At 36.8% G+C, this 71,598-nt stretch overlaps 4 protein-coding genes across 8 annotated transcripts; 2 read left to right on the top strand and 2 right to left on the bottom strand.

The window, feature by feature from the left end:
* Nucleotides 1-30,677: 30,677 nt before the first annotated feature.
* Nucleotides 30,678-31,900, bottom strand: LOC110627341 (LOB domain-containing protein 37). 2 transcript variants are annotated; one of them, XM_021773613.2, is made up of 2 exons: nucleotides 31,578-31,900; nucleotides 30,678-31,468 (listed from the first exon to the last, which is right to left on the bottom strand). In XM_021773613.2, exons 1-2 carry the CDS (start codon nucleotides 31,759-31,761, stop codon nucleotides 30,936-30,938), a joined length of 717 nt encoding a protein of 238 aa, XP_021629305.1. In that variant the 5' UTR covers nucleotides 31,762-31,900; the 3' UTR covers nucleotides 30,678-30,935. The 2 variants fall into 2 exon arrangements, with proteins under 2 accessions (XP_021629305.1, XP_021629304.1); XM_021773612.2 differs by having other exon boundaries at nucleotides 30,678-31,495; nucleotides 31,578-31,893.
* A 5,382-nt stretch (nucleotides 31,901-37,282) lies between these two features.
* Nucleotides 37,283-40,723, top strand: LOC110628275 (formamidase). Of its 3 annotated transcripts, none has more exons than XM_021774865.2 (8): nucleotides 37,283-37,777; nucleotides 37,954-38,225; nucleotides 38,341-38,578; nucleotides 38,688-38,878; nucleotides 39,498-39,733; nucleotides 39,820-40,063; nucleotides 40,174-40,281; nucleotides 40,353-40,723. In XM_021774865.2, the coding sequence occupies exons 2-8, from the start codon at nucleotides 38,007-38,009 to the stop codon at nucleotides 40,473-40,475; spliced, it is 1,359 nt and encodes a 452-aa protein (XP_021630557.1). In that variant the 5' UTR covers nucleotides 37,283-37,777; nucleotides 37,954-38,006; the 3' UTR covers nucleotides 40,476-40,723. The 3 variants fall into 3 exon arrangements, with proteins under 3 accessions (XP_021630557.1, XP_021630559.1, XP_021630558.1); XM_021774866.2 differs by having other exon boundaries at nucleotides 37,579-37,716; XM_021774867.2 differs by lacking the exon at nucleotides 37,954-38,225 and having other exon boundaries at nucleotides 37,284-37,716.
* Nucleotides 40,724-41,256: 533 nt separating this feature from the next.
* LOC110628065 (queuosine salvage protein) lies at nucleotides 41,257-47,322 on the bottom strand. Of its 2 annotated transcripts, XM_021774517.2 has the most exons (7): nucleotides 46,973-47,322; nucleotides 46,736-46,876; nucleotides 44,392-44,490; nucleotides 43,427-43,503; nucleotides 43,156-43,264; nucleotides 42,667-42,995; nucleotides 41,257-41,586 (listed from the first exon to the last, which is right to left on the bottom strand). In XM_021774517.2, the coding sequence occupies exons 1-7, from the start codon at nucleotides 47,040-47,042 to the stop codon at nucleotides 41,494-41,496; spliced, it is 918 nt and encodes a 305-aa protein (XP_021630209.1). In that variant the 5' UTR covers nucleotides 47,043-47,322; the 3' UTR covers nucleotides 41,257-41,493. The 2 variants fall into 2 exon arrangements, with proteins under 2 accessions (XP_021630209.1, XP_021630211.1); XM_021774519.2 differs by lacking the exon at nucleotides 46,973-47,322 and having other exon boundaries at nucleotides 44,800-46,875.
* A 6,626-nt stretch (nucleotides 47,323-53,948) lies between these two features.
* LOC110627620 (casein kinase II subunit alpha-4, chloroplastic) lies at nucleotides 53,949-58,847 on the top strand. The gene is made up of 11 exons (XM_021773969.1): nucleotides 53,949-53,954; nucleotides 54,101-54,213; nucleotides 54,620-54,674; nucleotides 54,728-54,807; nucleotides 56,291-56,358; nucleotides 56,663-56,730; nucleotides 56,816-56,869; nucleotides 57,200-57,285; nucleotides 57,375-57,438; nucleotides 58,128-58,196; nucleotides 58,551-58,847. Exons 1-11 carry the CDS (start codon nucleotides 53,949-53,951, stop codon nucleotides 58,611-58,613), a joined length of 726 nt encoding a protein of 241 aa, XP_021629661.1. The 3' UTR covers nucleotides 58,614-58,847.
* The last annotated feature ends 12,751 nt before the right edge of the window (nucleotides 58,848-71,598 follow it).

Below are 71,598 nucleotides of genomic sequence, written 5' to 3'. Positions count from 1 at the left end.
CTGGGCTCTAGTAGCTCACCCCACTCCCTAATTTCCCCAGGTTTGCAGGTACGGGATAGACCAGGAGGTCAGCTAGAGTAAAGTTATGTCTATGTAATAGTTAGAAGTGGACATGAAAATGATGTAATGAAAAGTATAATTCAGTAATATAATGTAATGATGTTATTGAGGATAGAATTGTGCTTGACCCTAGTATGTTGTTAATCCCTTCTGAATACATGATTTTAATGATGTTTGTGTAAACCAAACTTAAGAAATGTTATGTTACCCCATTGGAGCAATTGATGAGGACTCCAGTGTGGGGTTGATGATTATGTATATGATTAGTGCATGCATAGGTTGAGTTTGGTGAATGAATGTAAAAGTTCAAAATTTTTATGTATGTGTTGATCATGTATGGGATTAAACAGGTATACAGGAGGTATGTTAGGCTTGCTACGGGTCCCGGCGGCCTTAAGCCGATCTAGATCCTAGCGCCGGTAGCGGTCTAATTTCCGGGTCGTTACAATCCCAGCTTCTTCCCATGCTCTGGTGCTGATCTCTAAGGACTCTCGTTTTGGCACTTCTCTAGTCACAGCTGGCCTCACTCTTCCTCCAGGTCTCCCATAGCTCTTAAGTCCAAGCCGGCCTTAGTCCCGATGTCCAAGGAGCTCGTCGTCATTGAGGAATCTGCTGAGGACATCTTGTAGGGAAAAGATGAGGTCGCTTCTACTACTGGAGGCATTCCCTAGGAAAGCACCGAGGTCCCGCCAGCTGTCAAAGGTGCTTCCGAGGGTGGGGCCGAGGTCATCCCAGCTAGCTAGGATATCTCTAAGGATGGGGCAAAGGTCAAAACCCTTTTAGCTGCTTCTCGCCCAAAAAAGACCTCGGCCAGTGGTGGCATTGTTCTCGAGGAGGCCACTGGTAAGCGAACTCCTCCCACAAAGGTTCCTGTTGTAGCTCCAACCCCTAAGAAGGCTTGCGTTTCCAAGCAGCCTGCTTCAGCTCTACCCCCTGTCAAAAAGAAGAAGGCTCCCGTGGAGTTGTTATCTTTTGCTCCTGATAACGAGGTGCTGAACGCTGAGGAGATCACTCCCCAGTCCACCGCGACCACTGTTGTCGAGCTACTGCGGGAGAGGATGTTTGATGGGTCACTAATGCTTCGGACCCTCGTTTACTTGCTCTTACCAGCCTTCTGGCCTACTCTACTTGGGACCAGGTGGCTTTTCGCTCTCAGACTCGGGAGGAGCTAGGGGATAGTCTTCAAGAGATACTCCTTATGCTGAGTAACTTCATCACTCCAAGCTGTTTTTATTTTTGTTGTTTTTCTAACTTCCCTTGTTGTTTTTCTTTGTTCCAAGTGATGGGTGTCTTTATGGAGATTGACGCTCGTGACCAGTCTTCCCAGAGCTCGGTGAAGTGCCAAATTAAGGAGACCCGCCATGAGGAGAATCTCACAGCTACAAGCGATGCCAGGGGTCAGCTCGCCGCAGCTCAGGGTCATCTGAAGGCCCTTAAAGATGAGTTAGCTTGGACACAGGACGCTGTTCGGAGGACTGACGAGAGGGTAGTTGCTGCAGAGTCTCGTCGCGATGAAGTTTTAGCGCAGTTGTCCTCCCTAGAGAATGCCCATCGTGAGAGGGACGAGGCCGTGGTTCAGCGTGACGAGGCCAAGCATCAGTGTGAGGCAGCCAGGGTAGATCGTGATGATGTTCAGGCTCGTTTTGAGACGGTGATATCCTAGAAGGAAGAGACCCTAGCTCGGATTGTCGTTCTTGAGCATGAGCTTAGCAAGCACGCCGAGGACCTGAAAGGCTTGACCTTGGCAGCAGAGGAATCAAAACTTCAGCAACAACAGCTCTGCCAAGAGGTCAAGTGTAACGACCCGAAAATCGGACCGCTACCGGCGCTAGGATCCAGATCGGCTTAAGGCCGCCGGGACCCGTAGCAAGCCTAACATACATCCTGTATACCTGTTTAATCCCATACATGATCAACAATTACATAAAAATTTAAAACTTTCTCATTTATTCATTCATTCGTTCATACATTCATTCCTTCACCAAACTTAACCTGTGCATGCACAAATCATAACATAAAACCTCTCACTGGAGTCCTCATCAAATACTCCAATGGGATAACATAACATACATTAAGCTTGGTTTACAATAATCATCATTAAACATTTAAGATCATGTGCTAAAAAGGGATTAACAACATACTATGGTCAAGCACAACTCTAAACTTCCATAAGCATCATTACATTACATTTCTATACTATACTTTTACATTACATCATATTCATGTCCACATTTAGCTATTACATAAAACATGACTCTACTCATGCAGACCTCCTGGTCTACTCTGTACCTGCAAACCTGGGGGTTAAGGGAGAGGGGTGAGCTATAAAGCCCAGTGAGCAGAATAAATAAACATTCAATTTAAATTTCATGCTTTCATGAAATGCAACACATCACAAACAAATCACATCAAGGATGGACTTGTCACCAATAGTCCTCTACATAGTCCAATCGTGCCAGGGGCGTAGAATGGGCCTCACTGGTCTTTCTCTTAACATAACATAACATAGCATAACATTCCATAGTGCCAGGGGCGTAGAATGGGCCTCACTGGTCTTTCTCTTAACATAGTGCCAGGGGCGTAGAATGGGCCTCACTGGCTATCCATACCGTATCATCATCATACCATAACATACGAGGACTAAAGGGTCATCCAACATCCATCCACATCATCATCAAGTTATGCAATGCAACATATTCGTGAATTCTAATGCAAACAACCTAGTAAGTCTCATGGCATACGTGATGCATGTATCATGCTCAAAATTTATTTATTTGCTTTGAAACATAAAAAGTTATTCCACTCACCTCTGGCTGAAGCTCTAATGACTCTGAAGCAGCTATCTCACTGCTGAGGTCCTTGGTTCCTCGGGTCCGAACCTACACAGGTGGACTCAAATGAGGTACCAAACAAAGACTAACATAACTCTAAACTGCTCCCCAAAAACTCCCTAAAACATCTTAGAACAACCATAGAAATCATGCAAAGGAAGGCTGAACAGGGCACTTTCGGCGGCAGGTTCGGCGGCCGAAAGTCCCTCCAGAGCCGAAACTCAGCCACTTTCAGCGGCACCTTCGGCGGCCGAAACTCCCTTCCAGAGCCGAAAGTCCATTTTCGGGGGCAGGGTTCGGCAGCCAAAAGTTGGCCTCCACAGGCAGGTTCGGCGGCCGAAAGTCCATTCGGCTTCCGAACCTGAGTTCTCCCAAATGGGCAAAAACTCAGCTCCAACATGCACAAATGCCTCCCAAACTTCCAAACATGCATCCAACCCTCTTAAATCATGCATACACATATACATCAACACATAGGGGTCTCCAACTAACCTAAACCCCAACAACAACACAAAACAAGCAACTCAGCAACCTACATTGCACAATAACTCAACATAAACCCTTAAACTTAACATAAACCTATACATGCATTTCTACCCCATGAATCCTCTTAAAACTTGCTTAAAACATAGAATGAGCTTAAGATCGACTCTTACCTCTTGAAGATCGAGAGAGAGTGTGACCTAACTTGGAGATTTGGGGAAGATGGGTTCCTGAGGTCTCCAAGCTTCACAACTTCGATCTAAGCTCGAAATCTTCAAAAACCAAGAGAAAACTCATAAGAAAATCATGAAGATTCGAAGGAAGAAGCTCAAAATCGATGAGGGACGGCGGAGAACTCACCTTGGCCGAAAACGGGGAGAAAAGCTCACCCGTTCGGACATGGGGACCCCTTTATAGGTGGCTGGCCAGGCCACTTTTGGGGGCCTAACGTGCCTCCGCATGCATGCCATGTTCGGCGGCCGAACATAAGGTTTGGCGGCCGAACCTGGACTTCCCTCTCTCATGCCTTCGGGTTCCTAAAGCACTCCCGAAATGCATGCATGTTCGGCAGCCGAACTTGAGGTTCAGCGGCCGAACCTGGGTCTTCCTCCAAGGTTATTTTCATACAAAAATCATTTCCTTTCTTGCTTAAAACCATAAAATACATTAAAACATTTTATGAAAACATGGTTTTACCCTTCTAGAGGTTTCCGACATCCGAGATTCCACCGGACGGTAGGAATTCCGATACCAGAGTCTAGCCGGGTATTACATCAAGGTCCTGGAGGGGAGGTGTTTTGCCCTGCTCAAGGAAGCCAAACTTACTAAGGACAAGGTCTGGTTGGCATGTGAAGAACTCCTGCAGGAGTATAAGGGGTCCGTTGAGCTGAGAGCTAAGATCGATCAGGCTTGCCAGAGATGTTTACAGGAGTACAAGGGCTCTTCAGAGTTAAAGACTGAAATCAAGCGAGCCTGTGAAGATCATCTTCAACATTACAAGGACTCTTTTGAGCTGAAAACTAAGATTGAGAAGGCCTGTGAGGCGCGACTTGCGGAGTTCAAAGCCTCTAATACGATGAAAAACGATATCTGGAGTAGAGCTTTTCGCATGTTCGCCTCCGGGTTCAACCAAGGTCTGAAAGAAGCTAGGGATGCCCCCTCCACCCCATTAGCTCATCTCCGAGCTCCTGAAGTAGATTTTGATGGGGAGGAGGTGCGCTATAGGGAGGACGATAATCCCTTACCTAAGGGCACTCCTTCTTTGCTAATTGGACCTCGAAATGAGAGCAATGGGCCTCAAGGGCCTGAGCAGGGCGATGATGAGTCCTCCGCAAATGGCTCTGGTCTACCTTCAAAGGGTGCCGAGCTTCCCGGGGATGTTAATGTACGTAGTATAGGTGATGATGTAATTACTGAGGTTGAACCTCTTAGCATTATTTTACCAGATGTAATCGCAGACAAGTGAATGAATACAAACTGTGATTTCTTTTTATGCTCGTGTTATCTTTCCTGCCTTTTATTTCTTTGTCCTTTTACTTCAATGTTTTGACTACATGTCGTTCTGGGCTTGTTCTTTGAGCAATGGACGAGATTTTATTTCGGCTTGTTCCTTTCCTATACTTGGATTATTTTTTGCTTTTATTGTTTTATTGGTTTCGCTGACCTGCTCAAACCTTCTAAAATTTACTTAACTTTATTCAATCGATGGATCAGGTTGTCTTTTCTGGGACTTTGCCAATCGAACTGACCCGAGCTAAGAGTTAGAGGAATATCACATTCGCATGGGCGTTTCATGTTTGTACCTGTTACAGGCTTGGACGCTTTATCCTTTCTAATGCAATCATTTGACAATCGGAGTGGTTTGGGCCATGTGCTTTGTTGAGTTGTTGAGCTTGACCTTCTAGCGTCTTCCTTCACTTAGCTATCTTCTATTAGGTTTTTATTTACTAGGAGCTTATCCGGGCTGGAAGCTCGACTTCATGACTTTGTTTATCTTTACTGTGTGCTCTTCGTTTGTGGGCCTCCTCGTGTGGGACCCATTCTTCTGGGTTTGCTTTGTCCTGTCTAGTTTACATATCATGGGACTGCCCTGACTTTAAGCCTATTTATTTGCCGAGCTCGTGAGCTCGGATGTCAGCCTTTGCTTTTTAGATGTCTTGAATTCGCTATTAAGGTCGGACATCTATTTTTGGGTTGTAGCTCTATTTGTGTATTCGTGCTTTTGTAGCCTTTATTTTGTTAGTTGGCTTTCTCTTTCCCCCTACCTTGGCCTTTCTTGTATTTGGTTCTTCTCCGAGCTCGGTCTCACTTAACTGAACTCGTGATTCAGCCTTTCTCAGGTCTGATTTGACGTTTCCAAGTTTCTTGGTCTTGTGGGATTCAGGCCCAATGGCCTTACTGTCGCTTCATCATCTCAGCCAGTTTTGTGGTGCCAAGGGTCATTTTCCGAGGCCGGTCACCTACCTCACTGAGGTCTTGCACAAGACTCAGGCTCTTTGGCCTTACTGTCGCTTCATCATCTCAGCCGGTTTTGTGGTGCCAGGGGTCATTTTCTGAGGCTGGTCACCTACCTCACTAAGGTCTTGCATAAGATTCAGGCTCTTTGGCCTTACTGTCACTTCATCATCTCAGCCGGTTTTGTGGTGCCGGGGGTCATTTTCTGGGGCCGGTCACCTACCTCACTAAGGTCTTGCACAAGATTCAGGCTCTTTGGCCTTACTGTCGCTTCATCATCTCATCCGGTTTTGTGGTGCCGGGGTCATTTTCCGAGGCCGATCACCTACCTCACTGAGGTCTTGCGCAAGATTCAGGCTCTTTGGTCTTACTATCGCTTCATCATCTCTGCCAGTTTTGTAGTGCCGGGGGTCATTTTCCGAGGCCGGTCACCCCTCACTGAGGTCTTGCACAAGATTCAGGCTCTTTAGCCTTACTGTCGCTTCATTATCTCAGCCAGTTTTGTGGTGCCGGGGGTCATTTTTTGAGGCCGGTCACCTACTTCATTGAGGTCTTCTAGTGGCTGTTCTTTTTTCTTTTTAAAGAGAATTTAGACACATAATGATAAAAATAACATCTTTTGACACGAATAGCCTTGTTTATTTCATTCATATTTATCATAGTACACGAAGTTTGTGGGTTGATCGGGTTGAGAGGAAGGAGATTTGGATTAAAGAGAAGGAATTTTTTTTTTGAAATAACAGAGCAATGCTCTGCTTGCCCCTGCTTCTACTGCTTTTCTTTTTTTTTTTTCTTTACTTCACGCAAATGAAGGCTTTGGAAGAAACCAAAGCCTTTAATGTTTTAATTTATTATTTATTTATTTTTTATGGGCTGGGCCAGGGCCTGATAATAAAATCAGGGGAAGTTCTGTCAGTTTTTCGGGTCATATCCGCCTCTACAGATTAGAGAATGGGTGTGAAAAAGGATTTTTCCCTTTTCTAGATATTTCAGGTATGGGGTCATCCAGCTCTGCCCTTCTCCGACCTCCATTACTGTAACCGACCTCTCATAGGCTGGGATGTTGATGTGTTGTATGTATACTTCATCTGGGAGTTGCTCTAATTCTTCTTTAGACAAATGACTGAGCAAGTCTGCTTCCTCGTTTTCTTCTCTGGGTATCCTCTTATATTGTACAGTGATTCCCTGCTCGCCGATCTCAGCCTCTACAGCCTTCACCTTTGCTAGATATTTCTGCATGGTGTGGTCTCTTGCCTGATATACCCTAGTTATCTAATTGATCACCAGTTGAGAGTCTTTGTTTACTTTTAGGTCGGTTGCTCCTACTTCCATTGCTATCAACATCCCATTTATCAAGGCTTCGTACTCTGCTATGTTGTTTGAGGCGGTGAACTCCATTTGCAAGGCATAACAGACCTTAAACCCTTCAGGTCCTTTCAGCATTATTCCAGCCCCGCTGCCCCCAGCACTGGACGCTCCGTCTATGAACAATTTCCAGCTGCATTCTCGTGGGGGCTGTCCCTCATTCCTTTCTTCTGTCACGCTTGAGGGCTTCTTACCGAGCTCTGTCTGCTCCTTGTTGAAGGAGCATTTTGCTATGAAGTCGGTAAGAGCTTCGGCTTTGATGGTTGTCCGACGTCGGTACTCCAGGCAATACGGCCCAATTTCAACAGACCAAGCTAGCATCCGACCTAACATTTCTAGTCTATGAAGGATCTTTTTTAAGGGCTGGTCCGTCATCACCACCCTTTGATGGCTCTCCAGGTATACCCTGAATTTTCTCATTACTAATAATAGAGCATATGCCAACTTCTCTATGTTCAGATATCTGAACTCGGTGACTTTGAGCACCTTGCTGACGTAAAACACTGGTTTCTGTTCCTTTCCTTCTTCCCTTACCAGCATAGCACTTATAGCTTGTTCTGAGGCTGCCAAGTAGATAAAGAGCTCTTCCCCGGCTACGGGACTACTGAGCACATGTGGCGAACTGAGATACTGCTTAAGACCTATGAAAACTAGTTGGCAGTCCTCAGTCCATTCGAAGTTTGGGACTTTCCTCAGCTTCTTGAAGAATGGTAAGCACCTCTCTGCTGATTTTCACATGAAACGGTTAAGTGCTACCACCCTCCCCGTGAGCCTCTACACGTCTCTCACGCAGGTTAGCTCGGGCATCTTTAGTATGGCTTCCACCTTCTCTGGATTTGGCTCAATACCCTTTCTGCTGACCATGTATCCCAGGAATTTTTCACCTTTGATGAAGAAAGCGCACTTAGCCGAGTTCAACCTCATTCTGTACTACTCCAGTACCCCAAATACTTCTTTCAGATCTACCAAGTGCTGCTGAAAGGTTTGACTCTTTACTACCATATCGTCTACATATACCTCCACATTCCTTCCTATCTGCCCCCTTGAAAATTTTATTCATCAGCCTCTGGTATGTCGCCCCTGCATTTTTCAACCCAAAGGGCATGGCCCTATAACAATAAGTCCCATCCTCTGTTATGAACGATGTCTTCTCCTCATCCGACCTGTCCATTGGGATTTGATGATAACCAGACATTGCATCTAGAGACAACATATAATCAAAACCAGCCGTGGAATCGACCATTTTATTAATATCAGGGAGGGGATAACAATCTTTGGGAGAAGCCTGGTTCAAGTCGGTAAAGTCTATACACATCCTATACTTGCCATTGGCTTTTTTCACTAGTACAGGATTTGCTAACCATTGTGGGTACATGACTTCCTTAATGAACCATGCTTCCTCTAATTTCTACACCTCTTCCCTGGTGGCCTGCTGCTTTTCTTTCCCAACCACTCTCTTCTTCTGCTTTATAGGTTTTGCCCCATGAAGAACGTTCAGCTTGTGGTTCATCACCTCAGGGTCTATTCCTAGCATGTCTGATGGCTTCTAAGCGAAGCTTGAGGCATAGCCTCGGATTAGAGCCATCGCTGCCGTTTTCTGTTCTTCTGTCAGGCCGGCGTTTAGGCTGAAAACTTTGTCTGCCTCTCCCTCTGACAAAGGGAAGGTTTCCAACTCCCCCACAGGTTCTGTCCTGGCTTCTTTCTTCTCATCTCTGACCTCCATGACCTCTGAGTTGATTCTTTCATCTGCCGATCTCGGCTCTACCACCGTGGCCATGTATACCGGTCCCTTGCTTCCTCCCGACGCTCTCGAACTACTCCCACCCTGCCTTTTTTGGGAATTTCATGGTCAGATACCTAATGCTGGTCACTATCTCAAAGTCGTACAGCATAGGCCTTCCCAGTATTGCGTTGTAGCTTAGAGGGAGCTTCACTACCAAAAATACGGCGTAGTGAGTCCGAGACAGGGGTGGCTCTCCCAGAGTCAAAGCCACCTTCACCTTACCTTCCACGGTTACTGGAGTTCCTCCAATCCCCTTCACCGGGGCTTGATCCCGTACCAGCTGCTCTTCTGGTATCCCCATCTGCTGGAAGACCCTGTATGGCAATAAGTTTACTTTGCTTCCATCATCAACCAGGATCTTCCAGACTCGGTAGTTGTGGATGACAGCTTTGATGACAAGGGCATCATCGTGAGGCATTTGAATGCCAGAGGCATCTTCGGAGGAGAAAGAGATGACCATAGGGGAATGCTCTACCACCTGCATAACTTCGTTGTTGCTTCCCTCCCCATCTCAGCTTCTCTTCTTTCCCCTCTTGCTCATCCGACCTCTAGTCCCTCCGACAATCATGTTAATGGTCCCATTGGAGCCATCATTCACTGGTCCTGCTCTGAGTCTTCGGGTCCTTTCCGCTACGGGGTTCTGCTGAGTTCTCTCTCCTTCGGGCTTTTTCACAAAGTTTCGGAGATGCCCCCTTTTAATTAGCCTTTCGATCTCACTTATCAGCTAGTAGCAATCATTAGTGTTATGGCCGTGAGTGCGGTGGTACTGGCAGTATTTGTCAGGATCTCTCTGGCTTGATTCTACTTTAATAGGCTTGGGCCATTGAATGAACTCTTTGTCTTGAACTGCCATGAGCACTTCAGCTCTGGAGGCATTAAGGGGGGTTATTGTTTCTAGGACCCGAGATAGGGGCGATCTCTACTCTCTTCTGTCCTAGGGCTGTTTGTATACCTCGGGTCCTTTATTGTGTCTTCTTTTAGGCCTGTCCGACCTCCTCTCTTCTGGGGCTTTTCCTCTATATGTAGCTTCTCTAGCAAACCGGCTAGTCATTAAGGCATTATCTTACCTTATATATTTCTCTGCTCTCTTCATCGGCTCTGCCAGGGAGATGGGCGGTTTTGTGCATAATGAGCCAAAGAACTCTGGGGAGGTGATCCCCTTCTGCATGGCTTCTACAGCCCGGCTTTCATCTAGTTCAGGGATCTGCAGGGTCTCCGTGTTGAAACGGGCTACATATTCCCTCAGGGACTCGTTCCTCCTCTACCTAACTATCTCCAGGTAACTGGTTTTCCTGTTAGCTGGTACTTTTGCTATGAACCGGCTGATGAAGATGCTGGCGAGGTTGCCAAAACTCTTGATAATCGCAGTCTCCAAACTGATAAATCAGGCCCTTGCTAGTCCTGTGAACGTTGTTGGGAATACCTTGCACATCAAGGCATCCGACAGGGTCTACAGCTCCATGAACTTTTTGTAGTTCAAGATGTGCTCCCTTGGGTTTCCCGTCCCATCATACGTCGCCATAGGAAGCATCATAAACTTTTTAGGAATGGTCTCCTGTTGGATCCACCCCGAGAAAGGCGAGGAGGTGGGCAAAAGAGTCTGACTGTGGTCCTTTGCCCCCAGCTCGGCCAGAAGCTACTCCCTCATCTTCCGCAGCTTCTGATCTACATCTTCCTCCTCTTGTCTGGGCCTCTTCTCCATGCGATACCCTTCTTTCTACTCCTCACTCTCCGTCCTCCTGGCTATTCCCTCATAATAGCTTTCTGCCTCTTCATTGTCAATGAGTTATCTCACTCTCCTCCCGTGAACTCTAGCTATTGGCTCTTCCTCTCTATCAACTCCTCTGCTCCTTGCTCCGGTTCTATGGCTACTTTGCTGAGGGATCGGGTGGTTAAAGGTGGGTTGAGGTTCCGCGGTAGGGGTTTCTTCTACTACGAAAAATACATTCAATGGGGTATTGAGACCCCTTTGCTGCATTATTTGCCCCAGTCAGTGGGCATTGTTTTGCAGTTGAAGGGCTATAGTTTGGAGTTCTTGGTTGGAGATGGTGTTTCGAGGTGTGTTCCCTGCTAAGCTTGGTGAGGGTACAGGCAACATTCGTGGTTGGCTGATGGGGGTGGTAGGGCTGGAGAAAGAGAACTGCTGCCCTTCTTGGGCAGAGCTCAGGTCATTTAGAGTGTTAACAGTGTAGTTTTCATTGTGGTTTGCCATTGTGGATCTCAGTGGGTTTTGCAAGAAAGGAACTCCGGTGACGAGAAGATCTCCTTCGTTCCCACAGACGGCGCCAATTGATGTTCTGAGATCCAAAGAATAGAGTTTACAGTAGTTGTATAAGTTTGGCTGGAGAGGAGAGTGTTCCTCTCCTTTTTATTCCTTTCCTTTTGTCTGCTAGTAACACCTAACGGCCTCTCAACTACAGCGCCACCTGTGTAATACCCGGCTAGACTCCGGTATCGGAATTCCTACCGTCCGGTGGAATCTCGAATGTCGGAAACCTCTAGAAGGGTAAAAGTATGTTTTTATGATATGTTTTCATGTTTTTAATAATTTTAAGTATGTTTTTACATGAGTTTTGTATGAAAAGTCTTTGGAGGAAAACCCAGGTTCGGCCGCCGAAAGTCAAGTTCGGCCGCCGAACATGCATGCGTTTTGGAGGCACGTTAGGCCCTCGAAAGCATGAGAAAAGGGGAGTCCAGGTTCGGCCGCCGAACATGGCATGCATGCGGAGGCACATTCGGCCCCCGAACGTGGCCTGGCCAGCCACCTATAAAAGGGGCACTTAGCCGAAATGGGGGAGCTTTCTCCCATTTTCAGCCACAGCTAGCTTTCGACCTCCCTCTCCCCAGATCTTGTGTTCTTTCTCCAAATCTCCTCCATTTTTCTTGAGTTTTCACCTCGCTTTGCAAGTTTTGAGCATTTTAAACAAGTTTGGAGCTTTGGAAACTCAGGAGCTCATTTGCTTGGATCTCCGAGTTTTGGTCGTCTCTTTCTCGATCTTCAAGAGGTAAGAGCCGATCTTAAGCTCAATGTATGTTTTAAACAAGTTTTATGAAGTTTTATGGGGTAGAAATGCATGTTTAAGTTAGTTGAGCTATGTTAGGTTTTATGTGATTTATGGACAATGTATGTTGTTGATGTGTGTTTGAAGTGTTGTAGTTGGGGTATATGCTAGTTTGAGACCCCTAGGTGTAATGTATGATATGTATGCATGTTTTAGAACAAGTTTATGCATGATTTGAGGCTTGGGGAGGCAAGAGGCTCGTTTGAGCCGAGTTTCTGTCCATTTGGGAGAAACCAGGTTCGGCAGCCGAAGGAACTTTCGGCCGCCGAACCCCCCTTGTGGAGGCAGCATTCGGCTGCCGAAGCTTGCCCCCGAAAGAGGACTTTCGGATCTGTCTGGGACTTTCGGCCGCCGAAGGTGCCGCCGAAAGTGCCTGACTTTCGGATCTGTCTGGGACTTTCGGCCGCCGAACCTGCCGCTGAAAGTGCCCTGTCCAGCCTTTCTTTGCATGTTTTGCATGGATGTTTTGAGATGTTTTAGGGGGTTTTTGGGGGATGTTTTTAGAGTTATGTTCTAGTATGTTTGGTCCCTCATTTGAGTCCACCTGTGTAGGTTCGGACCCGAGGAACCGAGGACCCCAGCAGTGAGTCTGCTGCCCCAGTGTCTGGTCAGAGCTACCCAGAGGTGAGTGGAATAACTCTTATGCTTTTAAATAAATAAATCAGTTTTAGCATGATTCACGCATCATGAATGCCATGAGATATAATAGGGTGCTTGCATTAGAATTCACGAATATGTTGCATTGCATATTATGTTGATGATGCGGATGAATGTTGAATGATCCTTTAGTCCTCCTATGTTATGATATGATGATGATACGGTACGGAAGACCAGTGAGGCCCATTCTACGCCCCTGGCACTATGGAATGTTATGTTATATTATGTATATAAGAGAAAGACCAGTGAGGCCCATTCTACGCCCCTGGCACTATTGGAATGTGTAGAGGACTATTGGTGACAAATTCATCCTTGATGTGATTAGCTGTGATGTGATGCATTTCATGTTATCATATATTTTAAATGTTTTACTATTCTGCTCACTGGGCTTTGTAGCTCACCCCTCTCCCCTAACCCCAGATGTGCAGGTACAGGGTAGACCAGGAGGTTAGCCAGAGTTTTGAAGCATGTTTATGTAATAAGTTAGATTGTGGACATGATAATTGTACTATGATGTAATGTAAGAGATTATAGTATGTTATGTAATGAGGTAGATTGAGGTTATAGTTGTGCTTGACCCTATGAGTATTGTAATCCCTTGTTGATACATGATCTTAATGTCTATTGATGCTTATGTTTAACCAACTCAACTTATGATGTATCGCCACTGGGGCAATGATGAGATCCCACTGAGGGATAAATGTTTAAGTTACGCTATGTTTAATGCATGCACAGGTTGAGTATGGTGTATGATGAAAAGGAAAGTTTTAATTTCTACGTATGATTGTTGATCATGTATGGGATTGAACAGGTTTACAGGTTCTATGTCAGGCTTGCTACGGGTCCCGGCGGCCTTAAGCCGATCTGGATCCTAGCGCCGGTAGCGGGCCGATTTTCGGGTCGTTACAGAATGGTATCAGAGCCCTAGGTTCATATGGTCGGACCTAGAGTGTCGGGCTCATAGAGGTTATAGAAGGTCAAGCACAATAGGAAAGATCATGTCCACTAGGATTGGATGTGGAGTCCTGTCTTGTATGATGATGTGAAATGCCATGATAATAGGCATGTGCATTAATGATATGCTATGATATGTGATGTATGTGATGAGGGTTCATGTGTGCCCACATGAACCATATGATGCTAATGTTTATGTGATGTGTGCTGCTTTCCAGAAAACAGGATGAGAGGAACTCGTCGATCTGCACGATTGACTGGAGTGCTACCTGAGGATGAGGGCATGAGTGCCCGTCCTCCTGCATTGCCTAGGGCAATGTCTAGCAGGTCCAACAGGGACAGAGCAGTAAGGGACCCTAGAAGGTCTTTGGATCTGGGTAGAAGCAGATCAGTCAGAGGAACAGTTCAGGGAGGAGCATCAGAGGATATGGGGGATGATATGGATGTAGAGCAGAGGAGGGATGGCAGTTTGGGAGTTAGTATGTCAGAAGAAGGGATGGGAGAGTCCCAAGGAGGCACTCAGGCCTCGGGATTTGTTCAGCCACCCCACTACCCACACTTCTCACAAAATCCCGGGTATTCGATGGGAGGTACATCGGATTACCCTAGCTTCACCCCTTATCCCACACAGATGCCATACCCACCCTACTACCCGCCATATTCACAGTACCCAATGTATCCACCTCCACCTTACTATCCAAATCCAGCAAACCCTACCCCAGGGGATGCTACACCTCCTCCTCCAGCAGAACCAGCGGCCCCAGTTACCCAACCTCCTAGACCTAGCTCAGCCAGTGGGAGCAAGGTCAAGATGACCGACTATATGAAGTTGGGTGCTCCCCAATATGAAAAAGGGGATGACCCGTTTGTGTATCTGGAGAGGGTTAAGGTGATTACAGATGAGATTGGGGCTGATGATAGTAGAGCCATTCAGATGGCTGGGTTCACACTTAAGTGCAAGAAGGCAAGAGAATGGTTCAAGAATTATGTGAACCCGAAAGTGGATAGCATGTCTTGGGAAGAGTTCGTAAACGAGTTTGCGGGATGGGCTTTCCCCGATAGCTCGAGGGAGCTAAAAATGATTGAGTTTGAGCAGTTGAGGCAAACTGATGAGATGCGTGTAGAGGAGTTCACAGACAGATTTTTGGAGCTGTTGCCTTTTTCAGGGCAAAGCCTTGACACGGATCAGAAAAAAGTCAAGGAAGTATATCATGAAACTCCACTCCATATATTCCTCCTTGATCCAGTCAGCAGATAGGGAGAGCTTCCATGCCATAGTGGATATGGCCCGGAAAATGGAGGCCAGTGCCATCGTTCAGGGAACAGTTAAGCAGTCAGTGGCACAGCCTTCTGGTTCTAAGACCCCAGGCTCTTCTTCTTTTAGTGCAGCAGTTTCAGGCAGCAAGAGGTGGAGCAGTACCACCAAGAAGTCGAAGAAGAACAAGTTTTGGAACAAGGTTAAGTCCAGTCTGGGATTAGGGAGTGGCTCAAGCTCTGGTGCGGATAATGCAGTTTGTGCAAGGTGTGGTAAGCCACACAGGGGAGTATGTCGGTTTGGGACGACGGCCTGTTACAGATGTGTTCAGGAGGGGCATATGTCTCGAGATTGTCCAAGAGCAGCCCCGATGGCACAGTCCCAGCAGACAGCTTCAAGCAGTGTAGCGCAGCCAGCAGCTCCAGCCATGACGCAGGCTAGTGGCAGAGGCAGAGGGAGAGGGGCAGCCTCTTCTTCAGCGGCTGTAACAGCCCGGAAACTGATACCCTCTCTGTAACGGCCCAAACTGCTCGGCACTAGGATCCAAATCGGCTTAAGGCCGCCTAGACCCGTAGTAAGCCTGCTATGAACTCTGTGTACCTGTTAAAATCCCATACATGATCCGACTGGACTATTCACTGTGAAAACTTTTCTGTAAAAACAACCAGACTTAACCTTAAAACACTCTCTGTAGGTCCAAGCATATGAACCCAAATACTCAGATATACTTAGCTGAGCTAGCCCTCAGGCTATCTATAACACACCAGTGATGCTTTACCAAGTAACCTCCATACCCTATGCGCTCTGCAGCATAGAACCCACTCTGTAAGGGTCAGTATATCATAAGTTAACTTGGCTACCATAGAGTCACAGGAATCAAACCTGGTCTTCTCTAATGGTCTACTCTGTGGATCACAGGAATCAAACCTGGTCTTTCCTTTGCACTGGTCTTGGGTCAAAGGATTTAATCCCTGTCTTCCCTCACAGTTATAATTCACTGGGTTTTCGAAACACAACATTATTAAGCCTGGCTCGACTCATTTCTCATCAAGAAACTGAAAACAGGATACATGCATATACAAGGGATAAAACATACTATAGGCAAGGCACATTCTAAACCACAAGCACACTATCTGACTGTCTATGACATCTGTAATACATATCTCTTTAATTTACATCATGTCCACACTAAACTATTACACACATACTGAAGCCAACACTCTGATGCTTCTGACTTCCCAGCTAACCCTGTACCTGCAAAACTGGGATTAAGGGAATGGGATGAGCTATAAAGCCCAGTGAGTAGAAACACTGAAAATAGTTCATTCATACACATCCTTTATGAAAATGCAACACAACACATAAATTCCACATCATGGATTGGACATGACAGCAAAACTCCCTCGACGGGCTATTGTTGTCGCCTGGGTCCAATCATCTGGAATTAGACATGACCTCAAAACTCCCTCTAAGGGCTATTGATGTCGCCTTGGTCTAATTCCCACTATCACTGAATAAGCAATGCAACAACTTCGTGATTCTAATGCAAGCATCCTAATACATATCATGGCATTCATGATGCATGACCTATGCTACAAGCATTCTGTTTCTTTAAGAAAAGGATTAAGTTTAGTTCTACTCACCTCTGCTCCTCTAGCAGAAACCTGACTGACTCTGCACTGCTAATCCTGACGACCTCCCTGAACTGTCGGGTCCAATCCTACACAAATGGACTCGAATGAGGTGTCACACATACGCTAAACGACTCATAACCAACTTCCCAAAATCCCTCTCAAAGCTCCTGAAACAAGCACACAAAACATGCAAAAGAACAGCTAGACAGAACACATTCGGCGGCAGGTTCGGCGGCCGAATGTTCTGTCCAGAGACGAAACTCGCATACCTTCGGCGGCCGAATCTCCTCTTTCGGCGGTCGAAGCCTTCGGGGGCAAGCTTCGGGGGCCAAACCATACGCCAGAGACGAAAGTCTCTAACCTTCGGCGGCACCTTCGGCGGCCGAACCTTCCCTCCAGAGACGAAAGTCCAATCCTTCGGGGGCAGGTTTAGGCAGCCGAAACCACCTCCTCAACACGTTCGGCGGCCGAACCCTCTTTCGGCGGCCGAAGCTGGGTTCTCCTGTTAGCAGAACCTACCTCTTGGCTGGTGTGATCCTAGCTTCAAAACATGGAGAAACCAAGCTCCTCAAGCTTCAAGCTCCACCACTTCCTCTTTTTACTCAACCCTTAAAAAACCAAGGGAAAACTCATGAAAACCTTACAAGATTTGAGGAAAACACCATGAAAACATCCCAAGAAGAGCATAACCTCACCTTTGCCTACCAAGAGAGCGTCCAACACCCTCCATGGCCGGTCAAAGGGGCTTAAATAGGTGGCCAACCGCCTTTCCTTCGGCTGCCGAAACTGCATGCAAAACCATGCAACCTTCGGCGGCCTAACGTGAAGTTTAGGAAGCCGAACCTATAGCCTTTTCGGCGGCTGAACATTACCTTCGGCGGCCGAACCTGCATGCTGCCTCCTTGGTCTTTTCTCTTCAAAACTCCTTTCAACACCCTAAAACACTTAAAACCATTTTCGAAAACCTTGCTAAAACCTTGTAAAACCGTCAGTGTCCCGTGCAATGCCCAGCCAACCGAATCCGACATCCGAGATTCCACCTGACGGGAGGAAGTCCGATGCCTGAACGAGCCGGGTATTACAATCTACCCCCCTTATAACAACATTCGTCCCCGAATGTTCAAAAACAAAACAAACAAATAACAGGCAAGTAAAGCCTAACACGTCTCGTCACAAAGAGAACTTCTGAAACTCTGCTTTCCTGATCTGCGTCCATACTAATATCCTAATCTTTCTCTGAACTCCACAGCTTTCGCTGCGCTACTCTGATCCTTACTCTTCTTCCTTCTTGTCTGCTTTTACTCTTCTTTTCTACCTTTACTCTACTCTTCTAACTTCCAATCTCTAACTCTCAATAGGTAGTACGCCAAATCTCTGATTGCACTACCACCATAACTAGCTTTTACTAGCTGCTCTCATAGATCATCATTCCAAACTGGAAAAACCTATCCTTCGTAGTGACCCTGTTAACCGCGTACAGTTAGAACAAAGTCGCAAGGATCTATCCTTCGTTTCCCACAACAACACTGGTACATTCCAGGGTGAGGTACTAGGTCGGATAAAACCTTTTCCCACGAAGCTGCTATACTATTCTGTCTATACTTTCAACTCTCTGCAGGTGCCATCCGATAGGGTAGAAGGAAAGAAATGGTTCCGCGTCCAGACACCACTCCTATTCCAAACTCTAACTCCTGAACATATGGTAAACCTGATAGCTCATCTGGGAAACATCTAACACGCACTAGCTATAGGTACTGAGGCTCATTCCCTGACCTGACTGTTCAGCTCGCTCACACGAGCTAGAGCAACCCTCTGAGAACCTTTCCTGAGTACCTGTGAGCCTGTAGGGCTGACATCAACTTCTAGGCACCTCTACTCAGTCCCCCTAAAGGACTGCTCTGACCCATCTTTAACTATAAACTCTCCTACCTTGTCTCTGACAACACAGGTAGTACCATGAGTAATGCATCAATCCGCCCTAGAATGACATCACACAGTCAACTCTAGAACCATAAGGTCAGCTGGATCGCATCTACTCACCACAAACTCTACACTGAAGTGACTGACTCCGCTTCAGATGGATCATACACGTAGGTCCACTGACCCAAGAAACACATGCTAAGCCCAGAAGTCATCAAACCCATCCTACCAACAGCTCACCACAACAAGGAAAGCGAAACACTGGGGTCTAAACAACAGCATACACATCCGAAAACGTACACGTGAACGTATCTAACGTCACCGTGTATGATGTGTTAGCCTCTTACGGAATCAGGGTGAAGATCCAAGCCAAAGCTAATGGAACTTCCCTCGAGAATCTCTAAAGAAAAGGCTTACCCTTTCCTCTGCCTCAACTACCACCTAATCCCAGACTGATTCTAACCTCTTTCTGAACTTATGCTTCCTCTTATGTATTCTTTTCTGCTCGGTCTTACTTCTGTTTCTCACATATAACCAACTGCTATCCTACTATAGGTCACACAAACACATATCAGATCACTCAATCATGAGCATACCTGGCACAGAGGTGTCAGATGTGTCAGCCTCTCCTCCTTGCCTATCAGCCTGAGCTGCTCTATCTGTATCTGCTCCCTGAGACTGAACCAACTGGGGCGCAAAAGGACACTCACGCATCACATGTCCCTCCTGTCCACACCTATAACATCCTGTCGTACCAACAAGACAAACTCCCTTATGCAACCTTCCACACCTCAAACATTTTGCTCTGCCTCTACCAGAACTTGTACCAACAATATAACCTAGACTCTTATTTTTCTTTGACCGTCTCACGCCTCTAACCTTGTTCTTACTGGTTCTCCCCCACATCACTCCTTTCGCGGTAGCTGTACTCCAAGTGGAGGGTTCATTCTCTCCTATCCTAGAGTCCTTGGTCTGAGCATCCTCTACAACCTCTTCATTCAAATTCACCTGTATACCTACATCCTTTCTTTGCACATCTCCTCCTGTCTCTCTCCTGTTTCCTGACATTCTTCCTAAATCTATTCCTTCTCTAATTTCCTCAATTTCCTCAAAAGACTCCTCAGACGGATCTGATTCCACAAGGTAACCAGCATCACTCATCGTAGCTCTCCTGAAGAAAAACACATACGAAACAATCATTAGCACACATAGAGTTCATATGAAAACACATGAACATACAATAGATACATGCATACACAGTACTATATATATGCACATGCATATATTCATGGCATATCACATCATCCTCAAAACAAAGCTTACACCCTAATGGTCATGCTTTTCCTTATTGAGCTTTGCCTTACTCTGACTGACCTCTGACTGAAGCAACCTCTTTCCGATGTGGGATCTCTCATCCGTGAACACACATGCTCACACACCGTACTTAAGAGGCCCTATGCTCTGATACCATCTGTAACAGCCTGGAAACCGATACCCTCTCTGTAACGGCCCAAACTGCTCGGCACTAGGATCCAAATCGGCTTAAGGCCGCCTAGACCCGTAGTAAGCCTGCTATGAACTCTGTGTACCTGTTAAAATCCCATACATGATCCGACTGGACTATTCACTGTGAAAACTTTTCTGTAAAAACAACCAGACTTAACCTTAAAACACTCTCTGTAGGTCCAAGCATATGAACCCAAATACTCAGATATACTTAGCTGAGCTAGCCCTCAGGCTATCTATAACACACCAGTGATGCTTTACCAAGTAACCTCCATACCCTATGCGCTCTGCAGCATAGAACCCACTCTGTAAGGGTCAGTATATCATAAGTTAACTTGGCTACCATAGAGTCACAGGAATCAAACCTGGTCTTCTCTAATGGTCTACTCTGTGGATCACAGGAATCAAACCTGGTCTTTCCTTTGCACTGGTCTTGGGTCAAAGGATTTAATCCCTGTCTTCCCTCACAGTTATAATTCACTGGGTTTTCGAAACACAACATTATTAAGCCTGGCTCGACTCATTTCTCATCAAGAAACTGAAAACAGGATACATGCATATACAAGGGATAAAACATACTATAGGCAAGGCACATTCTAAACCACAAGCACACTATCTGACTGTCTATGACATCTGTAATACATATCTCTTTAATTTACATCATGTCCACACTAAACTATTACACACATACTGAAGCCAACACTCTGATGCTTCTGACTTCCCAGCTAACCCTGTACCTGCAAAACTGGGATTAAGGGAATGGGATGAGCTATAAAGCCCAGTGAGTAGAAACACTGAAAATAGTTCATTCATACACATCCTTTATGAAAATGCAACACAACACATAAATTCCACATCATGGATTGGACATGACAGCAAAACTCCCTCGACGGGCTATTGTTGTCGCCTGGGTCCAATCATCTGGAATTAGACATGACCTCAAAACTCCCTCTAAGGGCTATTGATGTCGCCTTGGTCTAATTCCCACTATCACTGAATAAGCAATGCAACAACTTCGTGATTCTAATGCAAGCATCCTAATACATATCATGGCATTCATGATGCATGACCTATGCTACAAGCATTCTGTTTCTTTAAGAAAAGGATTAAGTTTAGTTCTACTCACCTCTGCTCCTCTAGCAGAAACCTGACTGACTCTGCAACTGCTAATCCTGACGACCTCCCTGAACTGTCGGGTCCAATCCTACACAAATGGACTCGAATGAGGTGTCACACATACGCTAAACGACTCATAACCAACTTCCCAAAATCCCTCTCAAAGCTCCTGACACAAGCACACAAAACATGCAAAAGAACAGCTAGACAGAACACATTCGGCGGCAGGTTCGGCGGCCGAATGTTCTGTCCAGAGACGAAACTCGCATACCTTCGGCGGCCGAATCTCCTCTTTCGGCGGCCGAAGCCTTCGGGGGCAAGCTTCGGGGGCCAAACCATACGCCAGAGACGAAAGTCTCTAAACTTCGGCGGCACCTTCGGCGGCCGAACCTTCCCTCCAGAGACGAAAGTCCAATCCTTCGAGGGCAGGTTTAGGCAGCCGAAACCACCTCCTCAACACGTTCGGCGGCCGAACCCTCTTTCGGCGGCCGAAGCTGGGTTCTCCTGTTAGGCAGAACCTACCTCTTGGCTGGTGTGATCCTAGCTTCAAAACATGGAGAAACCAAGCTCCTCAAGCTTCAAGCTCCACCACTTCCTCTTTTTACTCAACCCTTAAAAAACCAAGGGAAAACTCATGAAAACCTTACAAGATTTGAGGAAAACACCATGAAAACATCCCAAGAAGAGCATAACCTCACCTTTGCCTACCAAGAGAGCGTCCAACACCCTCCATGGCCGGTCAAAGGGGCTTAAATAGGTGGCCAACCGCCTTTCCTTCGGCTGTCAAAACTGCATGCAAAACCATGCAACCTTCGGCGGCCTAACGTGAAGTTTAGGAAGCCGAACCTATAGCCTTTTCGGAGGCCGAACATTACCTTCGGCGGCCGAACCTGCATGCTGCCTCCTTGGTCTTTTCTCTTCAAAACTCCTTTCAACACCCTAAAACACTTAAAACCATTTTCGAAAACCTTGCTAAAACCTTGTAAAACCGTCAGTGTCTCGTGCAATGCCCAGCCAACCGAATCCGACATCCGAGATTCCACCTGACAGGAGGAAGTCCGATGCCTGAACGAGCCGGGTATTACAGCGGGTTTCAGGGGTGAAGGTCCATCAGCTCCAGTACGGATCTTCACGATGACTCAACAGGAGGCAGATGCATCTAACACCGTGGTGGCAGGTAACTTAGTCATTGGTTGTTCAGATGTGTATGCCTTGATAGGCCCTGGTGCATCTCATTCTTTTGTTACACCGAGAGCCGTCCAGAGGTTAGGGTTGATGATCTTTGAGTTAGAGTGTCCTCTCTGGGTCAGTGGACTCAAGTGTGATCCATCAGTGGCAGAGTCAGTCTGCCAGTGTAGTCCTGTGTTTGTTGAGGGAAGATGCATGTCCGCCGACCTTGTGGTTCTAGACTTGACAGATTTTGACGTCATTCTAGGGATGGACTGGTTATCTACCCATGGTGCTACCTTGGACTGCAGAGACAAGGTAGTCAAGTTCAGAGGTCAGGATGGGTCTGAGGTTGTCTTCAGAGGAGACAAGAGGGGTACACCTAGAGGTTTGATATCAGCTCTTCAGGCTCGTAGGTTGCTTAGGAGGGGATGTCAGGGGTATTTGGCTCATGTGAGAGAGCTTAACAGTCAGGTTAGAGAGCCCGCCTCGGTGCCAGTGGTTAGAGAGTTTCTAGACGTCTTCCCAGACGAGCTGCCAGGTTTACCACCTGCTAGGGAAATAGAGTTCGAGATAGAACTGATGCCTGGAACCTGACCGATCTCTATCCCTCCCTACAGGATGGCGCCAGCAGAATTGAAAGAGTTGAAGGAACAGTTGCAAGAGTTGGTAGAAAAGGGCTTCATCCGACCGAGTACCTCACCTTGGGGTGCTCCAGTTTTGTTTGTGAGAAAGAAGGATGGATCCCTTAGACTTTGTATCGACTACAGGCAGTTGAACAAAGTCACTACCAAGAACAAGTACCCTTTGCCAAGGATCGACGATCTATTCGACCAGCTAGCAGGAGCGGGTTGTTTCTCCAAAATAGATCTGAGATCTGGGTACCATCAGCTGAGGATCAGAGATGAGGATGTGCCAAAGACGGCTTTCAGGACCAGATATGGGCATTTTGAGTTCCTTGTAATGCCGTTCGGGTTAACCAACGCCCCTGCAGCATTCATGGATCTCATGAACAGAGTGTTTAGCCAGTACCTGGATCACTTCGTTATTGTCTTCATAGACGATATCTTAGTGTATTCCAGGAATGCAGAGGAGCATGCCCATCATCTGCGGTTGGTCTTGCAGACCTTGAGGGAACATGGCTTGTATGCCAAGTTCTCTAAATGTGAGTTCTGGCTGAGGAGCATTTCGTTCTTGGGGCATGTAGTGTCGGAGAATGGGATTGAGGTAGACCCCAAGAAGACAGAAACCGTGGCTAATTGGCCTAGACCCACTTCAGTGACGGAGATCAGGAGTTTCTTGGGTTTGGCAGGTTACTACAGGAGGTTCGTTCAGGACTTCTCGAAAATAGCAGCTCCTCTGACCAGACTAACCAGGAAGAATCAAAAGTTTCTGTGGACCGACTAGTGCGAAGAGAGTTTCGAAGAGCTTAAGAAGAGGTTGACTTCAGCACCAGTTTTAGCTCTGCCATCTAGTGATGAGAACTTTACAGTCTTTTGTGATGCGTCCCGTGTGGGACTGGGTTGTGTGCTAATGCAGAATGAGAGGGTGATTGCTTATGCTTCTAGGCAGCTGAAGAAGCATGAGTTGAATTACCCCACACATGACCTTGAGATGGCAGCAGTCATCTTTGCACTCAAGATGTGGAGGCACTACCTCTATGGGGTAAAATGTGAGATCTTTACAGATCATAAAAGCCTGCAGTACATCCTGAGTCAAAGAGATTTGAACTTGAGACAGAGAAGATGGGTAGAGCTGCTGAGTGACTATGATTGCAAGATTCAGTACCATCCGGGTAAGGCGAATGTCGTGGCAGACGCCCTAAGCCGGAAGTCACTAGGCAGTCTATCCCACATCACGGCAGAGAGGAGACCAGTGGTGAAGGAGTTTTACAAGCTCATTGATGAAGGCCTACAGTTGGAGTTGTCTGGTACCGGTGCTTTAGTGGCACAGATGAGAGTGACACCCGTGTTTCTGGTGCAAGTGGCTCAGAAACAGCATGAGGACCCAGAGTTAGTAAAGATTGCCAGGACTGTTCAGTCAGGCAAAGATAGTGAGTTCAGATTTGACAGTAAGGGGATCCTCCGCTATGGGAGTCGACTGTGTGTACCAGATGACATAGGGCTAAAAGGAGACATTATGAGAGAGGCTCATAATGCAAGATACAACATTCACCTCGGGGCCACCAAGATGTATCAAGATTTGAAGAAGGTGTATTGGTGGCCAGCAATGAAGAAAGAAGTGGCACAGTTTGTGTCCGCCTGCGAAGTATGTCAGAGGGTGAAGCTGGAACATCAGAAGCCGGCTGGAATGCTTAACCCGCTACCTATTCCAGAGTGGAAATGGGAGAATATAGCTATGGACTTCATGGTGGGGTTACCGGCAGCATCCAACAGATTAGACTCCATATGGGTGATTGTGGACAGACTCACTAAATCTGCTCACTTCATTCCTGTTAGAAGCAACTACTCTGTGGATAAACTAGCGCAGGTGTACGTTGATGAGGTTGTCAGGCTGCATGGGGTCCCAGTGTCTATAGTGTCAGACAGAGGGCCCCAGTTCACCTCCAGGTTTTGGCGGAGTCTGCAGAGTGCTATGGGTACCAGGTTAGATTTCAGTACTGCCTTCCATCCCCAGACTGATGGACAGTCAGAGAGGACCATCCAGACTATAGAGGATATGCTCAGAATGTGTGTGCTAGATTTTGGCGGTTTTTGGAGGCAACATCTACCCTTGGTGGAGTTCGCCTACAATAAAAGCTATCATGCTAGCATCGGGATGGCTCCATATGAAGCTTTGTATGGGAGGAAGTGCAGATCACCCGTCTATTGGGAAGAAGTAGGAGAGAAGGCCCTGGCAGGGCCTGAGTTAGTAGAGATCACCAGCAGGGTGGTGCCCATTATCAGAGAGAGAATCAAGACTGCTACAAGCAGGCAGAAGAGTTATGCAGACATCCGCAGGAAATAGGTAGAGTTTCAGGAGGGGGATCTAGTATTGCTCAAGGTGTCTCCAATGAAAGGAGTGGTTCGCTTTGGGAAGAAAGGTAAACTAGCCCCACGATACATCGGACCCTTTGAAATCTAGCAAAAGATTGGGAATGTGTCGTACAAGCTAGATTTGCCTGCTTCAATGGCAAGAATCCATCCGGTTTTCCATGTTTCAATGTTAAGGAAATTTGTGTCAGATCCGGGCAAGGTTCTTAGTGAGCCTGATGTGGAGATCCAAGAGGATCTCACCTATGTTGAGCAGCCAGTACGGATCATAGACACCCAGATCAGAAAGCTAAGAAACAAGGAAATCCCGATGGTGAAAGTCCTTTGGAACCACCACAATATAGAAGAATGCACTTGGGAGACACGGGAGTCCATGCTCCAGCAATATCCCCATCTCTTTTAAGGTTAGATCTTTATTTGTTTATGTATGTATGTTATGTTGTTTTCCTATGCATGTACTTGTTGAGGAACATTCGGGGACGAATGTTCTTAAGGGGGGGAGAATGTAATACCCGGCTAGACTCCGGTATCCGAATTCCTACCGTCCGGTGGAATCTCGGATGTCGGAAACCTCTAGAAGAGTAAAAGTATGTTTTTATGATATGTTTTCATATTTTTAATAATTTTAAGTATGTTTTTACATGAGTTTTGTATGAAAAGTCTTTGGAGGAAAACTCAGGTTCGGCCGCCGAAAGTCAAGTTCGGCCGCTGAACATGCATGCGTTTTGGAGGCACGTTAGGCCCCCGAAAGCATGAGAAAAGGGGAGTCCAGGTTCGGCCGCCGAAACTCAAGTTCGGCCGCCGAACATGGCATGCATGCGGAGGCACATTCGGCCCCCGAACGTGGCCTGGCCAGCCACCTATAAAAGGGGCACTTAGCCGAAATGGGGGAGCTTTCTCCCATTTTCGGCCACAGCTAGCTTCCGACCTCCCTCTCCCCAGATCTTGTGTTCTTTCTCCAAATCTCCTCCATTTTTCTTGAGTTTTCACCTCGCTTTGCAAGTTTTGAGCATTTTAAACAAGTTTGGAGCTTTGGAAACTCAGGAGCTCATTTGCTTGGATCTTCGAGTTTTGGTCGTCTCTTTCTCGATCTTCAAGAGGTAAGAGCCGATCTTAAGCTCAATGTATATTTTAAACAAGTTTTATGAAGTTTTATGGGGTAGAAATGCATGTTTAAGTTAGTTGAGCTATGTTAGGTTTTATGTGATTTATGGACAATGTATGTTGTTGATGTGTGTTTGAAGTGTTGTAGTTGGGGTATATGCTAGTTTGAGACCCCTAGGTGTAATGTATGATATGTATGCATGTTTTAGAACAAGTTTATGCATGATTTGAGGCTTGGGGAGGCAAGAGGCTCGTTTGAGCCGAGTTTCTGTCCATTTGGGAGAAACCAGGTTCGGCAGCCGAAGGAACTTTCGGCCGCCGAACCCCCCTTGTGGAGGCAGCATTCGGCTGCCGAAGCTTGCCCCCGAAAGAGGACTTTCGGATCTGTCTGGGACTTTCGGCCGCCGAAGGTGCCGCCGAAAGTGCCTGACTTTCGGATCTGTCTGGGACTTTCGGCCGCCGAACCTGCCGCCGAAAGTGCCCTGTCCAGCCTTTCTTTGCATGTTTTGCATGGATGTTTTGAGATGTTTTAGGGGGTTTTTGGGGGATGTTTTTAGAGTTATGTTCTAGTATGTTTGGTCCCTCATTTGAGTCCACCTGTGTAGGTTCGGACCCGAGGAACCGAGGACCCCAGCAGTGAGTCTGCTGCCCCAGTGTCTGGTCAGAGCCACCCAGAGGTGAGTGGAATAACTCTTATGCTTTTAAATAAATAAATCAGTTTTAGCATGATTCACGCATCATGAATGCCATGAGATATAATAGGGTGTTTGCATTAGAATTCACGAATATGTTGCATTGCATATTATGTTGATGATGCGGATGAATGTTGAATGATCCTTTAGTCCTCCTATGTTATGATATGATGATGATACGGTACGGAAGACCAGTGAGGCCCATTCTACGCCCCTGGCACTATGTAAGAGAAAGACCAGTGAGGCCCATTCTACACCCCTGGCACTATGGAATGTTATGTTATGTTATGTATGTAAGAGAAAGACCAGTGAGGCCCATTCTACGCCCCTGGCACTATTGGAATGTGTAGAGGACTATTGGTGACAAATTCATCCTTGATGTGATTAGCTGTGATGTGATGCATTTCATGTTATCATATATTTTAAATGTTTTACTATTCTGCTCACTGGGCTTTGTAGCTCACCCCTCTCCCCTAACCCCAGATGTGCAGGTACAGGGTAGACCAGGAGGTTAGCCAGAGTTTTGAAGCATGTTTATGTAATAAGTTAGATTGTGGACATGATAATTGTACTATGATGTAATGTAAGAGATTATAGTATGTTATGTAATGAGGTATATTGAGGTTATAGTTGTGCTTGACCCTATGAGTATTGTAATCCCTTGTTGATACATGATCTTAATGTCTATTGATGCTTATGTTTAACCAACTCAACTTATGATGTATCGCCACTGGGGCAATGATGAGATCCCACTGAGGGATAAATGTTTAAGTTACGCTATGTTTAATGCATGCACAGGTTGAGTATGGTGTATGATGAAAAGGAAAGTTTTAATTTCTACGTATGATTGTTGATCATGTATTGGATTGAACAGGTTTACAGGTTCTATGTCAGGCTTGCTACGGGTCCCGGCGGCCTTAAGCCGATCTGGATCCTAGCGCCGGTAGCGGGCCGATTTTCGGGTCGTTACAACCTACCCCTGTCATGCAGGTCCGTACGTATGGGAATGTCAAACGCCCTCTCCACGCCAGACGGCCATTTAATTTCCTCCGGCGCGCATGTGGGCAGGGCTGCAAGGTGACAGGACCTACTGTCCTTCCTCATGTCACGTCACCGGGCTGAACTTCTTCCTGATGGACCTGGGCTTATGAGTGACCCGACCTGCTCCGTAGGTCTAGATCAGGGCTGAAGATATTGAACCGGTCTGTCTGGAAAACCTCATGGGCTTTGGACCAGTACTGTCTTCATGGGCCCAGTCTCCTCCTGGAACGCATGAAACCCGGCGATCATCATCTCCCATCCAAAAGCAATTTGTAATTTTTTTTATATTATCAAACGGGTTAGGTTCTTTCTATTAATTCTTTGCATTTAAATATCAAATAGCTACTATACATTTTTTCTCCGTTAAGATAATTACTATTTTGTGGTGAATCAAATTAAAAAAAAATATATATATATATATATATATATATATATATATATATATATATATATATATATATATATATATATATAAAAGAACGGAGTGTGCGTTTTGTGTAAAATTAGGTCAATGATTCGAAGATGTGTGGTATGATAGTAAATGAGTGCTAGAGAAGGTGACATTAACAAATGAGTGGTGGTGGAGAAGGTTCCGTGGGGTACACTGCCAAATGCGGCGAGACGCAGCATTGCAGTAAGCAAATGCAATACCCAAAAGCCATTTTCTTCGCTACTGTTCTTATCATGGCTCACTCAAGGCCCGCACTTATAATCCCTCCCTCCATCTTAATATAAATCAATTTTCTTGTAATTATAGTTTATTTTTAAATCTTAAAATAATAATTTTTAAAATTTTTTTATTATTCTTTTCCTCTCATGTTGAATGAGAAAAATATTTGAATGGAGAATATACATTCTATTTTTTTAATAATAAATATTTTATTTATATTAAAATAATGAGAATAAATGGAATTGAATTGAAGATGTGGATCCGAGGAGTCCCAAGATAAGAGGAGATGAAGGCTGTGAAGTGGGAAAGAGAAAAGAAAAAGAGTAGACCCAGGAGAAAATAAAGGACAGCCAAAATCGACGCTGACTGCAGATTTCTGTTCACCCCCAAAATCTCCCAATCTCATTGGCTAATATAGACAGAGACGTAGAAACTGAAAATTTTTTATTTATATTTATATTTATAGGCCCCACTCTCATCAATAAAATCCAAACAATATCCCTTCACTTCACGTCTCTTGCGTCTTCCAAAAGCCGAGACTCTCTCTCTCTCTCTCTCTCTCTCTCTCTCTCTCTCTCCCCCTGCCCACTCCCCCCAAAAGCTTTACCCCCCCAATTCTCTTCTTCTCTATTTTGGATAAGTTGTAGAGATTGTGATGTCATCTACAATTACCTACCCCATCTATGTATGCTTAATTTATATAACATTTAATTTAAATATAGATATTTAAATTCTATTCAACAATTATATTTAAAATAATATTTAATATTTTCATCTAAGACTTTATTAAAAAATATTAGGTATTTTAATCTCTATTCATAATCGCTATCGATTTTAAAAATAATATTTATAATATTTTAATTCGAAAAGTGATATTCAGCTATTTCTGCCGCGGTTTTCATTTTACATCAGTATTTAAATTATATATAATTGTAGTACGAAATTATTAAATCATTTGAATTAATTATTTTAAATCAAGTGGGAGTGTGTCTAAAAGTTATTTGAACCAATTTGAATCGCACTGTTTCAAATAGTATCAGAGTCATTTTGAGTTAGACAAATTGTGCGGAACTAGTGGATCTGCGAAAAAAGAGCTATTTATCTGAGACGAGATAGAGCCGCTTGAGATATTTGCAAATCATAATACAAGAGTTCGATTCTAGTTTAGTAATTATATTAGATTCAATTGCTATCGATTCAGTTTTGACGAGAACATTATAAATTTAGCAGAGAAGAGTTTGATATCCAAATATTTTCGCTGCACTTTCCGTCCCACATTGATAAATTATTGAAAATTTGAATCATATATAATTAGTATGAAATTATTAAATAATTTGAATTAATTATTTTTAAATCAAATGGAGGGTGAATTTAAAAATTATTTGGAGGATCAAACTATTTCAATAACCGCTAATAAAAAAGCGGTTATCACTATTAAAACAATTAATAATTACTAAAATATCTAATGTTTCTAAACAAAGTCTTACTGAATTACTAATTGGAACAACGCATGCCTTTGGACCTAAAACCTTCTTTCCCCTACCTTTGCATGCCTATCTTGGATTTTTTTTTTTATGCATAAATAAAATTTTTTTTTTAACAGTTAACTCCAATGGAATGTGAATATTAATGATTTAGAATTGTAATTTTTTTAAAATAAATAAATAAATGAAAAGGGTGTGATTTGCTTTTTTTTCAAATCCAGAAATTTCATGTGACCCATCTTAATGCAAATTCTCAATCAAAATGGATAAACCTTGTGCTGAGGTTAGGTTTCTTGACAACTCATCCTGGCCCACCCATAAATTTCTCAGCAATCACTCATCACATGCACTAACCAATTTCCCAAAACACAAATAAAAAAATTAAGTACAGGTTGATATTTAACTTAGAATTAAGATTTAATTATTGTAGTTAAAAATTTAGATAATTAAAAGAAAATAATTTGTTTTATTATTCATGTCATGATACAGTCATCACAGTACAAATTTAACAATACAATCACCGGGAAATTCATTTGTTCTCTTAGATCACTCACAAGAGAAATCTTTTACCGGTGATGTACGAAAACTCGCCGGAGAATAATCCATTTTCCGGGAAAACTAACCAAAATTTATCAAAAAAGGACTAACTCCAATACTGCGGCTGTCAGATTCACAAAATTAAGCAAAACACTCTTTTTATATTCCTAGACAAACAGGTTCAGGAGCTTTCTCTCTCCTCCATTCCCGTACTGATCTCCCAGTCCGCTCTCAAAACACGTCGTGGTTGTAGTCACCGACTCCTCTGAATTCATTGAAGGAGTCCCCGGCCGACGGATTTCCGGTTTACGAGGCGATGATTTTGGGGAAAAGATCGGCGTTAGCCGAAGATCCAGATCGCTCGGCGGAAATTGGAGCTGTAGCTTTTCCTGCTTAATTATGTTCACAGGTTCATCAGTTCTTTTCCGTTTTGGTGATGTTCTGGATCTCGAATTAGAAAATCGAGAATGGGGGTTCGGATTTGGATCCTGGAGTTTCCACATGTCCGTACAGGCCACTTCAGCCTCAGACACTTCGTCGGAAGCCAGGGATGGAGATCCTCCAGCTGTGAGAAGCTCAGGCATCGGCCGAAGCGTGCCGCCGCGTAGAACAGTTTCTACAGCAGCTTGGCAAACGTGCCAGTTTCCAGTCCACAGTAGCCCTACAGCTCCGTTTACAGGATTCACAGTTCTACCGCAGGCTTCAAATAATAAAGATTGAAACAAAGCTGGAAAATCAACAAACCAGATATCAAAAACAAGATCTATTACATAAAGGGTAAGGGATAATAGAGTTCAATATACACTAACCAGGACGCTGGCTTTCAGGGACAGCTGAAATGAAGGACATGAGGCCAGCGCGGCCGAAGAACTTAGCAACAAAGACAGTGGCGTGGCCTTGGGCTTCAGGGGTCTCGATCCACTGTAAACACGGGCGTAAAATGCAGGTTTCACTGCACCCTTTGCGTAAGACTCTGCACCCGTTGCAACTCATTGTTTTCTACAGCAACACTCACATGAAAACAAACACAGAGCCCAATCAAGACCCAAAATGGGTAGCTAGTTTGAAGAATTGGGAGACCAAAAGAAGTAGAGAGAAGAGAAGAAAATTTAAGGTTGAAAGGAAGAGGCGAAGGTGGTATATATATAGAAAAAAAAAAAAGGAGAAGCATCAAGCATGGGTTGTGTTATGAAGTTAATTAACTAGGGTTGAGTTAGTGGACTGGTGGGCTAGTGGGTGGCTGTGTGTGATAACTAGGGAAGGACATAGTAGAGGAAAGAAAGTGTTAGATTCCAAAGACTTGGGCGCAAGCGGCTCCGTGTCTCCGCGGATGGTCGTCCCTCCACCGTTGGATTCTTCAATGCTTATTATTATTATTTATTAAAGAAAGAAAAAGAAAAGATTTGTGATTTATGTTTGTGGTGGTGAAGTGGGATACTTTGATTGATGGGGGGATTCTCATTCGTCATTTTTTTATTGTGTAGGTTAATATTGGGTAAATTTTAAGTTTTCTTTTTTCTTGTCCATGGAGGAGGAGGTGATGGTGGTGGTGGTGGTGGTGGGTGGATGATGAAGAAACAGTGGGTATGGGAAGCACATGTATGGAGAAATGGGAAAATATTCGAATAGAGAGAGGAAGTGGTAGTGGGTGGAAAGAAAAGAGATTGGTATTTTTAGTGGCTAATCATTGGTGGAGGGATTGGTGCGACATTAGGAAACACATCCTTTGTTAGCGGTTCTAGTTTTTTCCTTCACAATTCTTTCTTACCCTAAATAAATTATTTTAATTTTAACTAAGAAATTCTATCAAAATTATTATAATTTTAACTTAAATTTAATAGCAAACTTTAAAATTATAATTTTAAAATTCTTTCTTACCCTAAATAATTCTTTCTTACCCTAAAAAAATTATAATTTTTTATTATTTTTGAAATTATTATTTTTATACATAATAATAATATATAAATTAACTATTATATATAATTATATTTATTTTATTTTATTTAATTTTTTAAAAAAATATCTCCTAATATTTAATAAAATTTAATATTTTTAAAATAAATATAAAAAATTATCTTTAATTATGAAATAAAAGGATTAACTTTTTACACTCTTAACAAAAGAAAGTTCGAATTTAAATCTTGAAAATGATTTATAATTAAGTCTCTACATAATAAGACATGTAAGCTATAATTTAATTTATATATTAATTCGTGCTATATTTTTAAAAGTCAATTAATTATTATAATTTTAGAAAATTAATAAATTAATTATTAATCTAAAAGTTTAAGGACGCTTGCTGTAAATATTAAAACTATAAGGCTAAATTATTGAAATGATAAAAAAATAAGGACTAAATTATGAATGAATAAATTTTTTAAAAAATTACAAAGTTAATATAGCTAATATTTAAAAATTTAGACTAAGCAATCTCATAACATAAGCACACTTAAAAGTAATGAGAGCCAATGGATTGTCATCCACAAGGAAATTATCAAAAAGAATCCTCTGCGGATCTATAAATTAGATAGGTTTCCAAATCTTATGAAATTTATTTATTTTTATCCCATTGTTGATGAGTAAGATTTTATTTATAAATTAAAATTATGGGCGATTTTAATTTAAATTTAAATGTAATTAAAAATGTTATATATGTTAAAATTATTATAGGTTATATTTATAATAAATTAGTGAGTTTTTTAATATTATAAGATTAAATAATAATTTTAGAAAAAAAAAAAGAGAGAGAGAGAAAAGAAGGAGGAGGAGGAGGGGAGTGGAAATAAGCAGCGGGTGTTGATGAATAGTGAAGAAATGGGCCAAGGGAAACGAGAGGGTCTCCGCGGACGTGGCGTCCTTATCCTTTACATTCAATTTGTTTCCCCACTTGCCCATTTATCCCCTACTTATCATCCTACCTTTGTGCACTTTCTTCTCAAATCCTATTTTTTAATAATTCAATCCATTCTAATTAGGTAAAAAGTGAAGTTTCCAGTTCAATCAAGTTTCTATTTTTTTATACAATTGAATTATCAAGATTATAATTTTTTTTTCAATTCTTCATTTGCATTGAATCAAATTAATTTAAGTTAAAAATTGAATTTTCTTATTTCAAACAAAAAAATCAATTGTTAATAAAATTCATGTATGATAAGTACAGTAATATTGATACAATTTTAAAAATTTAGGAAATTATTCACTTTTAAAAATATGTAAATAATTTAATTATTCATTTAATTAAAAAATACTTTTTATTACTTTCTTGAGGGCATCAAATAAAAAAATTATGAGAAGCAAATTGAGCCAAAATTCCTTTAAATAAAAAAGTAATATAAATTATATGAAATTGTGGATGCTGATTGGTTTATTTAAAATCAAATCAAATTAAAGAAATTGAAAATTGAAATTTTAGTATTTATGAAAATCGAATCAAATCAATTTTAATTAGAAATCGAATTGAATTGAACTGATTTGATTTGATTCGATTCGATTCGATTTGATCGATTTGAATTTTTAATAAATTTTATATTTTTATACTTTATATTTAATTTTTTAAAATTTAATTAAGATATTTTAATTTTAATATTACCTAATTTCATTATACTATTATCACTAATTAATTCGATTTAATTTTTTTTATCAAAATTAAACCGAACTAAAATAATTGAAATTTTTAAAATTAAAAATTAAATAGAATCGAAATAAATAAAAAAAATAAATTAAAATTTTAAATTAATTCGAATCAATTAATTTTTTTAATTTTAATAAATTCTGCTTACCCCTAAATACCATTAGAATAATATTAAAGAAATTATTATTTAATTTTAAATTTTTAAAAAATTTATTAATTTTTTTTTTTTTGAAAATGAAGGAAATATTATTAACTCAAAGCGATCAAGGAAATTATATGAGAAGAAAGGACATGAACCCAAACTCCTTGACCTGACTCATAATGAGCCGATGTTGCTAGAACATAAGCGATATTATTCGCAGACCTGTGAATAAAAACACATCTTGCTTCCTCATAACTAGATAGAAGCAATTTACAATTTTGAACCAAAAGACCAAAAAGGTGATAAATCATCTAATGAAGTATTGTTAATAGACACAATAAGAACCTGAGCATCCGATTCGAAAAAAAACTCGATCCCATCCGCACTCTTTAATTCAGCTCAATACCTCTCGAAAAGCCACTGCCTCAGCACACTTAACTTTCATCTGACTGCAAAAATAGTCTGCTTTAGTCGCTACAAATCTACCATTAGCATCTCGAATTATAAAGCCGAAGCCTAGCGAATTTCGTGGCGAATAATTAAAATATTTCTTATTTTCTGTAAATATTATTATTTTATTTTTACTTTATATTTTCTGTTAGTTACTTTTTTTTTTGTCGGGCAACGGAGACAGACAAAATTTTGATATCCAAAATACCCTTAAGGCAAAATAAGTTTCTTCTAGGGTTTCTGCTTTCTTTTTAATTAAGCAAAAATTGAAAAATTCAAGTACTCAGCCCATCTGGCTCGATCAAGAACGCCAAAGAAAATTGGAAATCAACTGTTAAGTCTTCTTCCTTTATTTCTTAAGGTTTCAATTTTTCCTCATAAAAAAAAGAAATTTACTCTACACTGCTCTAGTTTCTCTTATCGGGTGCTTTCTCTTATCCTCTTTACGATCTAAGGGTTTCTTTCTTCCTTCCTTTTTTTTTTCTTTTTATTTTAATCATAATCTCATTCAACATATACTTTGGTTTGGTTACTTAAAATTTCATTGATAGGTTTCAGCTTAATCGGATACACATTTAACTGCCGTTATTTTTATTTCCTTTTTCTGCTGTGATAGATTGTGGAAGAACAAAAATGAAGAAATTAACCCTACAGAGACCATAAACGTGAAAGAAGGATAATTTGATGTAGAGGTCAAAGGTTTAGCCATTGATTTTGGCCCTCTGAAAATGCTACAAGAATCTCTTCCTCTCACGATTTCTTGAATTCTTACAATATTCCTTTGCTTAAATGCTATTTGTGGATTTTAGATGAACGAAAAAAAAATAATATGATTACTTTTGTTGTGGATGTTATAGTTATAGTCTTTTTTGGGTTAATCTTGGCAGCCCAATTAGTTGTTCTTCAAAGTGATTTTCTTAGTTAGGAATAGAGATTGTGAGATTGTTGTGATATTTAAAAATAGAGAATAATTTGAAGGATGTTATTGACTTTTTCACCTTATCAAACATTTTAATTGGGTGGGTTAGAGATTAATTAATGAATTTTATAAGGATTAGAGATTAAATAGTAATCTTTTCTATATTAAAAGAAAGGGCAAAATTTTGTCTTCAAACACAACAAAGAGGAAGAAAGAGAGATTCTTCCCTAATGAAAACAATGAAGGATTAGTCTATGCACCGCACATAACAAGTCTCTTTCTTTTTCATAGCAAGTTGGTGACCCATGAAATCTAAAGATGCCATTTCCATATTCAATTCCTCCAATTCTTGTTTGCCATGTCTATAAATCCTCTGTTCATCATCATCATTTATCACCATCAAATCCATGGTTCATTGAATGATTCAGATGAGACATTAATGTAGTTTTTAAAATCTAAAGAGAGAAGTAAAACTACTTGGGGAAAGCAATGGATACCTTTCATAATTTCAGTGAAGCTACTGGTAAAGAGACTGTAATAATATAAATGGGTAGTTGTCAAGACCATGCATTGAATCTGATATGTTCATAACTCTGACAAAAAAAACCTTGATGCCGAGGTGTCAATTGGTGTGCGTGTGTAACTTATATACTCTTATCAAAATTGTGAATCTAATGGTTGTGGTCCGTGTGTGCTCTTTGACAAAAAAAAAAAAAAAAACTGATGTGTTCATGAGAAGAGAGAGGGCTGGGACCAAATGATCCAATCATTTTAGCAGCAACAGAGAGAGATTGCAGCACAAGCCCTGGCATGAACAGTTGCAGCTGGGGACCATACAGTAAGTAGAAAAAGCTAGATAAGGTAAAAGTTTACTGTGTAAGAACAAACAAAAACTCAAATCATCATGAAATATAGGCAAAATCTTTGAGATTCCGATTTGTGGGGTCTTGTAATAAGGCAATTTGGATCAGCCTGAAAGCTTATCTTCACCCCAGAATGATGGTGTTTCTTAGCAAGAAGTTTAGATGCTCGGTGAAAACACATTAATTTTTAATTAATCAGAAAGGAATCTTTAGTACAGAAGGTTACATCACGAAGAAATTGTACAATGTTGAATCAAATCAATACGCACTTGAAATTTTTTCTTTTTAAACTTTGGAGATAAGATCAAAAGTTTCAACCACCAAGAACAAGTACAGGTATTATTCCTTAATGAGTGGCTAACTTTTGTTATCATCTAAGCATAAGCTTTTCATTGTCTTTTCTTCAAGAAAAGTATTTACAAGAACACAAATTTAGTATTAGTGTAATAATTTTTATTATTAACCCTTCTATCCCTGTTGTTTTTGGCTTATAAACATCCAAGAATATGAGTCAAAAACATCAAATCAACTTTAATCAAGTGGTCCATCCACTGAGAGAAGGGGAAAAAGTTCAAAACTTTCAATGGTGCCAATTCATGGCTGTCAGTGCTTGCTAGCAACTGAAAATGAAGGTTGTAACTAGTAATACTTCAACTACTCCAAGGATACTTCTCATTACCCAACTTTCTTTGCATTTCAAGATTGAGACTGTGTCTACAGCTTTATGGCTCAATACGGTTCAAGGCTGGTGTTCCCTATAGATGTGAAGAAGAAGCCATGGGAGCAGAAACTCCCACTTCACAACAGGTGGCACCCGGACATACCTCCGGTCGCAGAGGTCACGGTCGGAGAGTTTTTAAGGATTGAGATGGTGGACTTCAGTGGAGGTGGAATTAAACAAGAAAACTCAGCAGAGGACATCAAACATGCTGATCTTTCTATTGTGAGTTATTCCTTAGCTTCTGTTTGGATGCCAGGAAATTATTTTCAGAATATTTAGAACGGTACGTATATATATTGTATTAATTTTCTAAGAGAACATAGGGCAGTCATCCTTCCTAACTGCAAGGCCTTGATTTTTTATTTTTTTGTCATCTACTGGAAAGGGGTTTAGGGAATCATGAGAAAATTGTCACCTACTAATTCCACTAGACTAATGGATACCATTTTGTTTACCTAGTGATTTTAACACAAAAACAAGAGAACTCTGCATCTCAAATACATAGTTCACTCATGCCTCCTTCAACCCCAAGAATTGTAGTGCCTATAGAATTGAAGAAAAAACCATGGGAGCAAAAACTACTTCTTCACAACCGTTGGCACCCGGAGATTCCCCCAGTTGCAGAGGTTAAAGATGGTGAACTTTTCAGGGTAGAGATGGTAGACTGGACAGGAGGTAGTATTAAAGATGATGATTCAGCTCTAGATGTAAAAACTGTAGACCTCTCAGTTGTAAGTATGAATATGGCTCACACTTATTAACCATATTAGAAAAATATGCAAATAGACTAAGCAATTGCTATGTTATTGGGTGATTTTGACTATCGTCTATTGGAGATTCCTCCAGGTTCATTATCTCAGTGGACCAATTAGAGTTCTGGACAAGGAAGGAATTCCAGCCATGCCAGGTGATCTCCTGATGGTTGAAATTTGCAACTTGGGTCCTCTTCCTGGAGATGAATGGGGTTTCACAGCAACATTTGACAGAGAAAATGGAGGAGGTTTTCTGACTGACCATTTCCCTAGTGCAACAAAAGCTATTTGGTATTTTGAAGGAATATATGCCTATTCTCCTCATATACCAGGTAAAAGAATTCCCACTACAAAGCAAATCTATTGCCATGCCCATATGCTTGAACAAAAGAATAATAGTATAGAATATGCAGTAATCAGATGATTCTGTATGCATATCAGGGGTAAGATTTCCAGGTTTGACTCATCCTGGAATAGTTGGAACTGCTCCATCAATGGAACTCCTCAAAATATGGAATGAAAGGGAGAGAGATGTTGAAGAAAATGGGTTAAAGTCTCTCAAACTGTGCGAAGTTTTGCACTCTAGACCACTAGCAAATTTACCATCAACAAAAGGATGCCATCTGGGTAAGGTATGATATCAAAATAAATGAGGATTTTGAGAAAGTTCTTTAGCCTCCAACTTACTACAGATGTTGAAACAAATGCATAATCCTAGACACGCGTTCGTCAATCACAATACTAGAAAAAAAAAACGATAAACATAGGAAATTTAATATAGTTCAATAGAAAAGTCTACGTCCATGGATAAGACAGAAGTAAAATTGTACTACGATGAAAAAGTGTTTCAATTTCTTAGAACTCTCAAATTCTAGCTCTAGTGTGTTTTCTAAAAATCTCAAAGATGGAAAAAATATAATTACTTATTCCAAGATCATAGCCCAGTACTGATTCCATTTTTTCTTCAATTCGGATGTAACCTCAAACTTGAGGGTAAGATCACAATTTGACTGATAAGAAGTATATCCTAAATTCAAATTACATAATTAACTTATTGAATATCCAAAACCCAGTGATTGGTGCTGATAGTTTAGCCATCTTAACTTGAGAGTTATTAATGCCAAGATTGCAAGTGCAAACTGTGGACAACAGTTCTGGTAACAAGCGTTGGCCAGCACTGGCATTGGAACTAGACCACCTTGTAGCTGCAAGAAATCTGCTAAATCTAACAGTTGATAATATCGATTACAGATCCAGAAGGGCACTCCTGAGTGGGAAAGGATTGCCAAGGAGGCAGCAAGGACAATCCCAGGAAGAGAAAATGGAGGAAACTGTGATATAAAAAATCTCAGTAGAGGTTCAAAAGTATACCTTCCAGTATTCGTAGAAGGAGCAAATCTTAGTACAGGTGATATGCACTTCTCTCAAGGTGATGGTGAAGTATCATTCTGCGGTGCAATCGAGATGAGTGGTTTTCTAGAGCTCAAGTAGATATCCATTTTCCATATCCCATCATTTTCTACATATATATAAAATTCCCCCAAGACATTGACACTTGCTATTGTGGCATCAGGTGTGAAATTATACGGGGTGGAATGAAGGAGTACCTTACACCAATGGGGCCAACTCCTCTTCATGTGAACCCAATCTTTGAGATAGGGCCAACGGAGCCAAGATTCTCAGAGTGGTTGGTGTTTGAGGGAATCAGTGTTGATGAGAGTGGAAGGCAGCATTATCTTGATGCAAGCATTGCTTACAAGCGAGCAGTGCTAAATGCCATTGATTACCTCTCTAAATTTGGTTACTCCAAGGAACAGGTCTAATATCTCCCAACTTCGCATGATATTTCTCCCAAATTTTCTCATAAATTTAAGCATCACTGCTAAAAAGAGGATATATATATATATATAATAATGGTGAGATTCAGATGTATCTTCTGCTATCTTGCTGCCCATGCGAAGGAAGGATTTCTGGGATAGTTGATGCTCCGAATGCTGTTGCAACCTTGGCAATCCCAACAGCTATCTTTGACCAGGTATTGTTTTAAGTTCCATCTGACTCAGATTGAAACTAGTTCATTGAATCTGAGATGATTGGATTGTGCAGGACATACGTCCGAAAGCCAGCAAGGTGCCTGTTGGACCCCGGGTGGTGAGGAAACCAGATGTGCTAAAATGCACTTATGATGGAAACTTGCCCATCACAAAGAACCCCAGCGCCATGTCATAACTACAAAGTCTGCGACTTGATGGAAGCAGCAGATGATTCAGGCTAAATCTTGCATCACATGTATCCATCCATATAAAACTATAGGTTATATTCCTTGTTATGCCACCAGAACATGTCAATCAACAATTGCCAACCCATTTGGTGCACCAGCCGACACATTAATAACTATATTAAAAGCTACATTTGCTTCACTAGAAAACAACTCTTGTATGAAAATATTTTCCAAGAAAACATCTCATTTTCTATCATTTTATTACAATATTAAAAAGCAAAATGAATTATTAAGATTCATATGTTAAAAATATTATCAAAATAGAGGGAATGGATTTTCTTTTTGAAAAAAGTTTTTTTTTTTTTTTTAAATGGCTCAAAAACATTTTTGTTGAACAATTTTTCTCAAATGACACAACACTTAAGTTCATCGCAGAGTTAATAGAACACAAATAGCACTAGAATCCGAATAATTTAAGACGGTATACAGCTTATGAATTTGTCTAGAAATATTACTTGGTATTTATAATTGAATTTAAGGATTAACCTCCAATATAATACCAGACGATATGGGAAATCTTTTTTAAATTATTATCACCAATTCCATGCCTTTCCTTTTGGTAAGGAATCCAACTGACATTTATTGCAGCACTACCGATTGAGGAAGGGTTTTAAAAACAAAAACTCTCCTCTCAAAATATGGTTTAGTAAAGAATTGTGAAATAGGAATAAACTCAGTTTCAGACCCAATAAATTTCAAATGTCTACACAAATGGCATTGAGATTAATGTTGACGCAAGACCGAAAGCCTCTCTTATGTTTTCCTCTTTTTTCCCATTCAAATATATCACTCGAAGGTAGAAGTAGAGTAGATTAACAGTATTGTAACTATCCAAGAACACCTTTGGTGCTTCAGTAAGAGACTGAAAACAAAAGGTTGTTCTAAAACTGTCAAGGCCAAAATTTTGTCTTTTCATTTTTCCATTGAAAAATATATTAAGAAAAGCTACTTCAGAATATTGTCAACTCAATAATATATTGAGAGTGTCCGATGGTGTTGAAGAGATGGGCAGCGCACGCCAAAAGCCCAGAGCCAAAGGTCCAATTCAATACTCAGCACCTGAGTAAGCAAGTAGTGAAATTAGATTAGTGAAAGAAGTAGAGAAACAATAGAAGATAGATGGAAGAAAATTTTTTTTCTGGTAAAAATGGTTGCTTCCAGTAACCAGGAAAATGAAAATAAGGTCCATGCTTTAAGTTGATGATAAAACATGACAACAGCAACAAAGGTTGTCTATACAGGACAATTGGTGAAGATAACTCTTCTGCTCTTAGCAACCATCAATGGAGACATTTGTTCCTTGAAACAATTTAAACATCTATAAATTTCGTTCAACTTTATGAGAATATGCTTCTCAAAATAAAATAAAATGGAACTCATGAGAATCTGGCATAGCAGGTAAATACTCCACTACAAACCATCATCAAGCATCAGGGAATGATGAATATTAAAATATCTTTGCATCAATGCAGTCCATACTGCAGCAAATTACATTGCAGTGAGACAACATGATGCATTGTGGAATCAGATCATCACCTAGTGCAATTAACAAGTCCACTTCATGTGTACGATTTTATCTTCTAATCAATCATTCAACCATCAAATGCAGGCAATTAATTTTCTGCATGTGTATACCAAAGCACATTGCTGGTTTATGAGAGATCAATTTAATCAAAGACTTCTTATGAAACTGATATAAGGTATGTTTCATGCTACAAAAGAAATTCGTATAGAAGTATTTGAGCCCAGATATAAATCGCATCAGGATTACTTGGTCAAAAATAAATAATAATAATAATAATAAATCCTTACTTGTCTATAAAAGAGATTTTGTTTCTCAATATCAACAAATTTTTGTTGCAAGGCAACCCACCCTTCATTAGCAACAAATAGAGAAATTTTCCAAAGAGAAAATTATCATGACAACATAGCCTAAGTGTTTATTAAGAAATCTGGAGAAAGTGAAAATACATTTGGAGAAATTCTAGTTTCAGGTACACATGCATTTCCATGGAGACAGTGTAGCAGAAATATTTCTTTAACAACACAATGAAGTTTCTAACTCTCAGTAATTGTTTTACAATGATAATAAGATGATAAATACATAAATGTGGACAAAAGGAGATAGTTTAACTATACCTGCTTTCCTGATTTTACACGAAGCAAGTCCCTCATTTTCTCCACAGCAAATATAGAGCATGCTCGTAATTCAACTTCCTCCTCACTGCCTGAAAGTATTTCAGTATCAGACTTGATCATACTGCCAAGGGTTGAACTATATTTTAGCACACCAAGTTGCTGAAGCACAGCAGGAACAATATAGTCTGCAAATATTGTGATTGAACCAATATCCTTGAATTCTCCATATCCTCGGCCTTTGAATGCACCATATAAATCGGCTGCAAATATCTGAGCTCTTTTATACAAGAATACTTGGTGGCCCTTGTATAATGAGTGGTCTCGAAAACCTGAAGCATTTGAATCAGATGGAAACAATATTTCAGTATTCTTGCAAACAAATAGTATACTGTCTTATTCTATACGATCGTTAAAATGGCCACTTATAAGGAAATAAGATTCACAATGAAGACCAAAAGAAGAAGAAATGGAAAGAGAGGAGAGAAATACCAGGAAAGAGACTAGTTACAGTTGCAACAAGTTTTGCAGCTGATTTCCCACAGGACTCCACAAGATTGGATGCTTTTCCTCCAAAACTTCTTTCCAGTTCAAAACCAACCTAAATTATGAATTTACAGATATCAAAAAACTAATTTTGCTTTATTATTAGGCTAAGACATTACACAGCATCAGAATTAGTTCCATACATATTAAGAACTCAAACATCAAGAATTTCAAGTCTAAAAATAATGAAAATCATATCAATTAGAACTTCATAAACCTCATGCAGTAAACGAATCCGCTCATCCTCCAAAGGAAGTTGCCTGGGCCATTTTAACACCTTTCGTAATTGAGGACCTGACAACAATCATTCATCTCATCACTATTTGAAAATAGAGAGATTAAACTTGCAGGGTATTAAATTAGGACCAAGTCTAACTAACTCCAAAAACTAGTTCAAGAAGAAAAGTGCCTAAAACTCTTATAAGGGGCACGTTATCCCTACTCCAAACCGATATGGAATTCAACCCTCTCACGCTCAGAATTATATTACGGGAGGCACAACATCGATGGGAGGCCCCTGATACCATATTAAACTTGGGGCAGATCTAATTAACCCCAAAAGCGAGTAAATATACAAAAATGAATTATTAATTTGCAAAGGAACAAGAAATTATTCAACTTGTGCAGGAGAGGAGGGAGGCCAATAATGTCTTAAACATGAATCTCTTCATCTATAAATAAAATTTGAAAGGACCACATTAAGCAGGCACAAAAGTGTTCATTCGAAAGTGTAGCTCATTCAGATTAACATAAAGCAGATCCTAGTTTATGCATAGAGTTTGTGGCCCTACAAAATTGCAAACTTCCATTTAATATATGGGAGAAATGCAAGATTTAGATCCAGTATTCTTCAATTTATTTTCACCATTATAGTCTAGCAGTAGTGACACAATTGCTTATGCTGATACAGACTCTTCCTGTAGGTGAACAACTGATAAGCTACAGCTGCCCCAGAACTCCCCTATTACTTGAGGCTGCACGGAAAACTTACTAAAGCAAATTCATTTGGCAAACCATTGTTCAACATTTTCAACCCAATTATATTTTGCCATGGAAACTCTACTAATTTTTAATCCAGACACCTTGTAGTTACAAAAAGCAGTCTTAATGTGTGTTTATGCATAGTGATTCCTGCCTGTTTTGATGTGGAAGGGCACAAAATTCACCACAAGGTAGCAATACCTGTGAACTTCTGCAAACGATCAGCATCAAACACAGATTTGTCATTTTCTAAAGCTTCCTTTAGGCCTGATGCCAAATGATCATAGCTTAAATCCTTATCTGCAAAGAACAAACAGGATCCAAAAGAGGGGGAAAAAACGTTAGTGAACTGCATAAAAATAGCATTAATAGCTGAATATGTTACTCTATCTGTATGCATGAGGTACTTTCGGTTACTAATTTAAAAATATTGTACTTCAAAAAAAGTCCAGCAAAAGCATCCTTAAAATATTTTTTCATTCCTCCATAGAAAGCAAGCAAACCAACACAAAAGGATGAAGAAATCATCCAATGTGATCATCTGCCACATGATATACTTTAAAAGGAAAATGAAAAATTGAAAGCACTACCCATAACCTGAAATATGACCTTGGCTATGGTGTTGAGCATTAGCAAAAGACATGCAAATTTCTGTGAATGTGCTGCTGAAATTGTTGTTGATGGTCACTCTGTTTCAATTGGTTCATAACTAGACTTATAGACGTCCAAATAATCTAATTCAAGAACCAAATGGAACTTGAGATACAGGACTAAAACTTTGATGAAGGAACCTTTGCCAAATTCTGTACCATTTGGCAATCCTCATCTTAATTGCAAGACCATAAGATGACACTCCACAACTCACAGCTGCAAACTCCCACTTGGTAAATTATGAAACTTCTTCTTCCGAGCACCTTACGGAATAATTTAGAGTAATGATTTGTGCTGGATTAAAAACTTACCTTTGTTTTACATATTTATAGCATGAAGTTTCAAAGTCAATCCAGGGAATTGGAAATACCGAGCAAAAGCTTTTCATGGATCATGGCAGGGAAGAATTCACATACACATCTTGAGGTGTAAGAGAACAAGAACAGCAACATCAAAGAACAAGCTCCAACCTCCTAGTGAGAATGGTGCCAATAAAAAGAACAAAGATGACCAAGTAGAGGCCAAGCAGAGTCATTTGGGAAAACTTCAAAGTTTTTACTGAACAGTATTTGGGAAAACTACAAAGTTTTTACCGAACGTCTTTGAAACTAAATTAAATCAAACATAAGGCCTCATTTGGAATGATTCTTGTGCTAGAATTCAATTCTTTTCTAATAAAAGAATCCAATAAAAACGATTTTGTAAGAAAATTCATGTGTTCAGAATCAATTTTAAAATGAGAGTTCATTTGAATTCTAGTTTTTGGAATAATTAACAACTAAAATTAAAGTCCTCATTTTCCATTTTGCCCTTATTTACAAATAAATGTGAGTTAAAGTAGGTTGTTTTTAAAGGTTTTCAATAGAACACTTCGTTAAATGAGTCAGAATTCTTGCAAAATAAAGCCACTTTTGTCATGAATTCATTTATTTCAAAATGACTTTTTTTATAAAAGAAAATTTGAATTCTTATTCATTTTTAAACATTACAAAAATGAGAATGGTCCATTAAACTGCAGTCCATTAGAATTCTTTTATTTTTTAAGCTTTCCAAGAACACCCTAATTAACTGCTGCAAAATAAAAATATAATTAAACAAAATTCTCAAAGGAACATAAATAGTGTAGAAATAGAAAAAAAAAAAAAAAAACCTGTACTGCAGAAATTGCATTAATATGATTTGCTCAATCAACTGACAACCACTGAATCAAGAGAAACTTCACCAAGTTGCCCAACAAAAATGCAAATAAGCAAAGAAATAGAGGTTTCCCATTTATTCAGATCCTTAACCGGGTATTGGGGTCAGATAAAGTTTTGAGTCCAAAGAGTGTCCTCATTATGCAATTTCCTGTCTACCTTCCATCCCACCTATTCACCTATTTTTCCTTGGTTCAAGTGCTTACACTATGTATGCAAAGCAGACAGGACAAGAAAAAGAAAATAAACGAAGAGCATGAAGAATTTGTGTTCAGTCCAAAAACCAATCAGCAAAAGACTGAAACTTGAGGGTAGAAGTTGTCTTGTGGGCTTAGTCTCAAAACATTTTAAAATAAAGAACAAGGCTCTTAACTAAATAAACTATTTGCCCCTTCCAATATTCCTTGTTAGGTTCCCAGCTTTTATAAACAAGAGAAGAATCCTTTCCATTTCCCTAATTTATTTTCATGTGTCCATATAACACTGAAAATAATCTATAATCCTAGGAGTCACAACCATCAAAAAGATAAGCCTTACTCCTAAGTCTGAGTCCACAGTAAAAACAAACGCAAACAAAACAACAATCTTTACGTTTTTCAGGCACAACTCAACTCAACAAAACCAGCATTGGCAACCAAACAATAAACAGAGACTGAAGCACACAGCAAACGAATTCTTTAAGGTAAAGAGCAACAAACCAGGCCAGAAGCAAAAATTCAAAGCATCCAAAACAAACAAATATTGAACAGTAAGCGGTCCGTTATCGAAGTAATGAATCCCTTCAAAATCCCACTCTATCCTGGGAATTTCCCGAATATTCTCCACCGCTTTCTCAATCCCTGCACCACCATCACATTTCCAATTCCATTTACATGAATAAAGAAACTACACCTCATTACAGCAAGCAGAACTTAAAATGCTGCATCACACCATACCAGCAGAATCGACGATGACGTGAGAGGAGCGGCTAGCCACCCAAGCAGCGGTTGCCCTAACCTCTTCCATGGCTGCTGGCTGCTGATTTTGAACCCTAAAGAATGATAATATTTTTCGATATATATGACTATATACCTGTAAACGAAAAAAAAAGGAAGGTCGGTGGCGTGGCGCGTGAGCAAATAGTCTCCCAATTCGAAGTTTCCCGCTTTTATGGCAGAGTTGCTACGCTGCGGTCTCTGTTTTCTGGTGTCCCCGATGCGTGGAGTACATCTCTGCCACTGGATTTCTATCGTAAAAATGGCAACCTCCAGTGCAGCACAAGGCTGCAGGTAGCTAGGCCCACAGTTTTGCGTTTTGGTCTTCAAGTCTCACGTGGGAGCTATGCAGGCGAAAGCCAATCACTTTCAGCTTTCAACCACCACTTCTTTTTTTAGTTTTGTCCAGTTGGATAATACTGGTGAAAAAAAAAAAAAATATATATATATATATATATATATATAACAAGTTATTTTTCTAAGGAGCTAACACGTGGATTTTTTATTTTTAAAAAATTAACATTTATTATTTTTTAATAATTAAAAAGTAGTTAAAATATTAATATATGATATTTTTAAATAATTGAGAAGTGATATGTGATTTTTTTTATGAAATTAAATTATATTTATTATCACTTTTATAATTATCTTATTAATTTTAATTATTTTATTTAATTAAAAATAAAAATGTACAATTTAAATTATTATTAGTAATATTTATTTATAATAAATATTTTAAAATTATTAACAAATTATTATTACAAATATAAATTAAATATATTTATATTATAAAGTATTACTTTTATATTTATCATAAATTATCAATAACTGCTTAGTTATGTTTTATATTTAAAGATAATATATCAATACATATATTGAAAATTTTTAAGTTTGTAAAAGTATTTGTTTTTATATATAAAAAATAATTTTAAAAAAATCTCATAAAAGAATAATTTTCAGTAATTTAAAAAATGAGAGAAGTTTTTTAAATGAAAAAAATATTTAAATAGTGATTATAAAAATATTATTAATTAATTCTAAAATAATTTATTAAATTAATAAATTAAATTTTAGAACAGTTCGTTATTTAATTAGAAAGTATTGTAACTTAACACAATTAATCAACTTAGAAAAACTTTAAACAAAAATTATTTTTTTATTATTAATATTATTTGAAAAATTAAATAAATTTCAAAATATATCCAAATGAAAATATATCAGATAATTAAATAAAATATCAATGAAAAAAAATTAAATAATAATTATATTAATAAAAAATTAATATTTATTTAAAGAGTGAGTAAAAATAAAATATAAAAATAATAAATATTAAAATATCTAGCATTTGTCGGCCTCCCTTGTCTGAGCAGTAGAAGCTTCTCTCCTCCACTGTACATGAGTCTCCCTTTCGACCGTCGTTGTATTTTTTATTTTTATATATTTAATTTTTTCTCTTTTATTTAACTACAAACTATGTTTATTAGAGAGGAGCTTGGTGAAAGCCCACCGGAGAAGTTCTATGGTTTTTCCTTTCTATATGTTTGCCCTTTTAGAGATTCAAAATGAATAATGCTTTTTCCGGTCCAAATTTCACTCGAGCTTGGTTGCCTGTCCTCATGCCATAATTCCGTCTATCTTTAATTACGTGAAGCTTGCCACTCCTAGCCTAGGTTTTCTCTTTCCTTTACTTCATATTTGAAACCCTTTTCATAACCACCGACTATTGGTTCTACTTTCTTTCCGGCTGTTTTGCGCTCTTAAAGATTTTACCACACCCTTTTAACAAAGGGGAGGCAATTGCATTCTCTATACCTTCTCTCTCTTTTAGTTTTGGGTCATTAGGCCTGTTTTTTTATTTAATTTTTTTTATTATGATTTATGGGATTTTCTTATGTTGGCCATCGATTTTATTAATATTGTATTTCTGTATGAATTTTTTTTCATTAATAGAAATTTGTCTTTGACAAAAATAATAATATATATATAGAGAGGTTTATTTGTTTTCTCTTATTGGTAGCCCTCGTTTATTTTAGAAAGAACTTATTCTTTCTATTTAATTTATTTCGTATTTTCTTTGTTATGTTTTTCAAATCTGATTTGAATAGTAAAAAATTTGATTAGGGTAATTTCTGTTGGAGGCTGTATGGGATGTTTGTGTGCATATTTGACAAGACATCTTTGATAGTCCTGCTTTGTAGGTGATCGAAATACTAAGGCCAGAATGAGATGAAAAAATTGAGTTTTGTTCATCACCTCTTAATAGAGCTTAATAGTTTTCGATTTTGATCGGAAATTGAATTAAATCAAACTGATCGATTTTGATCAAAAATTAAATTAAATCAAACGGATCGATTTGATTTAATTATTAATTTTTAAAATTTTTGATTTTAAATTCAATTCGATTAAAAATTCAAAATCAATGAAAAACAGAATCGAACTGCCCATATATACAACATGAAAACCCTAGCTTCTTTTGTGAGTCTTTCTCTTCTTCTTCATTTTAAGCCCAATGGCCTCGTGAGAAGATTGCTTCTTTCTTATTTATGCTTCTGCACATGGACGAAGCAAAGAAGAAATTACTGCCGATGATGCTATCACCAATAGCCGGTCATGAGTCATCTCCAGTGCAATCACTCACAAACTCTTATGCAATCTCAATGCCTTCACAGATCAAGATTGATTCAGTTGTGGTTTATGCTTTTATTATTATCGATTATAACATATTACAATCAATTTTTGTATTTTTCTCTATGCGTTCTCTTTTTTTATATAATTTTATTGGATTAATTTTTAATTACTGATTATTGAAAACATATGTGTCGTTAGTTTATGTTTAATTTGTTCTTTTTGAATTAATTTTCACCATTGTTAAATTGTTTTACAATTGAATTATTATTAATTAATGTTGTTATCGATGAAATTGAAAAATTGTAGATAGATTTAAGGATTACTGTAACTGTATTTGAAGAGTCGGAAAGAAATAAGTTGAAACTCATAAAATTCAATTCAATTCGATTTAATTTAATTTTTTTTATTTTTAATTTAGTTTTAATTATAATTTTTTATAAATTTAATTATTTAATTTATATTTGATTGGAAATTGAATGAACTGAATACTCATTCTTACTTTCTAGAAATTGGCTTACAAAGCCTGGTTCTAATAGAGTATCTGGTGACCTGAGGAGTTATGGTCTATGTTAGGCGGCTGAATCTCTTCGAAAGGGTTTTAGATTTTCAAGTTCGATGATGACATGTTAGAAGTTCTCATTTGGCAGAGTGGATGTAGCAAAATGATTGTATTTTTAGGTTTCCTAGGTTAAAATTGGGTCGATTACTGGTTGAATTTATTGTTTGGTTTATAGGTTTGGGTTGCAGGATAAAGCCCAACCTTTCTCCTGAACCTGTTGTAATATTTACTAAAACATGAATTTTATATTAATTGGTGTTGAAGACGAAAAAAATAATTTATTTAAATTTAATAAATATAAGTTGTGTATAGAATATATAGGACGGAATATATAAAGAATTGATATTAAATTTTTTTTAATTAATAATTAAAAAAATAAATAATAAAAATAAAAGAATTTTGATGAATAGTAAAACTAGAGTAAAAACTAAATAATTAAAAAATAATAATTAATAAAAAATTAAATAAAAGACTTCAGAAAAAATTAATATAAATAAATTTTAATCAAAGAATAGAATTTGTTTCGGTTGTGAAAATTGATTATTAAAATCGATCACAGTAAGAAAATGTAAAAAAAAAAACAGAAAGGAATTCGATTATAAAAGATGACGAGCTCCTGCAGTAAAAAAGATTTAAACAGTAAAACCTTAAAAAAATCATCTTGAATTTTAAGGCATAAATTTCTTAATTTTTTGAAGAGAAATTTCACGAAATTCACGCTTTAAATAAGAAAATTCTAAATTTTTTTAAGTCATATATATTTTTGCTGTGGTTCAAATACTTGCATAGAAATTGAATAAATCTTCAATTAAATCTATTCAGTTACGGTATATAATTAAATATATATTTTTTTATTTAATTTATTTTTATTATTTTTATATTTTTATATAAAATATATAAAATTATTAAAATAAACAGCACTTCTATTTTATTTAATTAAAATATATAATGAATACATGAATCATCTTATATATATTATGAAATCAATTATATGATTGGATAGACCTGGCATTGTGACAGACATTATTTTTAATTAGCAGGTCACGTGAGTTACTAAAATAAATTGTTATACAAATTGTGTTGTAACATGCTTATCTAATAATTTTATTAAATAGATCACACGTGCCACTTCTTGTTTAAGTTGAAATTAATACTCATGTTTAGGGGTGATCATTTGGTCGGTTCGGTTCAAAACCGAACCGAACCGAATAAACCGAAAACTAAAATTTTAATGTTTATGAAAACCGAATCGAACCGATTTTGGTCATAAATCGAATCGAACCGAACCGGTCTGATTCGGTTCGATTCGGTTCGGTTTGATCGGTTTCGATTTTTAATAATTTTTTTATTTTTTACACTTTATTTTTAATATTTTAATATGATTTAATTTCTCTATATTATTGAAAAAAATATATTATTATCACCAATCGATTCGGTTCGATTTTTTTAATTTTTTTTGATCAAAATCGAACCGAACCGAAATAACTGAAATTTCTGAAATTAAAAATTGAACCGAACCGAACCGAAATGTATAAAAAACCAAATTAAATTTTTAAATCAATTCGATTCGATTCGATTAATTTTTTCGATTTGAATCGAATGCACCCCAACTCATGTTATGCTTAGACTAAGTATAACAAAAAATTAAGTCTTACTGACTAGATTCGTATTTTATACTTTACATTGGCCGTTTTAAAATTGAAACTGTGAAAGTAAAAGATATTAATTTTAATTAAGTATTTTATTATTTAATTCTTTAAATGAAAAAATTAATTTATTTTATTTTTAATTTTATAAAAATATTTATTAAATAATTTTAATATATTAAAAATATTTTAAATATTTTTATGATACTGATTAAAATTAAATAAATTAATTAATAAAATTTTTAAAATATTATAAATATTTTAATATATTTTTAAAATCAAATAACTAAATAATAAATTTTTCTAAACAATAATTTTCCACGCATTATATATAATTGTTGGGCTAAGCAGCTACATGAATGGAAAGTGGGGCCAGTTTGTCTGACTTCCAAGTCCAATCTGGCGCCTGTGGTCAACAGAGGTTTCATTGTTTATTTTTCAAAATTGAAACCACTATCCATGGACTAATAAATTATTTGACTAGTTGATCTATCTTGACCCTGGACCGTATTAGATTTGGGTTATTTTCAAATATTCAAATTATAAAAATTAAATTCTTTTTATTTAAATATGAAAATTCAATATTAAATAAATTGAATGTTTAGTAATCTTTAATTTTAAAAAACGCTTACCATACAAATCAATAATATTCAATTTAAATTGAAATAATATAATTAGGTGGAATTAATTTATAAACTTAATTTAATTTTATAATTTTTTTAACTTTTAATTTAAAAAATCAATTAATTTAATTTAATTTTATTAAAAAATAATCAACATTAAAATATTTTAATTGAATTATAAAATTTTATTAATAAAATATAAAAATAAAAAATTATAAAAAATTCAATCAATCAAATCAATTTAATTTAAATAATTTATTTTCACGATTCAATTTGTATTTTATAGATTTTTAAATTTAAATTATTTAATTTAAATTTTATAAATTTTTAAATTTAAATTATTTAATTTAATTTAATTTTAAATTAAATAAATCGAATGCCTGCTTAGCACTGTGTGCTTTATAAAAAAAAAAAAGCTAACAGTGTGTGCTTGAGTATGGTTATTAGATGACAGTAAATTGAAAAAATGAAAAATAAAAGCACTTTTTTAAAGCTATTTCACAATTTTGAAATATTTTTTTAAGGAAAATGCTTATTTTTTTTAAATAAAGGTCACTAAAACATTTATTATTTTTCAATTAAATTTGAGAAGATGTAATTTTATATTTGGAACCGTTGTTAAAAAATATATTATTAAATTTTTATTTAAATAAAATATTTTTAAAAAATTACAATTATTTTTCAAAATAATTATATAACGCTCTCTATTTCATTGAATAAAAAGTATAATAATTAATTATTTTATTTTCAATATAATTTTCTAGTAATTATTATTTTTCTAAATAGATATTCATCTCTTAATCTTTAATAAAATTTAATGCGTTAAGATTGATATAGCTAAAAAGTTTATAAAAAAAATTATGAGAAAATTTTTTAGATTTATCATATGTTATAATTAAAAAATATATTTTGGCTGGCCAAACTTGAGAATCTCAGCGACCAAAACTCCCTTTCAATAACTCAAAACTTAGATTTAATTAATAACAAAAATTAAGAACCTGTTTAAAATTGAGTTTGAAAGTAAGTGCTTTTTATAAAAAAGAAAAATCATGTTAGATGTAATTAAAAAACAGTTTGAGAAAATCTATTTTGTTATTGTAGTATTTTTATAATTAAATTATATAAAAAAAATATTTTTTAAAATATCTCTAGCAAGTTTGCAGGTTCCAGAATCACAACATACTATTCCTCCTTTCCCTCCTTAGCTAGGCCTCTCTTCCCCTCCCAACAATCTCTGATCACCTTTCTCCGTCGATTGGCTTGCTGCACCACTTTCTCTCATCATAAGCAGCACCAAGATCGCCAACCGCCGGTAAACCTCCATTCGTTTGGAGCCATTAGCTAGCTCGCCAAACACGCAGGCAAAGAAGATCGAGAAATCTATTCGTCGCCCTGGCACCCCATCCAAGACTAGGGATTACGCCGACATCGGTGTCATCCATCCTAAGGAAATATTGCGATTACGAGTCCCTCACCGTCCAATGGGGGTAATTATCTTATTTGTTTCGTAGATTTGCTCTTCATTTTGCTTGTTTGCCTTGAAAAATAAGGGAATGAAAATGAAACACATTAAATTGAACCCATTTAGCCGATAGATATAGTTATTATCGGTAAATGGCTGTGTAATTTTTAGCAATATGGCGGAAATTCACACATTTCAGGCACTTCAGTGTTCATTGCTGGGAATGACATTTATAAGCATGCTACTTCTGAGAGGATAGAGTGTTCTTTAGATTGCCGTGGGGCGTGAGAACAAACAGAAAAATTAGGAAGAATGACACCTTCTTCGCAGTTCCTTGGTAAATGATAATCAAAGTCAGTTAAAAGGTGCAACAGGTTTTCTTGATGCTATTGTTTCTCCATACTATAAATTTAGGATTGTCTTAAGGAAGAGGTTTTTAATGTGTCTTCTTTGGTTTGTTAGCCGTTTTGTACTTTGGTTCAAATGAGAGCATTTTGAAGCGCTTTTATGTATTTGCGCTAGTGATTAGGGCATGTAATTATGTGTTACTCACGCTTTGGTTTATCATGACCTAAGTGGCATTGGTGTATCTTCTCTCTCTGTTTTAGCATGAATGCGCTTTTTTCATTATCAAATAATAGAGACTACTTGCTGCATCCATTATCTTGTACCATTATTTTTTCATGCTAGTCCTTCAGTTATTAAAGATCCTTCATTTAGGCATTGGATTATCGCCGCTCACAAGGTATTATGCATCAGGATGTGAAGCCCCACAATGTCATGTTTGATCATGGGCAGAGGAAGCTTCATCTTTTAGACTTAGGACTTGCAGAGTTTTATCATCCTGGGAAAGAATGCAATGTTCGCCTTGCTTCAAGGTGCATTTCCTTTTAATGGTTTTGATTGTCAAGGTTGTGTATATATATATATATATATTTTTTGCATACACACCACCCAACTCTGTTTGTCTCACTATTCTTTCTTTTGGTTCACAAAATTCTCTCCCTTTCAACAACTTATCCGATCTAGTTGACATCTTTATTACTGAATATTGGTTACTTATGATTACAGGACTTGTTGATGGTTTATTTATTGATTACTTTATAATAGTGTAGAGATCATGGTTGTCATATAGATCAAGAGGTATTGGGCAGTATGAGATGACCTTACTATGACTTTAGAGCAACTATGTTTTTACAACCACCTCCAATGCTATTGGGTATCTATAGGTTGATGTCCAGGTGCCTACAAGGTATGAAGTTGAGTCAGAAAGCTAAGCAGCTTCCCTATCCGGTAGTCCGGTAGCTAAATTAGTAAGGATAATAAAGAAAGTTCAGAAAGAGTAAATGAAAGGAAGGCAGAATCAAGGCTGGAGTTAATGAGTTGGAGGAATGTTTTGCCTGGTACTTGTATAGATTTTATATTATCATCCAGCCAATAGGGATATGCTGCATGCAACTAGGAGGCTTCATTGGGATGGTATGAATTGGAATTAGGTTATACCAATCATCCTTTGACTGCCCACTCTGTTGCACTTTGGTCTTATCAGTCCATAATTTACATATCAGTTGTTAAGTTTGGGTCAAGCCTAACTCACCCCAAAAGCTAGATCAAGAGGGAGGATTGCCTATAACTCATATAAGGGGCACATTACCCCTTTCCACAACTGATGTGGGATTCAACACACCCCCTCACGCCCAGAATTTTATTGGTACGTGATATATTTATGGGTGGTCCAACATCGTATGGGAGGCTCTAATACTATGTTAAATTTGGATCAGGCCTAACTCATCCCAAAAGCTAGCTCAAGGGGGAGGATTGCCTATGACTCATATAAGGGCACATTACCCCTTTCCACAACCGATGTGGGATTCAACATCAGTAAATGCCATGTTTATACTGGAGATCCTTGAGTGTCTTAGCATTTAATGTGCTTAGTTGGTTATTAAATGCCCCAGCACATTTGAGGCATTTTGGTGTGTAAGTCAGTCAACCTAGGAATGCTAGGGTACTCATTAAATATAGGTTGCTCAGGTGCATTAATTAGGACTAAATGGGGTGATCATGGTTGCGGAGGGTAGGTAGCAAGTCCCTACCTATATGCTATGACTTGATCCTTACAACCAATAGGTTATAACTTTGGCATGATCTAAAGGAGTTTGGAGACTTTCTTCTAATTTTACTTTATGTTATACATTATGTGTAGAGGTTCAATAGTTTTGAACACAAGAGTTTATAATTTAAGGTTCATGCTATGTGGGCATGCTTAACTGCAAACACTTCCCTTTACCATAGGCACTGAAGCCTAATCTTTTGTTTCTTTGGATGTTTTTGGTCCTTTTTTTTTAACATGATGTGCAGATACTTTAAATGTCCTGAACTTCTTGTTGATTTGCAAGACTATGATTATTCTTTGGACAGCCTTAGTTGTATGTTTGCTGGAATGGTGTGGTTTTGGTTTTTAGTTCTATTCCCTCTCTGCTTCACCCTTGCCCTTTCTTTCCTTTTCTTAGCATGGAGAATATTATTTGCATTATTTTCTTGTCGAATTATGTCATTTCGAATTAAATTCTCCCTGTGCTATTTTTATGGTGCATATGGAAGTGGATGTCAAAATTTTCTGTCGTCAAGTCTTGGCTCAGTCCAAATGATATGTTTTTCACCAGTAATGATGGATTTCTCAGTTGCTCCCTTGGATGGCTGCAATGTATTATTCCTTTGTATGGTTTCCAGATTTATCTTCTGCTGTTGCTATAGACAAGTGTATCTTGCTCTGCTTGCATGCTAATCCATGGGTTGCAGTAACAGATGGCATGAGGATTCCAAATATTTTTTTATTGCTGCTGAGCTATGTGATGCTTTCTTGTTATACAGATATTCTGAAAGGAGCAATTCTTCTATGGGCATGATAAGAATGATCAGCTAGTCAAAATAGCCAAGGTATGTGGAATGCTTTGAGTTGGGAAGGAAGTAGCACATCTATTTTTTCATCCTGTATGTAACTGTTCCATCTTAAACAAAGTCCTTTTTGATGGCTGCACTGTTATACAAACGTCCGTTTTTTTATATTATTTTATGAGAAGCTTTATTCTCCTATCCTTCTTGTTGGTGCCTAATGTGTCCAATCTAAGCATAGTTGCCATTTATCACATTACAACGACAAAAATGTATTTGCTATGAATTGAACTTCAATAATTATGTGCCATGAACTAGTTTTAAGAGTATGCTGGATAAAGTGTGGGATTGTGATTTATTTCCTTCTACGACTAACTGGTACTTGGAACAGATGAATTAAATGCGTATTTGAATAAGTACCGCATAGAGTTTGATCCACATCTTGCAGCCCTAGTCGGCAGGTATATTGTATGTTTTGAATCACAGTAACCAATTTATAACCTTCAGGCATTCAGTTCTCCTTATTGAGAAAAATTTCTTCTTGGTGCAGGCATAGCCAGAAACCATGGACAAAGTTTATCAATGTGTCAAATCAGCATTTGGCTGTTCCTGAGGTAGAAATCTCCTGTAAAAGAGAGTGTGTCTATTAGAGAAAAGTCTATTGGATGAGAAAATCCTGACTATTTGTATTAGTTCACATTTATAGCCAAAAGCCTTTAAATATTGGATAATAAAGTCAAACCTTTTTAACTAGTCACAACTATATCTAACTGTTATAACAAACTATAAGGTTTTATTTAATGAATGAAAAGTCATTTACTTAAACTTTATATATGAAAGTAAACATACTTTATATTGATTATATATAGAATCAATTTCGTTAAACATTTATTTTCAATGCCATTGAAAATCATGTTCAAGACCCGAAAAAGTTTTAAATTCTTTTCAAAAGCAATTTAAGATATTAGTTATTATATTAATATTTGTTAATTAAAAGTTAAGATATATTAATTTTAATTTCGAGTGTTCTCTAATTACTGGGAAGAATAATATAATTAAAACAAGATGTGATTGAATTTAATGACAGAGGGCATGGATAATATGCTCATTAATATTTTCAAATTCAGTCTAATACTTTGGCCTATGACTAATTGAAAAGATTTGAGTTTATTATCCAATATTCGGAGATTTAGTCATATATGTGAATTGATACAATTGACTTTTTTTTTTCTTCCGTAATATACCTAAAAAAAATATTTCTTATGAATTTGTTTTAAATGCATGCAATATTTCTTTCTTAAAGGCTGTCGACTTCCTTGACAAGTTGCTGCGGTATGATCACCAAGGAAGGGCAAGTGCAAAGGAAGCAATGGTAAACCCCTAGTCCACGTTGTTGATATGTGGAGATTTCATTTCTCTTCTTATCCCAGTCATTGCCTGACTTGAGATGTAAGATTGTGCCTCGGTAATTGGTAACTTGCTGGATGAAACATCAAGATAAGGACCTGCTTGGTCCTGTGCAGCAACTGCAGGATCAAACAGGGCTCAAATTATCTGACCTGTGAAGTGAAATGCATCTGTATATGAATGTGTGGGCTTCCCAATCTCCCCCCACAGTCTATTGAAATAATTTTTCCCAGGATAGCAGATTCTGCCCATAATTTTTGGTTTGTCTGTTTCATCATTGCACATGACTGTTGTAAGTGATGATCCTGATGTCATGCAGGCCCATCCTCATTTCTATCCATTTAGAAATGGAGAAAAGCAGCAGGGTTCGTACGTAGTTTGAAATCTCAGGATGCTGTCCAGATGCAGGATTTTCCTGTGCTTGTTGAGGACCTTCCCCCCTTGTAATTGGACTTGATTTACAGTTAAAGATCCATCAGGTCAATTAGTTTTTATTAAACCAGTAGTTCACTTAGTTTGGAAGTTAAATTTAGAACTTTATAAATATTTTAGTTTCTTTTTAGACGAAACTCTGATATATCCTCTATATTCCTTATACTACGTACAATATTTGTTATGATACTCTAATTTCTGTCTTTCTAGCTATTTTGAGTTAAATATAAAAAAATAACATTTATTAGTCTACTTTTTATTTTGAAAAATAGGCACGTAATGTAGTCTACTGCTTCAGAGAAACAGTTACATTAATTAACAAAACAAATTTTGACTAATGGCTGAAGAAGACCATTCCAGCCTTGTTGGGTTAGATAAAGCCTTTCTTTTTTAGCACACAGGGTATATGCATAGTTGACCAATAAAATGACATTAATTTTATAAGATTTTGGTTACTGAGTTTATACATTTATAAGAATTTCCGTTGAGCAACAACAATGGAAATCTATGGAGAACTGATAATTCTGTTAGTTGGGGATGTGATTCAAAGTTCTTTTATGTTCCATACCAGAGTACGCTAACTATAGTAAAAATGCAATAAAGAAAGATCTGTAACGGAAGATTAATGAGTGAGAGAAAGCGCATTTATTAACGAAAATCATGGGCACAACTGTAATGGACGTCCTTTCCAGAAACAAAGACTCGTTAGAGGCACACAGGCCGAAGGTATCCTTAAATTCTGCAGTTTATAAACGTCAATTTCTGCCTGCCCGACCATTGCTTTCTTTCATTGGTTCAATGTTTCACACGTTATATTTGGCCCAGCTACTCACCAGTCACCCCTTCTGTTTTTCAGCATTCAATGCAATCTGTTTCTTCTTTATCAATATGAGCATCTCCCCACTTCCCTTCCCTTCCCTTCCCTTCCCTTCCCTTATCTTATCCACTTGGCTGATTTGCCTTTGCTCATACCCATTTCATCACTCTTTCTTTCTTCCTCTTCAATATATGCCAATGGGCAGACGCCCATTTCCCATGCTGTCATTCCATTTACTCTCGTTAGTTATAGCCACCCACTCAGTCTAACCAACAAACTTACACAATTTTTTGCAATAAAAAGGGATTTATTTATTTATATCTAATGAGAAAATCCAGTACGAATTTTATTTTGATTTATTTATATCTAATGAGAAAATCCAAATAATCTCATGATTGGGCCACAAAAGAGAATGTCCTAAGAGTCCCTATGGCAATTCAAGACAAACTCTTTTCATATAATTGAAAGTGAAAATTTTAAAAGAAACATTATCTTTTAAGTGTTTTTGTCATTCATTTCCTCTTGGGATAAATTAGGTTTGATCCTCTGACAAGAAAATCTACATAAAATAGAAGGGTATATTTAGTTTCAAAATGCTCTCAATTATTAACGCTAGATTTGTTTGATTTTGTGTAGTGAAGCCTCCAATCTTTGTGGCTATTATTAATTGCATTCTAAAAATTACCTTCAATATTAATCCTTAGCTAAATTCTCCTTCAACCCTTTTCTCTAGAATAGAATATTTCTTTAAAAGTAAAGAGACTTTAAGGTCAATTTAAAGATAGAGGTTGACTCTCACAGGGGCAAAGATGAAAAAGCTTCCTATCTCCATTTTCCTCCACCAAATTTAGTTGAAGGACAAGTGTCCCCTGACACTTGCCTCTCCCTTGTCATGTTTTTAACTGTATAAAGCAATTATTTAGGTTATCAAAAAAGCTATCCCTGTTTTGTTAGGGACACTTGCACTAATCCAGAATAGGATATCCCCAGGAAAGAAGATTTTAGCCTAACAAAATCCTTGTGACCCCTCCAATTATATAGAATTCTAGTACATTAAATTGGAGTTTTGTTTGTAGGGTAGCCCTTAAAAGTGGGGGGGTAAGAAGAAGATGATGTGAATTGCAGACAAGATTAGGACATAAGAATCCTAACCTCATCTTGCTTATGAGACATTTGGCATATAATCCGATATGTGGGACCTCTCCCTAAGGGACCATACATCTCACTATATAGCTTCTCTTTTTTCAATTTCTGTCTTAGTCTCTTTGAAATTATATATATATATGATGTGAATTGCACAATTAATTAGTGATCTCAAATTCAAATATAAAATACTTTTAATTTAATTGGTATAATTTTAAATTAGTCGAATTTAATAAATTTTAAATATTAAAGAGTATTTTTTTAAAAAAATATTTTTATATATAATCATTATTTGACATAAAATAAAATTAGCAAAAAAAAGTCAATTGAATTAATAAATTAACAATATTAATAATTGAGTTTTCACTAAGAAAATTTAAGCAATATTTTAATTGATGTATAAATTAATTCTTGATTTTTATTGAAAAAGTTAATAACACCGTAAAATCAAAGAAAGCAGTAGTTCAATCTCTATTTTCATCGATTATAATTTAATATATTTAAAAAAAATTAAATATATGAACTAAATTTTACTTTTTATTTAAAAAAATTATGACCCTCTCAATTAATTCAATTTTTCATTCATTTTTTTCCAATAATCTGAAAAAAGAAAATTTACTTAATAATTCTATGTCACAAAAGTTGAGATGTGAAATTTGATTTTTTGAAAAAACCTCTTCAGATTTTTTGAAAAAATATTATTTTATTATTAAAATGATAAAAATAAAAAGTTGAAATTTTTTTAAAAAATTGGTGGTAGATCCAAAAGACATGTGGGTCCAGCTGTACTGAGGCAAATGTGTAAGGCAAAACAAATTGCTAAGGGAGTGTGTATTTTCACATAGACAAGTCTTTTCCCTTCCATTAACAGTACCTATCACAATCATAGCCCTACCATTATTCACAACCATATCATTATCATGATGAAGCTATGCATCATGCATGTATGCATGATGACTATGATGGTCATGATGATAAAAGATGGATGGGGTTGATGGGACAAGTGAGGAAACGTGGCAAAAGAAAAGGGATTGAGGATTCAGAATTTGTTCTTATCAGGAATTAGCATTGGCTTAAGTTTTCAGTACTTTTTGTCCTGTTTCTGCTCTCTCTTCTCTCTTCAACTGCTTGCTAAAACTCGTTTGGTTACTATTTCCCCACCGCTTCCTCTAGCTCGGTGTGCCCATCCCATGGACCCATTTCAATTCCATATTTTCATTAAAGTGATTTTTTAATTTTTATTTATTTATTTTTACCATGCAATAATAATAAATTGCATTAAAAAATACATAAAAAGACAAATTCTAAGAAGTTCGATCAAGCCCATAGCTTGTAATAAAAAAATCCATGTTTAAACCTTTATCCAGTTTGACCCACCCGATAATGGTTTCCGGATACACCCTCACTATCCCCAACGTTGACCCAAGATTTCCAAATATTTCTCATCACCGTTTCAATCAACGTTGACGAAGCTGCTCCAATCGCATAAAAAAAAAAAAAAAATTAACAACAAAACATCCGCCCTTTCAAAACGATCAACGGAGCCAAAATAAATATCGAACGAAATAAAAAATAAAAGAAAATACTGAATAAATTAATTTGATAATTTCTTTGATGTTTAAATTAATAGGTGTGATAAATTATAAAATTAATTATTAGAAAAAATACAGTACTTAATTATGAAAATCGTAAGCTTCTTATACAGTGTGTTAGATACAGTTTAAATATGATATGAAATCCTAAATAAGATAAAATATAGAGTTCTAAATAAGATAGACCGTGAAATCCTATCAAATAAAAATAATATTATGATATTATGATTAAAATTCTACCACTTTATTAGAAGTTATGAGGTATTTAAATAGTTGACGTGATTTGAATTATTGAGACTCGTATTTAATATATTTTAATATTAATTTACATCAGTAGTCCTCATAAAATAGTCGAATCTTCAGATGTAATACTAGATTATTTTCTTTAAAGAACTTATCATCTTTCGGAAATTTAGTGACAAATAACTTTGGTGATTGCTTTTAATTTTCTCTTGATGAACTTATCGTTCTGTGTTTTGACTTCGGAGGTCTTAGTTTCTTTGCTATTTATTTTGTGGTAATGACGTGTTTATAGGTGCATTTTAATCTCGATGAGAGAACTAAAATTACCAATATGTAATTAAAATATAAGTGTCAATAGATGAACTTGTATAATTAAATAAATATTACTTGACTTATGTTCTCATCTACTTTCATGGCTTAACATTGATGAGATCTGATACTGTGCTGCAATCATAAGAAGCTGCATGAGCATCAATTGTTGATGAGGGCATGCAGATCGCTTAAGGAGGCAATTGGTTGCCTGAAATAGCGCTTTTACATCACCTAGGGGTGCTCTTATATCGCCTAAACACGTTCTTATACCGCTTACTTACATCACCTAAGTGAGTAATTGATTACATGAAAAAGTGCTCTTACGTCGCCTAAGTGGACAATTAATTGTCTGAAAGAACGCTCTTACATCGCCTAAATGAATAATTTATTGTCTGAAAGGGCGCTCTCACATCGCCTAAGGGCCCTCTCACATCACCTAAGTGGGTAATTGATTGTATGAAAAGGCGCTCTTATATCGCCTAATTAGGCAATTGATTGTCTGAAAGTACGCTCTTACGTCGCCTAAATAGGCAATTGATTGCCTGAAATGACACTCTTACGTCGCCTAAGGGCCCTCTCACGTAGTCTAAGGGTGCAATTGATTGGCTGAAAGGATACTTTTACATCGCCTAGGGGAGTAATAGGTCACTTGAAGAGTTTTTTGATAGGTGAAGCGTACTATCACTTTAGAGTTTTGCATATTTTATAAGTGACATAAGTTGTTAAAACTCATCTGTAAAATAATTCTTATACAATATATAAAATCATAAAAATTAAATTTGCATGAAATGATCTATAATGACATGTGATCCTAAAGTTAATGCAGAGTGAAAATATAAAAGTGACAAATAATTATTACTAGCTATTATGCAAAATATATGATATCAACATCTTACAATAAGATAACTTGTAACTTTTCTTTTTTTCTTTTTTTCTAATACAATGAAAAACTATTTTAAGTTATTAACATGATGGTAGATTTTGTAAACTTCATAAAGGACTCGAGGGATATTTAAAAATAACAATGCACATCATTTAGCAACGGTAAAATTCAATTGCTGATTTAGCAATGCCATTACAAATTTTGTCGCTATAGTAGCAACAAACATAAATTTAGTTGGAAAAACTTATGTTGAGGTATCAAACACATAATTAATTTCATCGCAAATTGGACATATAAGATTTTTGCGACAAAACATAATCTTTTAGGGACGGAAATTGTTCGTTGCAAGAAGTCAAATTTCTAATTGTTTGATCATAATTTCTTTTAAATAATAATAAAAAAAAGTGTGAGAGAGATGCATAACTTTTTTATTATTTCCTACCTACTGCGCCAATAATATTTGTTTATATCATAATTCTTTAGGTGTGGACCCGTAAGATAAAAACAGAAGTTACTTTCGTAATCTCTTTGATACATAAGTCAGTAAGTGTAATAAATAATTTATAGAAATACGGAATTGACTATCAGAGAGTTTAGCATATTTCATTTTGGAGGTGGTGAACTCTGTATACAGTGGATTAGATGTAGTTGAATATGATATATAATGCTATATGAAATAGAATATGAAATCCTAAGATAAAATATAAAGTTTTAAGATAGGATATGAAATCTTATCGGATAAGAATAATATTTTAATATTATGATTAGAATTTTAAAATAGTTGACGTAATTTTTATATTATTAAAATCTGTATTTAATATATTTTAATATTAATTTATTTTAATAATTATAATTATAAACTAGTAAACTTATAAATTTATAAAAATAATAATTATTAAATATAAATCAACGATATTATTAATAACTTATCAAAAATTCAAAAGTAATTTTGTATATTTATAATTATACTCTAAATTATGCCGAACAAAAATATTTTTATTTATTTTTTACTTTATTCTAAAATCTTTGATCACACTTTAAATATTCATAAAATTGTAATATTATTTTTATATAACTTTATTAATTTATAAAAATTTAAACTACAATCATCAAAATTTAAAATGTAGCCAGTATTATATATGATAAAATTTTTTGATAAATCATTAATTAATATAATTACTTTGAGTTTAATTATTGTAATTTTATAAATTTAGTTATTTAATAGATTATATAAATTACTTTGTGTTTAATTGTTATTTATTACTTTAACATAACATACAAAATGGTGTTTAATTGTTCAATCCCCCACTCCCCATTTAAAAAAAAAAAATTATTATTGAAATTTATTTTTAATAAATACATTTATTTGATATTTAAACTATAAAAATAAACTATTATTTAATACCTAATTTTTATAATAATAATAATAACAACCTAACTGAACATTTATATATTTTATTAATCATAATTTAAAAAATTAAATAATTACATTTTTATAAAATTAAATCCAATAATTACTTCTAAATCTTGCTAAAAGTAGCTTAGCTCTAAATCCGATTATAAAATTTCAATTCCTATGAATGATCTCATCTAAAAATTTACTAATTAATTTTTTCGTATTAAAAATATTTTAAAATTTTTTTATAATATTAAAATTAATAAAAAAATTAATTAGTAAATTTTTAAAATATTAAAAATATTTTAATATATTTTTTTTAAAAAAAAACTAATTAATCAATTTCTCGATAATATAGGGACTAAATAGTAATTTTTTAAATATTTATTTGAAAAGTGATCCAACTTTTTGGGTATATGAAATTGGAATCGAATGATATGTTGCATATTATTTTGGTATATATTATTTCCATCAAATTTCTCTTTTTCAAAAGCAAATCCATCTTAATTAAATTTATAATCTCATATTTAAAATAAAAAAAATATATAGAACCCCATTAAATTTCATTTTTTAATAAATTAATTTTTTCAAAATTATTTATTATTTTGAGAAGATTAAATACTATTAATTTTTTTAAAATTTTATCCTTATTTTTACTAAATGTAATAATTATTTTTATAATTTCCTAACAATTACATTCTCAATAAAATTTATATTTAGAGATTTAAATAAGAATTTTAAAGTGTGAAAAATGATTTTTTATTTTGAAAAGAAAAAGTAATTTTTCAATTTTTTTAATTAAGAAAATATTTTTAATTAACTGAATTTATTGAAAAAATATTTTTTTAAAATAAATGGACTATTAATTTTTTTAATAAAAAAATAGATGAAAGTAAAATAGAGAATATCTTTAAAGTCTGTTTGATTGTAAAAATATAGAACCTTAATTATCTCTTTAAAAATGCAATGAACTTTATTACTGCAAATATTCCTCAAATTTAATATTTTTTATATATAAAAATCTAAAAAGTTATGTTCTAAGGAAATATTCATACAGTTTTTTTTTGTCATTTAGCTTTTTTTAATAAATTTTCCCAATTAATAATTAAAAAGTTTAGTCAGTGGTCAAATATATTTAAAATAAATAGATACTCTTGACATAAGCAGATGCTAAATTAATTTACATAATTCCCCACTTACCTAATCTCTTATTTGCCAATTTTTGAAAATTATATATACCCTTTTGTTTATTTCTCATGATGCATTTTCTTAATTAACCATATCCTTCATTGCATCTCACTACAAAAACTTCATGTTTGCTAATTTGTTTTATTCTTCTTTTATATCCACATCTTTCTTTTTATCATAAAAAAAATATTATAAATTAAGAAAACTAAATTTTATAGCTGGGGAATAATTTCTTTTAAAATTAAAACTGTTCATTAAGATCAAATTTGATTGCATGTCAAGAACTAGAGAATAAATACATAGCACCAGCCTATAAAACAGTCCGTACAAGTTTAACTTAGAGAACCGTATACAACCAGACCAAACTCGCCCAATCCAAACCCAAAGAACCAGCCACCAGCTAGCCCGGCCTAAGGAATCCAAGCACTACATCCGCCAGGGGTCCCTCGTCACAAACATCCGCAGACCTAGTAGATCCAACCTTTATGAGTTAGAAGACTATAGAAATTTAAAAAAAAATATATGAAATAATTAATTTTAAATTTTATGATATTATCCACGTCTAATAAAGATTTATAATAATTTAAAAAAATTTTTTTTTTAAATAAACAAAATATAACGAGATTTATAAATTTATCACAAAATTTGATATGTAAATTTTACCGTGTAAAAGTTAATTTTATATTTTAATTATTTTTAAATATTTTTATAAATTTACATGTTAAAATTATTTTATTATAAATAATTTTTTTTAAGTATTTAAAATTCACTTTTTAACTTTTTAATAATTTTAAAATATTTTTCGTCTGTTAATCTCTCACTAGTTTTTATATCGTTTTAACTAAATTATATTAATAAAAAATTTATATTATTTTAACCAAACGATATTACTAAATCATATTGATAAAAAAATTTATATCATTTTAACCAAACGATATTAATTAAAATTATGTTATCTTAACTAAATTATATTGATAAAAAAATTTATATTATCTTAACTAAATGATATTGATTAAAATTTTTAACAGAATCTAATCAGTTTTTTTTATCAAGAAACTCCTTAAATCTCTTTCTGAGCTTGAAGGTATTAGTAAGTTAAGAGGCACACAGGCTACCAAAACATATTCATAAACTGTCAATCTCTGAACCAAGCAAGAACCATTTCTAGGAGGCAATGGAGCTTGCCCTTGTTTCATTGAGAGACTTGGCTGTCACCCTCTAGCTTATTTAATTCATGTATAATCATATCTTGAGCAAATTTGAACCTATACTGAAGGCTGCAATAACTACAGATATGTGAAAAAATAATTTAGCAAAACTATTTTGAACTCAACAACTCTTAAAACAATATAAAATTAGATCAATCTAGACATAAAAAAAACCATTACATCTTAAATTTGATTTGATCTAAATAAATAAAAACTTGAATAATTTAAATTAAATATGATCAAATTGAGAACAGAAGGCAACATGCTGCCAGCCTATGATCTATAGCTAGCTAATAGAGAGGATGAACATTTGCTAAAAATATAGGGAAGGAAAAATCCAATGCATGCAATCCAATTCTGTAAAGGTTGATAGAGATGATGATGATGACATGTCATTTCAAAACAAAACAACAAAGAGAGAGAGAGAGAGAGAGAGAGAGAGAGAGAGAGAGAGAGAGAGAGAGGATGGGTGAAGAGACATGGTGCATAATCTTGGGGATTCGGCGGAGCCAGGGCCGCACCCTTGTGTCGGTCTCTTACCATACAAAAAATGCTCATAACCAAACAAAACTTAACAATTCTAAGAAATGACAGCTCCTCACCTCTTCAAAATACACTCCCCCTTACCCTTACACTTTCCCTTTACCCTCTTTCTCTTTCCTTCCTTCCTTCCTTCTTCAGTTTCCTTCACCAAATCATATCTCTTCTTCTCTTGTCTCCCTCCCAAAACGACAGCCTAAGCTGTACCCCATTTTTAGCTAATCCCCAGTTCCAGGGTTAGTTTTGTCATTTCATTTTTATTTATTTTACTATTGTTATGGAAGAGTAGGTGATTGAGGGTGATTTTAGGAAAATTCCAAGTGATTTTTTTCATGCTATATTCTGGATTTATCATGGAGCAGATTTTGTTTATCTATCCCTCAAAAACGTTTTACGAGAAGGGAACCAAAGCGAAAGGGTTTTCTTTTAGTTATAAAAATATTTACAAGTTTTGACTGTCTTGTTAGACCATACAACGTTAGGGTTTGTCTGGGTCATGTTGAAGGTCTCGATGCCCAAAAGAAAATCTCAGGTGGAGCCTCCCGCTCTGTCTCTCTCTTGATCTCTCTCTCTCTCTCTCTCTCTCGATCTCGATTAGTGCATGGCGTTTTGTGCTAAAAGGCTTAAAAAAACAAATTATATGCTACAATAAATAAATATTTATATATATTTATAGATTAATTCAACTCTTTTTTTAAAAAAAAATCTTTAACAAAGAGAATAATTGTTTTTTAATGTTATTTTTAGTATTACATCATGCTATACTAATTAATAATTAAATATTGTTAAGAATACATTTTATAAAATATGTATAAACCATAAAAAATTATTTGATTAAAGTTTAATAAAGACTTGCACAATTAAATTGTAAAAAATAATATTTAAACTAATTAATAAAAGAAAAGAAAAGAAAAGAAAGCAAACTAATTCCACGTAATATCATTAATTCCTCGAGCCACTCCATCAACTCATATAATTAGCTTTAACCTTTGGTGGGTCAACTTGCAGAAAGTGAGCTTAAAATCCCTAATTAATTAATTAACATCCAACTGTAATGATTAATTATTATATAATAAAACCCATTAGCACAAAAAAAAAACAAGAAAAACATTGTTATATTATCGTTCCCACTGGGCAAGACAAATTGCAAGATGATGGTGAACATGTTGCCTACTTGTTAATTAATCTAGTCTTTCATGTTGGCTACCAACTAGCTGCTAGGGTTTGAAAATTTTTGGACAAGCATAGCTACTTTAATTTCACCATGTCCTAAATAAAAAAATATATATATTTGAAGCATGCATGTGATGTCCAAAAAGAGACATAACCTAATGTGAGGACTTGATGTTTCATATTGGCCCTACAATCTTGGTTGTGCTTTGGAACCATTATTCATTTGTAAATGATGGGATATAAAAGAGGTTTGTACGGATCATAAGCTAAAAATTACACAAGAAAAAGGAAACAAGATCTCTTTCAATTATCATTTCGAGGCAACTGTCTCGGCATTTGTCTCTTAACTGTCTCAGCTCTTCATGTTATTTATCATCTGGGTGAAACATGTTAACATGATACGTGTCCAGTACCCATGTTCTTCTTCTTTATTTTTATCAAGTTTTTAGTTTTATTACAACCTTTTCTTCTTGATATTAGGGTTTCTGTTCACAGGAAGCTATGTACGTGGTCCTCATCTCCTAGCTAGGTCTAGCAATTGTGTAGAATAAGATGATTGGTGAGTAGAGAACAAATCGTGGAGAAATAAGCATTGGTCTCTTGATCCCATTATCGACATAAACAATGATTATATATAAATTTGAAAAAAGGTTGATGAAAGAAGAAAATGGAGCAAAAGCCAAAAACTTCGCAAGAATCATGTGTTTATATTATGATTATCGTGCCCGTCATCTCTTTCGTCACGATCCGATCAAAGCTTTTTCATGCAGAGTCTTAAATAAGTAAGATTCGGAACCATATCTTCAACAGGAGACAGACACTATTAGCTCATCCCCAAGAATTATTCTTCTCAGCTTAGTCAATAAATCAAGGTGTCTTCTTTCTTTGCTGCTTTTTTACTGGAATTTGATTATAGAAATTATCACCACCAATTAATAAATATCTCTATCCATCCATTCCAAAATCTCGCATATGGAACCCTCGACAATCATCTAGACATGGAATAATATGATCGGTAAAATGTTGGTAGATTTCTTAGTATCATCTAAAGCATCTTACAATTGTTTAATCTTCTGTAAGAATCTCTCATCATCACTTGTTTAATTATTTCATGTTACTTTATTCTAATCTCATTATATTTATATTTTCCAATAGCTTTGTATATTTTACGAGATATGCTTCTCCATTTTTGACGCACTATCATTTCAATAAAGAGTAAAATCTTATCTAAGCCGAGTTTATATTAAGTGGAATTTGTTTGAGAATCACATAAAATTTTATATATTTATATTATAAATTAATATAAATTTGATATAAATAAAAAATATCCGATTGATTTTTAATTATTTTCTATTTATTTTCTTTTTTATTAAATTATCATTATCTTCAAATTTTGCTATCATCTTGATATAATTACTATCATCGTCATTGTCGTCATCATTCTATCTCCATCTTAATCATTTTCAGTTTCATTTTCCTTAATTAAAAAAGACTTTATCAATATAGTATGAGATTTTTCATATATATATATATATATATATATATATATATCATTTTCCTTATGAATGCTAACGTGCGCAAGACAAATAAACAGTATCTAATATCTTGTATTGGAAGTAACTTATCCTATGTTTTTATACATGAAAAAGGTCAACGATGGACAAAATGACGTATTAATTAAAATTATAATAAATTTCATAATTAAATTTAAATTAATAAAATTTTATTAGATGGATGAGAATTTCAATAGAAATACTAATTATTGTATGAAATTAGTGTGATGCTTCTTTCAATAGAAAAATTATGCTTGCATGAATATAATCTATCATGGAAAATAGAAATTATAACTAGAGTACATGATGAAATATAAACATAAAAAAAAGTTCTTAATAAAAAAAAAGACTAACTAAGTGAAATTTGGTTCACCAAGCTATATTAATTATTTTATGTCCAGCTCTAAAGTTGATGGGTGGCATTTGGTAATTCATTGACATTTCAAAATCATGGAAAAAATCCAAATTTCCCTGAAAAGTTTGCTCTCTTAAAGAAAAATAAGTATGTTTTATAAATTTAATAGGACAAAGTTTGTGAACTTGATTATTTTAAGCAATAACTAACTTCACCCAGATGATATAATTAATTATTTAATACTGCCAAAGTTTTTTTTTTTTTCAATTGTTTGGCATGCATGTTAACATCTTTGGTAAGGATTTAATTAGCAAAATATCACTATTAGCAGCAATTCCTCTGAGATATTAATATAAATTTTTAATTAAAATTAATTGTATAACAAATATAAAGAATTTTAAATATTTTAATTTTATAAAAAAATTGGGACAGTAGCTAAGTGGCAAACCCATCACTGTTAGAAACACATTAAAAAACTTTGTTAAATACAATAATTGCTGGTTTCTCATTGGAGAGAAGTCAAAATCAAACA

This window comes from Manihot esculenta, chromosome 12, assembly GCF_001659605.2.
Source record: "Manihot esculenta cultivar AM560-2 chromosome 12, M.esculenta_v8, whole genome shotgun sequence".
Taxonomy (NCBI): domain Eukaryota; kingdom Viridiplantae; phylum Streptophyta; class Magnoliopsida; order Malpighiales; family Euphorbiaceae; genus Manihot; species Manihot esculenta.
The sequence above is the reverse complement of the archived record's forward strand: the minus strand, read 5'-3'. Positions and strand labels throughout refer to the sequence as shown.

What these genes read in the sequence shown, in the direction of transcription:
- LOC110627341 (XM_021773612.2), bottom strand. Translation starts at nt 31,761, where the DNA reads ATGAGTTGCAACGGGTGCAGAGTCTTACGCAAAGGGTGCAGTGAAACC. An exon ending in CCCTGAAAGCCAGCGTCCTG is followed by an intron (nt 31,496 to 31,577) that starts GTTAGTGTATAT and finishes TTGATTTTCCAG; the next exon opens with CTTTGTTTCAATCTTTATTA.
- LOC110628275 (XM_021774865.2), top strand. Translation starts at nt 38,007, where the DNA reads ATGCCTCCTTCAACCCCAAGAATTGTAGTGCCTATAGAATTGAAGAAA. An exon ending in AGTGGTTTTCTAGAGCTCAA is followed by an intron (nt 39,734 to 39,819) that starts GTAGATATCCAT and finishes TTGTGGCATCAG; the next exon opens with GTGTGAAATTATACGGGGTG. An exon ending in CAACAGCTATCTTTGACCAG is followed by an intron (nt 40,282 to 40,352) that starts GTATTGTTTTAA and finishes TGGATTGTGCAG; the next exon opens with GACATACGTCCGAAAGCCAG.
- LOC110628065 (XM_021774517.2), bottom strand. Translation starts at nt 47,042, where the DNA reads ATGGAAGAGGTTAGGGCAACCGCTGCTTGGGTGGCTAGCCGCTCCTCT. An exon ending in GAATTTTTGCTTCTGGCCTG is followed by an intron (nt 44,491 to 46,735) that starts GTTTGTTGCTCT and finishes TGTTCTTTGCAG; the next exon opens with ATAAGGATTTAAGCTATGAT. An exon ending in TCGTTTGCAGAAGTTCACAG is followed by an intron (nt 43,504 to 44,391) that starts GTATTGCTACCT and finishes GATTGTTGTCAG; the next exon opens with GTCCTCAATTACGAAAGGTG.
- LOC110627620 (XM_021773969.1), top strand. An exon ending in GGATTATCGCCGCTCACAAG is followed by an intron (nt 54,675 to 54,727) that starts GTATTATGCATC and finishes GATCATGGGCAG; the next exon opens with AGGAAGCTTCATCTTTTAGA. An exon ending in CTTGCAGCCCTAGTCGGCAG is followed by an intron (nt 57,286 to 57,374) that starts GTATATTGTATG and finishes TTCTTGGTGCAG; the next exon opens with GCATAGCCAGAAACCATGGA.